Source organism: Capsicum annuum, chromosome 2, assembly GCF_002878395.1.
Source record: "Capsicum annuum cultivar UCD-10X-F1 chromosome 2, UCD10Xv1.1, whole genome shotgun sequence".
NCBI lineage: Eukaryota > Viridiplantae > Streptophyta > Magnoliopsida > Solanales > Solanaceae > Capsicum > Capsicum annuum.
Genome location: NC_061112.1, coordinates 26,497,549 through 26,569,637, shown reverse-complemented (window position 1 = coordinate 26,569,637; position 72,089 = coordinate 26,497,549). Strand labels below are relative to the sequence as shown.

Sequence of the window (72,089 nt, the reverse complement as noted above, 5' to 3'; positions counted from 1 at the left end):
CTAGACCTAGAGTCAACCATATGATCAGGGGCATACTTAGACTACTGGCTGAACTTGAGGCAATACTTCTTCACTGTCATAGAGCCCTGCCTTAGGTTCATGAACTCTTTTATCTTAGCTTCTCTCATGTTAAGTGGGAAGAATTTGTCTAAGAATGCATCCAAAAAAATCTACCAAGTCATGGGAGCTGCGTTCTCTCATCTACTTTTCTTACACATCACCACCCAATCATGAGAAACATCCTTCAGCCTATAGGTAGCCAATTCTACACTCTCCTCTTTAGAAACATAGATAATTCAGGTGATCTTCTTCCTCTCATCAAGATAAAGTAGTAGGTCCTCACCTGCCTTCGACCCAAAGAATTCTGAAAGATTCATTCTCAAAAAAATTCTAATTCTGGATGTGGCTTAGTCTCCATCTTGCTTTGGTGAGGATGTAGCCTGATGGTTACCTAAAAATTTGCTTTTACAGCTTGGGCTAGCGCCTGAAAGGTAGCTCGGAACTCTGCATGTGACATATTATCACTCAAAGGATCTGCGGGCTGAGGTGGCTGGTTATCATTTCTACGGGCATTAGCTCTTCGAGGAGGCATATTCTGTCATAAAAGAGCATGAGTTAATAGTAGATAGAGATAGTTGTAAGAACGATGGATTATGAAAAAAAGAGAAGATTTTCCTAAAATGCTCCATAGCCTCTTGCTCATAGATGTGGCATGCTTCACACCGGTGAACAAGACTCTATGTAATGTGGCTTGTCTGACTCCCTAGAACTCTCTAAACCTTAGGCTCTAGTACCAAGTTTGTAACACCCTAAAATCTGATTCTCAGAATACCACACGGTGCTCTGAACTATAAGTAGTCCTGAGCTAACCCTGATAGCTTTCTATTAGCTCTGAATCTGAAATAGGGAAATATGAATATACAATATTGACAATGTGGAAAACTATCTAAAAAGTCTGAGTATATCTGAAAATACTGATCATATAAATCTAATAAAACAAATACTGAAAGGTCTAAATACGATATCTAAAATCTATGACTGAATCTAGTAGTCCGATAAGCCTCTACTAACTGAATCTAGAGAGTCACTGGGATAAGCCCCAGCTGACTCAGCCTATCTGAAAAGAGTAATGAAAATATTTACTAGCAATTGGAAATCTGAATAGTTAAGTCCCTGAACCAAGAGGATTCACCAACTACAGGGATGTAGATAAAATGCTCAAAAATCACTCTCACTGCTGAGACTGAGCACCTGAACCTATATTATTGGACAATGTAGCACACAGACTTATATGTGGATCAGTACTTTGATGATCTACTAAGTATGTGGGGGTGCATGAAATAAGTAAACAATATCATCACAATTTATAGAAAACATAATGCAAGCTAAATATAAATAACCCACTTAAGCTTGATTAATCTGAAATCTGAAAGTCAAATCATGAATAATAACACATGCAATCTAAATCTTATGAGCCATTACACTTAGTTCTGAAATCTATATTCTATTCTTATTCTCAAATCATATAGGCTGAATAAATTCTGAAACTTATTCTGCATGTCTTAAGGCTTCAAATCAATTAATTTGTTTTAAGAGTAGGGGACATCAATTTGGGAGGTACTTCTAACCGACATACACCATATAAGCATCTATGGAGTCCCACAACTGGCCCCGTTAGGTAGAGTTGTTCTACCCTTGCCATAGAAATAGAATAATCTAATCTGAGTGATCACAATCTGAGTCATCCACGTAGAAGTGGGAATAATTTAAAAATCTGTTCCTACGATGGCACGTAGTTCTAGGTATGAAAACATAGTAACTTACCCATCTCGGTGAAAAATACTACTCCTATCATATGCTCAAAATCTTAAGAAACCCACTTCAAAAAAATAGCACAAAGGTTTACAAGAAAACCAAATATACTTTTCTTTCTTTAAATCTCAAGTTATCTGAATAAAGTGGATTTTTATCTTAGCTTAAGACAAAAAGGTCAAATCTTTGTCAAAATCTATGAGTAATCTTATCTAAGGGTGATCATAGCACAAATAATCGTGAAATAACAATCTTAAATTGGGGCTTAACGACCCATGCGTCAATCTTTTCATTAAAACATCTAAAATTCATGCTTGATAATTTAAACACTTTTAATTCATCATAAAATCTGGAAATTTCAACAATACACATGGAAATATAAATATAATCATGTAATTCAACTTCTAAATCATGGGAAACCTCATAATCTTGCAAATAATGACCATGGGTATAAACCCTAACTTGAATTTCATGGAAAATCATATAAGTTGCAGTAAATTTGTAATTAAAATAAAGTTTTGGGCCCATGGATGAAAGAATAATCCTTGTTCAAAGCCCACATACCTTAATTGATGAACTAGAAGCTAAGACTTGAATCCTGGATCTCTATTGATGCTTTGGAGATGAATTGTTAATGCTCTTGTATTGGGAATCCTTAATCTTGAATTATCTTGGAGAATTAATGAAGGAATTTTGGGTTTTTTTGTATAAGCCTTAGGGTTTTGATTGAGAGAGAATGATGAATGAAGCATAAGGTGTTTTGAAATTTGATAAATCTTATATTTTTGGATGGATTTGGGACTAGGTACTTTACCAAATACCCCTTTTAAACTCATAAATAGAACTGAAAAAATGACCAAAATCCTAACTTTTTGCCTTGGCGCGACGCGCCACTATCACGCCAAACCACTAGAAAATGCCAACTAGGAAATATGCATGGTGGCGCGATGTGGTGGTATCGTGTTGCCACCTTGGTTGGGACCTGGAAACTTGATGTGATGCACCAATATCGCGGACATTCACTAGAATAGGACAATTAGGGATTTGGCCCTCTCCGCGATATGCCAATATTGCGGAGAGCCACTGGAAATTGACAAATTTGAATTTTCTTATCTTCACGACGTGCTAAAGGCCCGGGTGGCACACTGCCAACTTAAAAGTGCGATAACTCCTTCACCAAGTGTCGGAATTGGGCAAATTTGGTATTGATGGAAAGCTTAATCAATTTCCCACACCATGAAAAGTCTAAATCCAAAGAATTCCATACAAAATAATTATTATCTATTTTGGAATCTATTCTTTAACATTCTAGGGATGGATTTTAGCTAGTAAAAGTATAGGGTACTTCAATATCTCCCCCTAGGAAACATTCATCCTCGAATGTTACTAGTAAAGCTGAAATTTCTAAGGAATCTGAGAATATAAGATAGCATGCACAACTAAAATAAAGTGGGGCTAAGTCCCCGTCTTGCTGAAGTGGGGTTGCAGCCTGACGGGTACCCTGAACATTAGCTATCACAACATGGGCTAGCTCCTAAAAGGCAGCCCAAAACTCTGCATGTGACATATTCTCATTCAAAGAATCTGCGGGCTGAGATAGTTGTTCTAATTCAAAGAATCTGCGGGCTGAGATAGTTGGTTATCATTTCTGCATGCTCGACAAGGAGGAATTTTCTGTCAGGCGAAAGCACAAGTTAGAAGCAGATAGAGACACTAAATGCACAATAGATCATGAAATAAGAGATTATTTTCTAAAACGCTCCATAGCCTCTTGCTCATAGATGTGGCATGCTTTACACCGATGATCAAAACTCTACATAATGTGGCTTGTCTGACTCCCTAGGACTCTCTAAACCTTAGGCTCTGATACCAAGTTTTTAATGCCCCAAAATCTGTTTTTTGGGATGCTACACGGTGCTCCGAACTACAAATAGTCCTGAGCTAACCCTGGATGCTTTTCTACTATATCTGAATCTCAAAATAGGGGAAATAAGAATATATAAACATAATAAATGCAGAAATCTTATCTGAAACATACTAATCTCACAAGTCTCGGTAGAACAATAATGAAAAATCTGAATACTAAATCAAAAGTCTAAAACTGAATCTAGTAGTCCGACAAGCCTCTACTGACTGAATCTAGAGTCACTAGGACAGGCCCCAGCTAATTCAAACTGTCTAAAATGAATAATAAAGCGTCTACTAATAACTGAAAATATGAATAACTACGTCCCGAACTATGAGGACTTACCAACTGCAGGGATATAGATGAGATGCTCGAAAATCACTCACGTTGTTGAGACTAATCATCTGAACCTACATTATGAGACAATGTAGCACATAGATGTATATGTGGATTAGTACTTTGGTGATGTACTGAGTATATAGGGGTGAATGCAATAAGTAAACAATGTCATCACAATTTATAAAATCATGCATGCTAAATGAAAATAACTCACAGAGGCTTGAGAAATCTAAAAACTGGAGATCATAATTCATGAACAATAAAGCATATTGAATAGATCTTGTGAGCTGTTACATTTAATTCTAAGTTCTGTTCTTTTCTAAAAACTACTACATTATCTTGTTAACTGTAAAGGGGAATAATTCATCTCAAGACTTTAGGAATCTTAAAACCATAGTCTCCAAAACACATACTTTTATCCTAAGTCTTTAAGCCAATAGACTATTTTAAGAGTAGGGGACATCTTTTGGGGAAGTTCTTCTAACCGACATACACCATGTGAGTATCTATAGAGTCCCATGTCTTGCCCCCATTGGGTAGGGCCGTTCTACCCTTGCCATTGGAATAGAACTTCTTATCTTATATGATCACAATCTTAGTCATCCACGTAGAAGTGGGGATAATCTTAATCCTATGGTGGCACATAGTTTTGGGGTGTGAAACCATAGTAACATACCCATCTCGGTGCTAAATACTACTCCCATTCTTATGCTCAAAATCTTAAGAAAATCCACTTCAAATTAGCACAAGGGTTTACAAAAAAACCAATTATGCTTTTCTTTCTTTAAATCTCAAGTCACATGAACAAAGTGGATTCTTTATCTTAGCTTAGGACCAAAAGGTCTGATCTTTAACAAAAATCTGAGAATTGTCTTATCTTAGGGTACTCATAGCATAAAAAATCATGAAATAACAATCGTTAACTAAGGGCTGGGAGAACGACCTAAGTACCCCTTTTAATCTTTGAAACGTAACTGGAAAAACAAACTTTTTGCGAACTGGGTGGCCACCGCGATGCGCTACTATCGTGGTGGCTCACTGGAAATGGACAAGTAGGAACTGGGCTTTCACCGCGATACGCCACAATCATGGAGCCCCTTTAGTTTGTAATTTTGACTACTGGCGCGACGTGCCAGTATCGCGAGGTCTCACTAGAAATTACCAAATGGGAAATTGGGCCTCTCCGCGATGCGCCAAAATTACGGAGTCTCACGAGAAATTGACAATTGTGATTTTATGCTACTCCGTGATGCACTAAGGGCCTATATCACGGTGTTTTATGACTGGAACTTAAAATAGCCATAACTCTTTCACCGATTGTCGGATTTAGGCGAATTTTGTATTGATGGAAAGATTATTCAATTTCCCACGTAATGGGAAGTCTAAATCTGAAGAATTCTACACGAAATAAATAGTATTTATTTTGGAAGCTATCCCATAACATTTTAGGGATAAATTCAAGCTAGGAAAAGTCCCAGTGTATTACAATATCTCCCCCTTGGAAACATTAGTCCTCGAATATTGCTGGTTAGACTAAGAGTACTGAGGAAAATCTGAAGCAATAGAATAGCATGCACAATCGAAGTAAATTGCAAAACTGAATCTAAATCATGTTGAGTTTCTGAGTAGTTCTGTGAGTGCATGAACTTACATAAGGACAACTATATAGCTGAATATATGATTAGAAAAGAACCGAATCAAGGAAGAGTATTACCTTAGGCTAAATCTGAGTTTGTGGATAAGAGGCGAGGGTACTAAGCTCGCATATCTGCTTCTGTTTCCCAAGTGGCACCCTCAAATGATTGATTCCGCCAAAGAACTTTGACCATGGGAACTTCTTTGTTCCTTAGTCTAAGGATATGATGATCTAAATCTCAACTAGAATCTCTTCATATGAAAGGTTGTTCTGAATATCTGAGCTTTCTAAAGGAACTATAACGGTGGAGTCACCGATGCACTTCTTAAGCATAGAGACGTGAAATATAGGATGAACGGCTGACAAGTCTGCTGGAAAATCAAGCTCATAAGCTACTTTCCCAATATGACTCACAATTCTGAAAGGTCCAACAGATTGGGGACTAAGCTCCCCCTTCTTGCCAAATCTCTTCACCCTTTTTATGGGTGAAACCTTCAGATACACTGGATCACCAACCTCAAACTCGAGGTCCCTTATTCTCACATATGCATAGGATTTCTGATGACCTAGGATGTTTTCAATCTTCTCCTAATCAACTTAACTTTCTCCATAGGTTCGTACACTGCATCAAGCCCTAGCCAAGCGACTTCACCCATCTCAATCTAACCTATGGGTAATCTACATCTCCTTCCATAAAGATCCTCAAATGGGGCCATCTGAATACTAGAATGATAACTGTTATTATACGCAAACTCGATAATGGAAAATGCTTATCCCAATTACCTTTCAAATCAAGAGCACATGCCCTCAACATATCCTCTAGAGTATGGATGGTCCTCTCTGCTTGACCATCTTTCTGAGGGTGGAAATTTGAAATAAGATGGACTTAGGTACCAAGACCCTTCTGAAAGCCTCTCCAAAACTGGGAAGTAAACTGAGTACCCCTATCTAAGATTATAAACAAGGAAACTCTATGCAATCTGACTAACTCTCGAATATACAACTTAGCATAATCCTCAGTTGTATGGGATGTATAAACTGGCAAGAAATGTGCTGACTTAGTCAATCTATCTACAATAACTCAAACCGAATCATAATGATGACGCGAATGGGGTAAACCAGTCACAAAGTCCATATGACCTTTTCCCACTTCCAATGGGGGATGAAAAACTGTTGCAACGTACTACCAGATCTTTGGTGCTCTACCTTAACTTGTTGATAAGTCACACACTTAGCTATGAACTCTGCTATATCTCTCTTCATACCACTCCACAAATAGATTTCCTACAAGTCATGGTACATCTTGATAGCATCTGGATGAATAGAATAACGTGCACTATGTGCTTCAGCCATAATTCTCTGTCTCAACTCATCAACACAAGGTACACACAATCTATTCTGGTATCTCAACACGTCATCTCCCCCTTAGGAGAAAACCTCTACCTTTTGGTCTTTAACTGACTCCTAGAATCTGACCAAACTAGAATTCAGGTCTTGCTTCTCCTTCACTTCTGAAACTAGGAAAGATTAGGAACTACCATGAACCCAAACATTCCCTTCAGCTGAGTCAACCAACCTAATACCCAATCTAGCCAAACAATGAACTTCTCGAGCCAACTCTTTCTTATCATTATCCACATGAGCAACACTTCCCATTGACAATCTACTAAGGGCGTCTGCCACTATATTGGCCTTACCCGGATGATACAACACACTCATGTCATAATCTTTCAATAATTCTAACTACCTTCTCTGCTGAAGGTTCATCTCCCTCTGAGTAAATATATATTGTAAGCTTTTATGGTCTGTTAACACATCAACATGCACACCATACAGATAGTGCCTTCAGATTTTCAATGCAAACACCACAGCAGCTAATTCAAGATCATGGGTTGGGTAGTTCTTTTCATGAGGCTTAAGTTGTCTAGAGGCATAGCTATGAGCTTACCTCTCTGCATCAACACACAACCCAAACCAACTCTAGAGGCATCACAATACACCACAAAATCATTTGTACCGTTGTATAACGTTAAGACTGGGGTTGTAGTAGGTCGAGTCTTCAACTTCTAAAAACTCTTCTTGCTGGAATCTGACCACTGAAACTTAACTTTTTTGGGGTTAATCTAGACATCAGGGATGCAATAGATGAGAAACCTTCAACAAAACGGCGGTAGTAACCAGCTAGACCCAAGAAACTCTTAATGTCTAATAGAGAGATAGGTCTAGGCCAATTTCTTAAGGCTTCTGTCTTTTGGGGATCTACTCTAATGCCATCAGCAAAAATAATACGACCAAGAAAGGCGACTGAACTTAGCCAAAATTTGCGCTTGCTGAATTCGTCAAACAATTGATGATCTCTAAGAGTTTCCAAGATGATTCTAAGATGATCTAAATGGTCATCCTCGCTATTGGAGTACACAAGGATATAATCTATCAATACTATGACAAACATATCTAGATATTGTTTGAACACTAGGTTCATGTGATCCATAAAAACTATTGGAGCATTGGTTAGCCCGAAAGACATGACTAGAAACTCAAAATGACCATAACGAGTTCTGAAAGCTTTCTTTGGAATATCACATTCCCTTACTTTAAGCTAATGATAGCCAGATCTAAGATCTATTTTTGAGAAATAACTTGCACCTTGGAGTTGATCAAATAAGTCATCAATTATAGAAAGAGGATATTTGTTCTTGACTGTGACCTTATTTAGCTGACGATAGTCAATGTACATTCACAAAGAACCATCTTTCTTTCATACGAATAGGATGAGAGTGCCCCATAGAGAAATATTAGGCCTTATGAAGTCTTTATCTAAAAGATTTATGAGTTACTCTTTCAACTCCTTAAGCTCTGTGGGAGCCATACGATATGGAGGGATAAAAATAGGCTGAGTATCTGGGAGAAGGTTATTACCAAATTCTATTTCCCTATCAGGAGGTACCCCTAGGAGATCTTTTGGACAAACTTCAGGAAATTCATTGACCACTCGAACAGACTGAAGGATTGGAGTCTCAGACTTTATGTCTTTAACCCGAACTAGATGATAAATGCAACCTTTGGATATCAACTTTCTGGTTTTGAGATAAGATATGAAATGACTCTTAGGAGATACTGAATTACCTGACCACTCAAAGATTGGCTCATCTGGAAACCGAAACTTCACCACATAGGTGTGACAATCTATAGAGGCATAACAGGAATGGAGCCATTCCATACCAAGGATAAGATCAAAATCAACCATATCTAACTCTATCAAGTTTGCTAACATGACTTTATGAAGGATAGTGATAGGATACTTTTTATAGATTTATTTAGCAATAACTAACTCACCTACTGGAGTAGAAACCAAGAAAGGCTCAAGGATCTTTTCAGAACTTACCTCAAAATTCACATTAACTAATGGGGTCACATAAGAGAAAATTACCTAGGGTCTAACAGCACATAAACATCAAAATGAAATACACGAAGCATACCAGGAACAACATCTGGTGAATCCTCCTGCTCCTAATGGGATGGTAAATCATAAGATCGATTCTAGCTCTGACCGCCACTAGTACTAGATGATGCGTCCTGAGAAGGGGCTGGGCGACCTAGAGGAGCTGGTGCACTATTAACCTAAATTTGGGGACGAACATCCCTACATCCTTGTCTAGCATACAGGCACTCTTTGATTTCGTAACCCGGCTGGCCACAACCATAACAACCTTTTTGGCCCCATAAATACTCGCCTAGATGGGTCTTACTACACTTAGTACACTGAGGATAACTAGGCCTACCACTCACACTATTCTGAGATCTGGACATAGAAGAGTTACCCCACTCTTCCTGCCTGTTTCTGTGCACAGGAGCACTAGTTGAAGAAGGGGCAGACATAGATGACCAATTTAAAAACTGTAAAAAATTTCCTCCTCCAGACCTATTCTGACCATATTCAAACTACCCTGTTCTAGCTTTTTTATTTACTCTCTCTCTTTCCTTCATCTTTTCTGCCTCAATCTGTTGAGAATGCATCATCAATCTAGGAAGATCCATGTCTCCAATGAAAACAGCAGTCCTACACTCCTTAAATACCAACCGAGACACACCAATCACAAACTTACTCATGCTTAACCTAGGGTCATCAATCTGATCAGGAGCATACTTAGAAAACTGGCTGAACTTAAGGCAACACTCTTTCACTATCATTGAGCCTTGCCTCAGGTTCATGAATTCTTCTATCTTAGCTTTCCTCATCTCACGTGGGAAGAACTTGTCAAAGAACACATCCTAAAATGTCTGCTAAGTTATAAGAGTTGTATTCTGCCCTCTACTTTTCTTTCACATCACGACCCAATCATGTGCAATATCCTTCAGCCTCTAGGATAACCGTTTTACACTATTTTCTTTAGAAACAAGCATAATTCAGTTGATTTTCTTCACCTCATCTATATACAACTATGGGTCCTCACCTACCTTCGACCCAAAGAACTTTGACGGGTTTATTCTCATAAAATCTCAAATTCTGGCTGTGGCAAAGTCCCCGTCTTACTGAAGTGGAGCTGCAACCTGATGGTTACCCTGAACATTAGCCGTCACAGCTTGGACTAGCACCTGAAAAGTAACCCGAAACTTTGCATGTGACACATTCTCATTCAAAGGATCTGCAGGCTCAAGTGGTTGGTTATCGTTTCTGTGTGCTCGATGAAGTGGCATTTTTTGTCACATGAAAGCATGAGTTAGAAGCAGATAGAGACACTAAATTCATGATAGATCATGAAAGGAGAGATGATTTCCCAAAATGCTTCATAGCCTCTTGCTCATAGATATGGCATGCTTTACACTGATGATCAATACTCTACGTAAAGCAGCTTGTTTGACTCCCTAGGACTCTTTAAATCTTAGGCTCTATACCAAGTTTGTAATACCCCAAAATCTGATTCCTGAGATACCACACGGTGCTTTAAACTACAAGTTGTCCTGAGCTAACCCTGGCTGCTTTTCTACTACATCTGAATCTCAACATAGGAGAAATATGAATATGAAAACATAATAACTAAGGAAATCTTATCTGAAACATACTAATCTCACAAGTCTCGGTAGAACAATACTGAAAAATCTGAATACTAAATCAAAAGTCTAAAACTGAATCTAGTAGTCCGACAAGCCTCTATTGACTGAATCTAGAGTCACTGGGACAGGCCCCAACTGACTCAAACTGTCTAAAATGAATAATAAAGCGTCTACTAATAACTGAAAATATGAATAACTAAGTCCCCGAACTATGAGGACTTACTAACTGCAGGGATGTAGATGAGATGCTTGAAAATTACTTACGTTGTTGAGACTGAGCACCTGAACCTACATTATGAGACAATGTAGCACATAGACGTATATGTGGGTTAGTACTTTAATGATGTACTGAGTATATGGGGGTGAATGCAATAAGTAAACAATGTTATCATAATTTATAAAATCATACATGCTAAATGTAAATGACTCACAGAGGCTTGAGAAATCTGAAAACTGAAGATCATAATTCATGAACAATAAAGCATATAGTATAGAACTTGTGAGCCATTACATTCAATTCTAAAATATGTTCTTTTCTGAAAACTACTACATTATCTTGTCAACTGTAAGGGGAATAATTCATCTCAAAACTTTAAGAATCTTAAAACCATAGTTTCCAAAACGCATGCTTTTATCTTAAGGCTTTAAGCTAATAGACTATTTTAAGAGTAGGGGATATCTTTTTGGGAGGTTCTTCTAACCGACATACACCATGTGAGCATCCATGGAGTCCCACGTCTTGCCTACGTTGGGTTGGGTTGTTCTACCCTTGCCATCGGAATAGAACTTCTTATCTTATGTGATCACAATCTTAGTCATACACATAGAAGTGGGGATAATCTTAATCCTATGGTGGCACGTAGTTATGAGGTATGAAATCGTAGTAATATACCCATCTTGGTGTTAAATGCTACTCTCATTCTCATGCTCAAAATATTAAGAAAATCCACTTCAAATTAGCACAAGGGTTTACAAGAAAACTAATTATGCTTTTCTTTTTTTAAGTCTCAAGTCACATGAACAAAGTGGATTCTTTATCTTAGCTAAGGACCAAAAGGTCAAATCTTTAACAAAAATCTGAGAATTGTCTTATCTTAGGGTACTCATAGCATAAACAATCTTGTAACAACAATCTTTAACTAGGGCTTAAAGACCTATGCATCAATCTCATGTTAAAACACCAAAATGCTCATGCTTGATAATGTAAATATTGATAAATCAACTCAAAATCAGGAAATTTCAGCAATATGCATGAAAATATAAACATAACCATGGAATTAAACTTCTAAATCATTGGGAATCTCATAAGCTTGTAAATAACAATAATGGGTATAAACCCTAACTTAAATTTAATGGAAAATCATATAAATTTCAGTAAAATTTGAATTTAAAATAAGTTTTGGGCACAAGGATGAAAGGATTATCCTTGTTCATACCCCACATACCTTAATTGGTGATATTTGATGAAAAACTTGAATCTTGGATTCCTATTGATGCTTTGGGGATGAATTCTTAGAGCTCTTGTATTGGGAATCCTCAATCTTGAATTTCTTTGGAGAGTTAATGGAGGAATTTGGATAACTTGGGGAGCAAGTTTGTTGAACTAGGGTTTTGCTTGAGAGAGATTTGATGAAAAATGGATATAAAGTGCTTTGAAGGGGTTTAATTCATTGTTTAAAATGGATTAGGGGCTGGGAGAATGACCAAAGTACCTCCTTTAATCTTTGAAACGGAACTGGAAAAATGAAATTTTTGAGAACTGGGTGGCCACCGTGATGCGCCACTATCGAGGTGGCTCACTAAAAATTGACAAGCAGGAACTGGGCTTTCACCGTGACGCGCCACAATAGCGGAACCCCTTTAGTTTGTCATTTTGACCACTGCCGCAACGCGCCATTATCGCGAGGTCTGGAAATTGCCAAACGGTAAATTAGGCCTCTCCGCGATGTGCTAAAATCACGAAGTCTCACTAGAAATTGACAATTGTGATTTTATTCTTCTCCGCGATGCGCTAAAGACCCAAATCGTGGTGTTTTATGACTGAAACTTAAAATAGCCATAACTCCTTCACCGAGTGTCGGATTTAGGCGAATTTGGTATCGATGGAAAGCTTATTCAATTTACTACATAATGGGAAGTCTAAATCTGAAGAATTCCACATGAAATAAATAGTATTCACTTTGAAAGCTATCCCTTAACATTCTAGGGACGAATTCAAGCTAGGAAAAGTCTTGGGGTATTATAGTGACAAAACTTAAAATGGAATGGGTATTTAGAAAAATGAGAAATATGAGGTTATAATCACATCTACAATGATTATACGAGAAAAATGCATTAAGAATCATCGAAATTAGAGCTTCCTAGCTCCCAAAATATCAAAAATACAAAATGAATTTGGTTTGGTCTTAAGCTCATCGATGTCCGCTAAAGCAGCCTAGTCAAAGGGTCACGGCCTGGTCAAATGGTCAAAATACCGCTAAAGCGGTCAAATGGTCATTTTAGCCGCGATCGAATGGTTAACGGTCGATAAAGCGGTCAACCAACCTCTTTAGCAACCACACCAACACCAACAATTTCAAAACCTGTTTTTGACCCTCGAAACTCATTTAGAATCCTATGAACATGAACCAATAGTGCAAATTGATCATAAAACATGTTTCGGATCAAATGGAATCATTAATTTACAAAAAAAAGGTCTATTATATAATTATCTCTCGGGACCCCTTATAGGTTATTTTAACTAGTTTTGAAACGGAGGATCGAAATGCAAAATAAAGGTTCGAAACCCAAACTAATTATGCTACGAATCCAAAATTGATATTTCGTATATAATGAAATTGTCCAAATTGCCTTCCAACACTCGAACATCAAATGTTGGCCGAAGTCAACTATATGACTTTTAAAGCCTCTAAAAGCCTCAAACTCTCCCCAAATCATTCTTGATCGCACTGGAAACCGTGTCAACCATCCCCACACCCTAAAATGAAAAAAATTGAGAGTGAAAAATGATCAAAACACAGAAAAATTTAAAATTCAATATTAGGGTCATTACATCAGTAGTCATCTGTTACAATTTGGATAGTTGGTTCCTCTATATAATTCTTTTGTTTCGTTTTACTTGACCTCTTACTAAAAATAGTTGTTTCAATTACTTATCCAATATATGAAATCAAGAAAAGTATGCATTGTTTTCTCGTTCTACCCTCAGTATTAAATAATTACATAAAGTGATAGTAATAAAATTTTAATGTATCAAAACATCATTAATAAGTTTATCTTAGTAAAATATACCTCTAATTATTGATTTCTTAATGGACGTGTCCGGTCAACAGAGGTCAAGTAAATTGAAATAGAGGAAATATTATATTAATGTGGATCAATTATCATTTTTTACCTTTAGTTCTCTTTCTCTTGTGTCTTTCTTGCACTAGTTTTGCTCTAATATATGGCATTTTTATGGGTTGTGTTTGCCAACTGATTCTTATTTATCTCTTTCTGTTTCAGATTTTAATTTGAAGATGTGCAGGTTTCACTTCTCAATCACATCAACAGGTATGTAATAGATATGATGCTTACACTTCTTTTTAAAAAGCTATTTTCACAAAACTATAATGTGATTTGTAGAAAAACGTGATATATGTATACAATTTTTTAGAAGTATAAATAAAAACAGACTTTAGATGCAATATGCAATTATCAGTCCTTTGAAAATTCGATTGGATACTTTTTTGGATGTTCACATCCAATATTTTTTAACAAGATCTTTTACATATTTGAATGGTTTATATTAAGTTTTGTGTAAACAGGTAGACATCGATTCTGTTGAGTTTCGTAATACGATTATATATTTTTTAAAATCACATAATATTGTTCTGTCAAAATCATAAACGGAAGTATCCATAATCTTAAATCAAACAAAGGATACCTGTGCGTGCACTTTGTGATTTGATATATCGACGGGTAGAAATTATTAACTCTGTCACAAATAACCATTACTTTTCCTCGGGTGTACACCATGAAATTGATAACGATATACTAGCCAATAACTATCTGGTCCTGAAATATCAACAAACATGTAACGTGTCTCACTAAATTTTTTGTATGTTAGAACTACTTGAGAAAAAGGTTATACCAATCCACTTAATTGTGTATGGCTACACACTGTTGTACCTTCCTTTCAAAAGTTGTTTCTCAATACTTTTGTGTTTTAATATAATCAATATTAATTCGCATGGGTTACTGATGCAACGCATGTGTCCAGTCCAGATACTAGTAGGCTGATAAGTTCATTAGGCCAGGACACGAATATTCGGAAAGGTCATCAATTCATCAGTATATATCTTGAGCTGATGCAAAAGGCTTCAATTTGTCTTGTAGGTTGTGTTAGAGAAGCTTAATTTTACCACCAAAGGATGTAGTGCAGCAAATGAGACTATTCCTCCCTTGATCGAAGATCTCGGGTTCGAGCACTTGGTATGAAAAAATCCTTGGTAAGGAGCGCTTCCGCCGAATGAGCCTTATGCGGCACGAATCCAAATTAGTTGAGCTTCAATGCGGGTTCCAAACACCGTATGAGAAACAAAAAAAAAAAAAAAAAAAGCTCAACTTTGAGTTATGATCAAAATTGTTTACTTTTGTAAAGATATGACACGTCGTTCTAACCCAACCCATACAAGTAGATATATAGTCCACTTCCTAACCAATACGGGACTCTAACATCCAGTTCACGCCAAGCCCAAACTAAAGAGTGGATCGGGAGCCCAATCAGGGATGGATATGACTCTGATATCATGTAAAGATATGACATTTGGGCGAAACTTGTTGTCTGCTTATAGATTTGGACAATCCTCCTCTCATGAGTTAGTTTTTTGGGGTTGAATTAGGTTCACGTGTCATATCTTTACATGATATCAGAACCACACACAACAAATCCCCGCCCGTGCTCCAATTTAGGCCGAGGCGTGAAGGAAGGGTGTAAGAGTGAGTTAAGAGTATGGTTGGGGAATGAACTAGCTGTCTGCTTATATGGATTTGAGAATTCTCCCCTCATGAGCAACTTTTAGGGTTGAGCTAGGCTCCCCGTGAGCTAACATTTGGGGTTGAGTCCAACTCAAGTTTCATATCTTTACTACTACTTTAGAGGAACTCGCCTAATGTTGTATTGGCCAGTTGGAACCCTGCTTTTCAGAGTTGTTGCGCTGAACTCTTTGGTCACCCGAACATACCGTTAGGGAAATATATCCTTAGATCTAATGACCACCTTAGAAGTTTTGATCTTACAATCATCTCCTCAAACAAAAGTCGACAGTTTATAATGAAAATGCATGCTGATATTTTTTTCTGCTCATTTCAAATTAGTGAGGGTTGACGCAATGACGAAAAGAATAAAGTAAAGCTAGAACAGGTGCTTTTACTTTCTCCATTGGGCGTCCGTGAGTGTTGCTTCTGTGAACATAAGTAGTTTTAGGTTCCCCAAAAGGCTTAACAGAAGTAGTTTTACAAAATAACTGGTAGTTGGTATGATAGCTAGAAAAGCACCAGGTTCTCCGGTTGACAAATAGAAATAGAACGCTGCATGCAAATTAGTCATACAGAAGTGAAGAACTAATCTAATCTACTTACAATAATTAAGTTCCTTGGTCAACATACACTTTTCATCCCTTCACGTGTTCATTTTAAATTTCCAGGACTTTGAGTAGCTTCAAAAACATAAAACATATGAGATTCTTTATGTTACCATAATCAAATAATAAGGTAAAATCCGTTTCATTCGAATGTCAAGAAAATTAGAATATACAAATTACACTGGATCTGTGCATGGCAAAGAAATTAGTCTGTGTGACAAAAAAATGGAAGGACAATACAATGTTCAAGATCAGCAAATTTAACTATCATTGCATAGGCAGACATTGATTTCTTAAGTACTATAATTCAAAATTTCTTTTTAGAAAAAATACTGTAAAATTATTTTAAAAATCATATTCAAAGGAACACAATTTGATTTCTCAAATAGTAATACTGTATTCTTTTTGGGATGGAACGAATATAAATTATAAAATATATGAATATTACTTGCTATTCTGCTTTAAATTCAATGTACATCAAAATACTTCCTGTACTCCACTGCCTTCCAAAGTAGTCAAAGCAAGTAAAAAAAAGATTGGAGGTACCAGGTATAACAAGTACATCAAGAATACCTCTTCCGCCTTTTCTAAATCTTCTCTTCTCGCAGCCCATCTCTCTCCATCATGCTGGCTGCAGAAAGTCTCTGCTTCCAAGATTACTGTTTCAAGGAACTAAAAAAGTGTATCTTGTGATTGTGTTCCGCTCCTCATCATCGCACAGAACTCCTCATAATTGATTCTACCATCCTGTTTAAGTGAACGAGTATAGAGAAAATCCAGTATCATAACAGAGTTATAAATGTTAAACATTGCATCAGAATGTACTTACATGGTCTGTGTCCACCTCTGCTATAATTTCCTGGATGGTGGCTTCATCACCCATACCATACTCCTTCATAGCACTTTCCAGTTCATCTTTTGTTATGAAGCTGAATCACATCAACAAAAATAAAGAGGTGTACTCAAGGGGAGTGATCTGTGAAAAAATAATGCCTGAGACAGATCCTTCATCCTACCAAATCCGTAAAATAAGGATTTCTTAAGCAGGATTAACTTGTTATTAATGAAACATATTATCTAAGTTGATCCTATTTAGTACTAGAAAGAGCCCTCCTACCATAACAAAACAGATGGAATACTATCTCATGGATTTCCTATGATGACTGGGCCCCCACTTATCATCTCTCTGTGGGATTTATTTACTCTTCAACTCAAAGCTTTATAGGTAGGCATTTTACGAAAAAAATTGGCTTAGAGGTTGATTGATCGGGTTTTACTCACAAGCGTAGAAACTTCATGTTACAGGGTCCATTTTTCACAATCAACACTGCACGGCAGACACTCGCAAACAGCCACCCAGTTTTACACTTTCCTCTCTTTCGTTTGGGACTTGAGATCATTTTCAGAACTTTGTAAACAAAGCGCACACAGAGTTACGGGTAAACCATCAATTATTAACCTCTCTGAATATACAAAGGATCTCGAGTTGGAAGGCTTACAACATAATCTGCCTTAGCCAACAACAACACATACATAATGGTTACAAGGAGCAGGAGCGTGCCTGGCATGTGCCAAGGCTGCAGAAAACAAGCAAAACACTAGGCCATAATTTGAAGCCACATCCCATGAACAGATAACTTTTATCCTCTTAAAACACAACTGCCGCACGTGTCTGCACACAACATAATTGCCGCACATGCCTTGTTCTAGTCGCTAAAGATGGAACATGAAGGACGCCGCTGCCTCTTGGCATCAGGAAGCAGGGGTTTGGAAGCAACGCTCAAAGATGTTTTAATGTTGGCATTGTGTGTCTAAGTGTCTAGGGTGGCGCTTAGGAAAGATGACTGTTAAAAGTGCCTTGGCGATGGCAAGGGAGCCTTGAGTTTCGGCATAAGCAAAGGCAAGGACAGGCAAATGGAACTAGCTACGACATGCGCGAAAACTGTGGGACAACATGGGTGTGGTATGTGCATTGTCATGTGGCAGACATGTGCGAGGCAAGGTCTGATGTAAGGGCATGAAATTATCATCAACATGTGCTGAAGATGTGCCAAGCTGAGCTAAGCTGACAAACAAGTTGTGCAAGGCATGTGCAGCAGTTGTGCTGTGCGCAAGGCACATCCAACGGTTGTGCTAAAAGGCTGGAGGTTATCTGTTTGTGGGATGTGGATTCAGATGATGTCCTAATGTTTTCCTTGTTTTGAGCAGCCTCAGCATATGCCAGGCACACCCCTCGCCCTTGTAACTACCACTGGCAGCCCCCTCTATATGTATGTATTGTTGTTTGGTAAGGCAGATTATGTTGTAAACCGTCCAACTCGAGATCCTTTCTATATCCTAAGAGAGTAATAAAAGGTTGGATTGTTTTACCCATACTTCTGTGTGTGCTTTGTTTACTACAACAACAACAACAACAACAAACCCAGTGTATTCCCACTTAGTGGGGTCTGGGGGGGGTAAGATGTACGCAGTCCATACCTCTACCTCTGATGAAGTAGAAAGGCTGTTTCCGAAAGACCCCCGGCTCAAGTCACGAGATATCACCCAAACACATAGTACAGCACAGAAGCAGATGACATAACATAGATACGGCACCCATAAGGAATATAAAACAGAGTAAAGCAGGAGTGCAGGAATATAAAGCAGAGGAAAGCACACAGATTCGTAATAAACATGGAACACGGAACACGAAACACTGAATACGGAATCATAACAGGAATACACCCCCACCAATTAATTCCCTACACTAGCGACCCGAACTGGCCCTAATCCTCTGCCGTAATTCGCATCTTCCAGACCTTCCTATCTAGGGTCATGTCCTCGGTGAGCTGTAACTGTTCCATGTCCCGCCTAATCACCTCACCCCAGTACTTCTTCGGTCTACCCCTTCCCCGTCTAAAACCATCCAACGCTAGCCTCTCACACCTACGGACCGGGGCATCCATGCCCCTCCTCTTCACGTGTCCGAACCATCTCAATCGTGCTTCCCGCATCTTACACTCCACTGAAGTCACACCAACCTTCTCCCGGATAGTCTCATTCCGAACTCTATCCCCTCGGGTCAGTCCACACATCCAGCGCAACATCCGCATTTCTGCCACCTTCATTTTTTGGATGTGGGAGTTCTTAACTGGCCAACACTCCGCTCCATACAGCAAGGCCGGACGGACTACCACCCTATAGAATTTGCCTTTAAGCTTGGGCGGCACCTTCTTATCACACAGCACCCCTGATGCGAGTTTCCACTTCATCCATCCCGCCCCAATACGGTGCGAGACATCCTCGTCAATCTCACCGTTACTCTGGATCACGGACCCGAGATACTTGAACTTATCCCTCTTCCCTACCTCCTATGCTTCTAACGTCACTCCTACCTCATTCTCCCGCCTCACGTCATTAAACTTACATTCCACATACTCTGTCTTGGTTCTGCTCACTCTTAACCCTTTAGACTCCAGAGTTTGCCTCCACAACTCTAATTTGTCATTCACACCCCCTCGAGTCTCATCTATCAGGACTACATCGTCTGCAAAAAGCATACACCACGGTACCTCCCCTTGGATACGCCGCGTCAACACATCCATTACTAACGCAAACAAAAAGGGACTAAGAGTAGATCCCTGATGCAATCTTGTCAGGACAGTGAAATGCTCTGAGTCTCCTCCCGCCGTCCTCACCTGGGTTTTCGCTCCCTCATACATATCCTTAATTACTCTGATATATGCCTGCGGTACTCCACTCACCTCCAAGCATCTCCAAAGCACTTCTCTGGGGACTTTGTCGTACGCCTTTTCCAGGTCGATGAACACCATGTGCAGATCCTTCTTCCTCTCCCTATACTGCTCCACCAACCTCCGTACCAGGTGGATTGCCTCCGTCGTCGAGCGGCCGGGCATAAATCTGAACTGGTTTTCCGAAATAGACAATATCCGTCTCAGCCTCACCTCGACCACTCTCTCCCATATCTTCATAGAGTGACTCAGTAACTTAATCCCCCTATAGTTATTGCAACACTGAATGTCCCCCTTATTCTTATAGAGGGGGATCATGGTACTCCACCTCCACGCCTCGGGCATCTTTGTCGTCCTGAAAATTTCATTGAACAATGCAGTCAACCACCTTACACCAGCCTCTCCAACGAACTTCCAAAACTCCACCGGTATCTCATCCGGCCCCGTCGCCCTACCCCTTCGCATCCTGCGGACTGCCTGACGGAAGGGAGAAAAGTGTAAGGATCAGTTGTTGTGTGCGAGTGATGTCATGTAGTGTTGATTGCGAAAATTCGCTGTGTAACAACTGGTGTCAGAAAGAAAGTTTGTGACTTTGATCTATGCCAGAAGGAAAAGAAAATGAAGAACTACGTGAACGATTTTCAAAGTTGGAGACACTCGTTGGAGTGACTGGCGATGCATGGATATGGTGGACGTAGTAAAATCATTTGAGGAGAGATCTAGAACAATTTCATGAGACTGTTTCTAGAAAAACAAGGGATGTCCAACAATCCCGTGAGGCTTTTGATGTTCAGATTGAGAATTTGAAGAAAGAGAACGGAAATCTTAACCTTGAACTTGTCGTTCTTCGTGTCAAAGTTGTGCTGAATGTCTCTCAATGTTGAAGAGTCTTGCCATTAAATAGAAAGTATTCAAAGATTACATCCCCCAGATCCGCCTTTCCTATCCCTTTAGATCAGCTATTCCATCCCTTTGAATCTGCTATTCTATATCTCTATAATTACAAATATACTACAACATATTACTACATTAATATATACAATCTGTAGATAAAGGACTTATTACTCTTCCGCACGTGTCCAGTAATCTTCAAATAGCTGATGTGTTTACAAAATTCATGCCACGACATTGTCATCACTTTCTAGTAGGCAAATTGATGCTTCTTGATCCACCAGCATCAATTTGAGGGGGACAGTCTACTTCGATATGTTTGGTCCTCTCATGATAAACCGGATTAGTAGCAATCTGAATAGCACTTGTATTATCGACATGGAGAAAAGTCGGAGTAGATTGAGGAAAATCAATCTCAGCAAGTAATCCATGAAGCCATACAACCTCGGAGCAAGTAGTAGACATAGATCGATATTCAGCCTCTGTTGAAAATTTTGAGACACGGTCTTGTTTCTTACTCTTCCAAGATATCAAGGAATCTCCAAGAAACATGCACCAACCAGTAACTGAACGACGGGTATCAGGACATCCCGCCCAGACAGAATCACTAAAAGCATTAAGACGAATAGGAGAACCACCAGGAAAGAATAATCCACGATTAGATGTTCCTAGGAGATATCGAATGATGCGACGTACAGCCACCAAATGGAGATGATGGGAAGCTTGCATATACTGACTAACTTGTTGAACTGCAAAAGAGATGTCAGGCCAAGTAATAGCAAGGTAATTTAAGCTCCCAACTAATTGCTGAAACATAGTTGGATCAGGAAGAAAATTGCCTTTCTCACAATGATACTTTACATTGAATTCTAATGGAGTATCCACGAAGGAGGAATCTTGAAGACCAGCCAAAGAAATCAGATCCTGAGCATATTTCTGTTTGTTTAGAAACACACTTGAAGAATCCCTATGAACTTTCAACCCCAAGAAGTATGTAAGAGTACCAAGTCTTTCATATGAAAAGAATCCTTAAGCTGCTATTGCAAGCTAGTGATTAATGAAGAATCAGTTCCTGTAATAATAATGTCATCTACATATACCAAAAGAAGAATACAACCTGCAAATGTTTTTCGAAGAAATAAAGAGTCATATTTGCTCTGCTCAAAAGAGATTTGTAGCAAAGTAAGACGAAATTTGTCAAACCAAGCTCTGGGGGCTTGTTTAATCCATACAAAGACCTCTTCAACTTATGTACATCTGATGTAGGCAATAAGGAAAAACCTGGTAGAGGTTTCATATAAATATCCTCTTTGAGATCACCATGAAGAAAAGCATTTTTCACATCCATTTGATGAAGAGCCCAGTTTTGTGAAGCAACAATGGCAATAATAGTTTGCACCGTAGTCATTTTTGCTACCAGTGCAAAAGTCTCCTCATAGCCCACACCATACTCTTTTCTGTTACCAAGAACAACCAACCAAGCTTTGTACCGATCAAGAGTTCCATCAGGATAAAGTTTAATTGAATAAACCCATTTATATCCAATTGGATGGACATTTGAAGGACATAAAACAATATCCCATGTGTCATTTTCTTTAAGAGCCAAAAGTTCTTCCTCCATTATTTTCTACCAACATCCATGCTTAAAAGCTTGTGAGTAACAAGTTGGAACAAAAATGGTGGATAAAGTAGGTGAAAAGCCATACCAATTAGGAGTACGAGATACTCTGGTAGATCGTCGAGTAGGCTCAAGAGAAGCAGGCCTTGAAGAATTCTCAGATTCTAGTTGTGGAGCAGTTTCAGATGGTGGATCAATATCAGGAGTGGGTAAAGTTGGCCACCAACATTCATACACAAATCCAGGTTTGAACCTCTTAGAAGAAGAAGACAAATCATCAAAAGTAGGAAAAAGAGGAGAAACAAGAGATGACTCAACATGAGCAGGAAAGAAATATTGATTCTCAAAGAAAACAACATTTCTAGAAACATGAGATTTATTAAAACATGGATCATAACAGAGAAAACCTTTCTGTGAAGTACTATAACCCATAAAAACACATTGCGCTGAGAAGGAGGAAGATGCACAAAACAAATACAACCAAATGTATAAAAATTATCATAGCTTGAATTTTTGTGACAAAGACGAAAATATGGAGATTCAAGATTTAACACTACAGATGATAGTCTACTAATTAAGTAAACAGTAGTAGATAAAGCTTCCACCCAATATTTAGATGGAACAGAGGACTCCATCAAAAAAGTACGAGTGATATCTAAAAGATGACGATTTTTATGTTCAGCAACCCTATTTTGTTGTGGTGTATATGGACAAGAGCGTTGTTAGACGATTTCTTTTTCAAGCAAAAAAATTTTGAATTCATAAGACATATATTCTCCACCAGAATCATATCTTAATAATTTGATGCAAGCAGAAAATTGAGTCTCAATATAGGCCAAAAATGTCTTGAATATGAAAAATATCTCCTATTTGGAACGAAGAAAATATATCCACGTAAATTGACTATAATTATCTATAAATGTCACAAAGTACTTGAAATAAGTATGAGAAATAATTGGTGAAATACCCCAAACATCACTATAAATGACATCAAAACACTTTGTAGCACAACTACCAAAATTAGGAAACGGAAGAATTTTACTTTTGCGCAATTTACAAGTAGAACAATCAAAGGTAGCAGTGGAAAATTGATTTTTATTCCCCCAATAAAACCCGAATTTGATTAATGAGACAACACAATAAAATTTGGATGTCCTAAGCGCTCATGCCATACTTCAGTCTTACTAGGTGTAGAAGTACAAGCAAATGATAGAACACGAGGAATGGAAAAGTGTGTAGGAAACAGTCGTCCAACTTTAGGCCCCCTCGCAATTATCGTCCCAGACACATGATCTTGCACAAGACAACCATTACGAGAAAATTTCACATCACAATTGTTATCTATCAATTATCCAACTGAAATAAGACTAGTGGAGAGCTTTGGTGACACAAAAACACTGTTGAAAGTTTTAGTAATATCTCCAACCTTGGTAATGGATAAATTACTACCATTGGCAACTTGAATTTATGATGGACCATGATATTTACGAACATTTTTTAGCATACTAGCTGAGTTGGTCATATAAGTGGAAGCGTCAGAATCAACAAGCCAAAAATTAGATGCAAGATCATTACCTTGTAGACCCAAAGCTGAAAAGGCTGACATAATCATTTGTCTTACCATTTCAGGAGTAAGAACTTATCCCGAAGATGAATTCTCAGTAGTGAAACCATTTATCCCAACTTGAAAAGCATTGACCTTATGGTTTTAAGGGCGTGTAGGACACTCTTTGATAATGTGTCCTTGTTGTTTGCAATGATTACAAAACTTCCTATCACAATTTCTAGAAATATGACCATATTCCTTGCAACTGTAGCATAGAGTCCTAGTCATACCCCTACCATTTCCTTTACTTTGGGCAGCAAATGTAACAACAACATCATCAACTTGCTTGAAAGCATTTTGTGAGACAAAACGTTGCTCTTCATGGAGTAATTCCCTAAAATAAACATCCAAGGAGAGAGACGGTCACGATTCATCAAGTGAGAGAGAACACTCTCAAACTCGGAACGTAACTTCATCAAAAATTGGTCTCGCTTGCTTTGCTCATGAACTGCCAGAATTACAAAAAGAGATTTGATAGGTATTCTGGCATAAACAATATCTGTAAATTCAGCCCATAAATTTTGAAATCCAGAAAAATAATCGTGAACGGGTTGATCTCCTTGAGAATAATTAGCAATTTTATACTCTAACTGAAAAGGTCTTTCACTATTGTCTTGGTAGTAAACCTTTTGTAAATAATTCCACATGGCCTTAACAGTCTTATAAGGACTGAGATTAAGAACAATAAGTGGATCAATTGACCCCAAAAGCCATGTCATCACCCAAGCATCCTTAATCTTCCATTCACCTAACTTTGTAGGATCAGTAGGAGAAGGGTCGCTTCCATCTACATGTCCCCGTAGTTCTTTTCCGGTGACAAACAATAGAAATTGAAATTTCTGGGAAGAATATTTTTTTCCAGTAAAGCAAACATTAAAGGATTCAAATTGATGCAAAGCCATGTTCTTGAATAGCTATAAAAATTAGAAACACTATGACTTAAAAAAAAAAAACAGAATGACCAAGATCAAAAGTCCAAGATGTTGACAAACCGTCAACACAACCAAAATTTTCAAAAGAAAAAATTTAAATGAACCAAAATGGATTTATGAAACTAGACAACCAAGAGAAGGCTCTAATACCATGTCAAAGTTGCGCTAAATGTCTCTCAATGTTGAGAGTCTTGCCATTAAATAGAAAGTATTCAAAAATGATATCCCCAAAACCCACCTTTCCTATCCCTAAAGATCGGATATTCTATCCCTTTAAATCTGCTATTGTATCCCTTATGATCTGTTATTCTCTCTCTTTAATTACTATATCATATCTCTATAATTACAAAAATACTACAATATATAATTACGTTAATTTATACAATATTCACTATTAATTCATGATCTTTGAGTTGTCTATCATGCTAACACTTTGAAGGTACGGCTACTACTGGTCAAGGAGATGATGAATGTTCTAAGGTTAAGATCCCAAAACCTAAAGCTTTTGGTGGTGTGTAGTGCTAAAGAATTGGAAAACTTCTTGTGGGATATGGAACAATATTTTTCTGCTCGGATGCCTGAAAATGACAAAAATGAATCACTACAATGTATGTTACCAGTGATGTAAAATTGTGGTGGAGAACTTGGAATTCAGATGATGAAGGTGCTGGTAGACCCAAAATTGATACTTGGGAAAAGATGCATAAGGAGATGAGAGACTAATTATTGGTTAGCAATGCATTGTGGTTTGCTAGGGATAGTTTGAAAACACCTAAGGAAGAAAGGTTTAGATTGCAAGTATATCAAGGAATTATCTTCTTTGATGTTAGACATTCAGAACATGTCGAATAAGGAACTTTATTTCTAGGATGCAGGCATGGCGCTGGACGAACTAAGGAGGCACACTGTGAAAGACCTCCAGGGTGTGATTGTTGCGATGGGCTCCTTGGTTGATTATCGTACTACCTTACATCTGAAGTGTCCCGTCCTATTTCTTTGTAACAAAAGAGGGGCCCAAATGGAGCTTTGATGGATGCATAATTCCAGCATCCAGCAAATAGTTCAATCGTTTCCGCAGTTCAACCAACTGTTTTGGAGCCATACAGTGAGAAGGTTGTGCAGGGGGCATTGAACCGTACAACTCTATCTTGTGATCAGTTTCCCTCAACTGTAGCAAGGTCATAGGCAATTTAGGCGGCAACACATCAGCAAATTCACTTAACACTTGAGCAACACAGCCCGGCATTTCCAACTTTGACGTCATGTTTAATCTCAACCAAGGCATCATGGAAAGGCTTATCTCCCCTTTTCACCTTTTTCAATAACCACGGCAGAAACATAGCACTGTTCTCTTTCTTTTTCTCTTTCCCAAATGAATTAGTAACATTAGTAAAAAATAGGCATCATTCCATGCATAATCATTAAACCATCCAACTGAGGCAATGGAACAATGTGATTTTTCCACATGAATCAAAATCCCAAGGATCACCTCCAAGTCCTCTAATGGGATCACCATCAAATTGGCCTCCCCATTCCAATTTCCAACAGAAATAAGACTATTATAAGCCATACCCACAATGGCTTGGGCATGGGAATTCACAGTCCTCATCTATGGCAAACATTTACTTACAATCAACCCATACTTATACACAAGTTTGGCAGAAAGAAAGGTGTGTGTAAAAACCATGGTCGCTATACTCTTGTCCCCAACCTTCATTTCAATATGCATAAATAAATAATGAGGATTAAAGGCATCACCTGTAGCATTCAAAATGCCATTGCACCCAGCAATTCTAAAGGATTCACTAGGACAGCAACTTCACTCCCTTCACCATCTCGGTACTTATCTGAAGAACCCATAGCATCAACATGTTATCTATTTGGACAATTCTTAGCAATATGTGGTCCACCAACCCTTACTTGTTGCATTTTCCCTATTTTATCGTAGATCCAGCATCAACTATCGTCTTATTGATGTGCCGGCTAACGACAACACATTTTGCGCTTTTAGCTAAGGATAATTGTGAGTTTTAAGCAACTGCTGGTATTTTTAATGTGTTTTGTACTTATTTTCAGGAAATAAGACCAACAATAGGAAAGAGGAAGTAATGTGTTAAAAATGAGGGTGACAACTCTTCTAACAAACCGTCAAGAATCCTGACGAGCCGCCACACCACCCATCGAGCCTATCCAGAATCAAGGTGAAACTAAAGTCAGGTGACGGCTTAGCTGACAGCTCGTCACTACCTCGGCAAACTATCACCCTATTCGTCACGGCCTAACCAGAAAGAGCTAAATGCTGAAGTCAGGTGATAGCTCAGCCGACGGGCTGCCAAGTCCTCGGTGAACCGTCACCCAACCCACCAAGCTGAAACAGAATGTTAGATCAAGTAGAGTCAAGTGACCGTTCAGGCGATGAACCAACACCTTGTTGGCGACCCATCAGACAACCCGCCAAGGGTGAAGCGGCAGCCTAGATTCGAATTTTAAATTTCCATTTTATTAGAACCTATAAATACCTAGTCTAGGGTTTAAAAAAGGCATCTTCCATACTTGGAATATTTTTGTAACGCTTATTTCTTTGGAGAATTGTTATTCCAAGATGCAACAACAACAACAAACCCTCTGTATTCCCACCTAGTGGGGTCTGGGGGGGGGTAAGATGTACGCAGTCCATACCTCTACCTCTGAAGAAGTAGAAAGGCTGTTTCCGATAGACCCCCGGCTCAAGACACGAGATACCACACAAACACATAGTAAAGCACAGCACAAGATTACATAACATAAATACGGCACCCATAAGTAATATAAAACAGAGGAAAGCACACAGATTCATAATAAAACATGGAACACGGACTCCTAACAAGAATAAACACCCACCAAGTAATTCCCTACACTAGCGACTCAAACTGACCCTAGTCCTCTACCCTAATTCGCGTCCTCCAGACCTTCCTATCTAGGGTCATGCTGTAACTGCTCCGTGTCCCGCCTAATCATCTCACCCCAGTACTTCTTCGGCCTACCCCTACCCCGCCTAAAACCATCCAACGCTAGCCTCTCACACCTACGGACAGGGGCATCCATGCCCCTCCTCTTCACGTGTCCGAACCATCTCAATCGGGCTTCCCGCATCTTGCACTCCACTGGAGTCACACCAACCTTCTCCCGAATGGTCTCATTCCGAACTCTATCCCCTCTAGTCAGCCCACACATTCAGCGCAACATCCGCATTTCTGTCACCCTCATCTTTTGGATGTGGGAGTTCTTAACTGGCCAACACTCCGCTCCATACAACATGGCCGGACGGACTACCGCCTTGAAGAATTTGCCTTTAAGCTTGGGCGGCACCTTCTTATCACAAAGCACCCCCGACGCGAGCTTCCACTTCATCCATCCCGCCCCAATACGGTGCGAGACATCCTCGTCAATCTCACCGTTACTCTGGATCACGGACCCGAGATACTTGAAACTCTCCCTCTTACCTACCTCCTGTGATTCCAGCTTCACTACTACCTCATTCTCCCGCCTCACGTCATTAAACTTGCATTCCACATACTCTGTCTTGCTTCTGCTCACCCTGAACCCTTTAGACTCAAGGGTTTGCCTCCACACCTCTAATTTGTCACTCACACCCCCTCGAGTCTCATCTATCAGAACTACATCGTCTGCAAAAAGCATACACCACGGCACCTCCCCTTGAATACGCCGCGTCAACACATCCATCACCAATGCAAACAAAAAGGGACTAAGAGTGATCCCTGATGCAACCCTGTCCGAACAATGAAATGCTCTGAGTCTCCTCCCGCCGTCCTCACCTTAGTTTTCGCTCCATCATACATATCCTTGATTGCTCTGATATATGCCAGCGGTACTCCACTCACCTCCAAGCATCTCCAAAGCACCTCCCTGGGGACTTTGTCGTAGGCCTTCTCCAGGTCGATAAACACCATGTGCAGGTCCTTCCTCTCCCTATACTGTTCCACCAACCTCCGTACCAGGTGAATTGCCTCCGTCGTCGAGCGGCCCGGCATAAATCCAAACTGGTTTTCTGAAATAGACACTATCCGTCTCAGCCTCAACTCGACCACTCTCTCCCAGATCTTCATAGAGTGACTCAATAACTTAATCCCCATATAGTTATTGCAACTCTGGATGTCCCCCTTATTCTTATAGAGAGGTATCATGGTACTCCACCTCCAAGCCTCGGGCATCTTTGCCGTCTTGAAGATTTCATTAAACAATCCAGTCAACCACCTAACACCAGCCTCTCCAACGAACTTCCAAAACTCCACCGATATCTCATTCGGCCCCGTCGCCCTACCCCTTCGCATTCTGCGAACAGCCTGTCTAACCTCTTCTACCTTAAAACGTCTACAATAGCTAAAATCCCGACACTCCTCTGCGTGCTCCAGTTCCCCTAACACAATAGCTCTATCCCCTTCGTCATTCAAGAGCCTATGAAAGTACGACTGCCATCTATTCTTAATGTGGCCGTCCTCCACCAACACTCTACCGTCCTCCCCCTTAATGCACCTCACCTGATCGAGGTCACGACCCTTCCTCTCCCTAGCCTTAGCGAGTCTAAACAACTTTTTCTCCCCTCCCTTCCCCTGTAACCCTGCATACAAGCTCTCAAAGGCCGCCGTCTTAGCTGCCGTGACTGCTGACTTAGCCTCCTTCCTCGCTAGCTTGTACTCTTTCCTGTTTACCCGCTTCTCCTCTTCGTCCTTACTCTCCACCAACTTGGCATAAGTCGGACACAATTTCTTGGCTCTTGCTTAAGACTGGAAATTTGAATTTCTCTTTTGTAAGGTTTTCTCTTTACATTATGAAATCCACTACTTCCATCTCTTTTATTACCATGAGTGGCTAAAAACCACAGAACTAGGGTTGTGGAATCCTTGGTGGAAAATCACTTTTACAATTAATGTATTGATGAATTTGGATTAATTTTGTAGTTATATTGCTAATTCCTTCAAATTAACGGAATTCTAATGGTTGCAAACATTAGAACAAGCCCCAAGTCTAACTTGCTAGACCAAAGAGGTTAACAACAGGATAAGCAATTGTTAACAAGAATTCAGATTTCTAACCTCGGTTTGAAGATTAATGCTTTGACGAGATTAATCTCTTGAGTTTTAAATCAAGTCATAATTCCATCACTTTAAGTTCGAAACAATTAAAGTGAAAATAATCTAATTAGGTTGGAAAACATTAGATGAATATTTGGAATAGATTGCTTTATAGTTGCAATGTCTTGATATGAATTCATATTTTACTTAACCCGAAAATGATGGGAAGCCAAGGTGAACACAATCCTAGTTTGTCTTCCCCATGGATTTAAACACTACAAATTTAACCATCATAATTTGACACAAGTGAAATTATTCAATAAATTTCAATACAAACCCCCAATTCATGGAAATTTTCGACTAATCATTATTTAAAATACAAATAACTTAGTTTATACCCTATTCCCTATGGGATTAGACCCCAACCTTTGTTGGGATCTACATTTGACAACGACCGCTTACACTTCTTTAAGGGAGTTGTAGATTTGGCGTATCAAATTTTGGCATTGTTGGCGGGGAATACGGTTGTTAATTAACTGTATGTGTTTTATTTGACTTTTAGTCTCATTTTCAAATTTTACTTTTATTTGTTGTTTTTGTATTTGTAGGTTATTAGTTGTGCATGTCAAGTACTCGTTGTTCGAGTGAGTCATTATTGCCTTATGATCCTGAACTCAACAGATTTTTGAGAAGAAATATGGATGCACAACAAGAAGCGAAAAGACTGGTTGCACTGGCCACTGCTCAATTGAATCAACAAACCACAGATGCACTAAGCATGTGCAAAACAATGATAATGAGGACCTGGGTGATGATGAGTTGGTTGATCCTGTGAATGGGCAACATGTTGACAATATTGCTCCGCTCAATCAAAATCAGCGACCAAGAGGCTGAGGGGACAATAGCCTTTGGTGAATTTTGCCTTCGATGATGATGATGATGATGATTTAGATCGGGTTAGTGCTACTGGAGCAATTGTACTACCGCCTTTAGCTCCTGCGATGAAGTTTAATATCACTGGCATGATGATCCAATTGCTTAATCTGAAGGGCTTATTTGGTGGGTTGCCTGGTGATGATCCAAACATGCACTTGGTAAACTTCATTAACATATGCAAATCCTTTGATTACCTGGGAGTTAGTCAGAATGTAATTTGGTTGAGATCGTTTCCGTAGTCTCTGGGGAAGCGACTTTGTGGTTAACTGAGTTGGCGCCCGATTTTATAACAAACTAGAGGCAAGGGCAAGGAGCTTTCCCAGAAAGGTTCTTTCCGCCTTCCAGGATGTTAGAGTTGAGGGACGAGATAAGCAACTTTAGACAGCTGCCAAATAAGGCATTACATGAAACTTGGCTTTAGATTCAAAAAGAAGCTGACTCAATGTCAGAATCACAAAATGACTGATGAGCACTTGATGGAAACATTTTATAGGGCACTGAACTCGAACACGAACCAGCAGTTGATAATGTAGCGAGAGGTTCTTTCATGGAACATACTTTCACGGATGCAACCGTGATATTAGACAGATTGACCAAAACTAGTAGAGCTTGGAATCTATGGTGCTGAGGTAGCAAGCAATACTTATGCAATTGGTATGTCGGCCGAGCAACACCAAAGGGAAGAAGAGCGTGACCAAGATATGGCACACATGAAGACTCAGATGGATTGCTAACAAAGCATTTGTTATCTGGTAGTGTTGAGAGGGTGAAGGCAGTCGGTTCACACAGTAGAGCAGCCGAATCTGATTCCAAGAAAGAAGCGAACTACTTGAATAACCAGGGGGTTTCCGGGCCACTGGACAAGGAAACCAAGGTCAAAACTATCAAAGAGATAACTATTATGACAAAAATGGTTATAGAGATTGAGAGCAAGGGAAAAGGAAGAACGAGGGCGATAGAAGTGGGTTGTATATACCACCAGGTAGTCGCGATAATGTTGAAATGATTCAGAGAAGCTTTCCATGGAAGCTATGATGGCTAATTTGCTTAAAGGGGTGGAATCTACTTATGTGGGTGTCAAGGAAATGAAAAGTGACTTATTTACTATGAGTCAACTAGTTGATTCTCATTCCACTACTATCACGCAACTTGAGAACCAAATGAGTCAATTAGCTGCAGCCTTCAACTAGCGAAAGAGTGGGACTTTGCTCAATGACACAGTGTAGAACCCGAGAAATGATGGAAGTTGTTTAGCAATCACAACAAGAAGTGATAAAGTATTACTGAAACCACAGCCTATGATTCGAACACGGGTAGAAGACTTAGCTAATGATTATGAAAAGGTGGATGATGTCGTTGAGATTGATGAGATTCCAGCCGAAGCTGAAAAGTCGAAAGGTGTCGATGGTAGAAAGATAGGTGCTGAAAAATCTGTTAATTTGAAGAATGATGATACCGCAACAAGACCTCCAATCCAAATGCCTAGACCTCCCCCACCATACCAAACAAAGTGAAGAAGAAAATGGACGATGGTAAGTTCAATACGTTTAAGCAGTTATCGGTGAATATCCCATTGGTGGAAGCTCTTGAACAAATGTCGGGATAGGCTAAGATCATGAAGGACTTGATCACAACGAAGGGGACAGTGAGTTATGAACCGGTGGACAATATTCATCACTGCAATGCGATTGCTTTGCGCTCATTGATCCAAAAGAAATCGGACGCATAAACATTCACTATTCCATGCACAATTGATGCATTCAGTTTTGCTAAGGCACTTTGTGATCTGGAAGCTAGCATCAACTTGATATCACTAGTTATCTACCAGCAGTTGGTCTTAGGATCCCCCAAACCAACATTTATGCAGCTATTGATGGTCGATCGTTCGGTCAAACAACCAATTGGGATTTTATATGATGTGTTGGTGAAAGTGGCTAACTTCATATTTTCGGGCGAACTTTTTGATTCTTGATTGTGAAGTGGACTTTGAAGTACCCACAATCTTGGGTAGACACTTTTTGGCCACCGAAAGAGTTTTGGTGGATATCGAAAGCAGTGAACTCAAGTTTAGGCTTAATGAAGAAGTGAAATTCATTGTGTGTCAATCAGTGAAACAACCGGGAGACATGAGTGTTGTTTCGTTCATTGACATTGCTGATGAAGATGAGTTGGTTATAACTATTACAGAGAAATTTGTTACAGAAACTCTGGCAGCAGTGTTGATGAATTTTGATGGCGAAGGCATAGAAAAATATGACAAAACGGTTTGTGCATTGACTGGAATATGTTCATGTTCATATGCTCCAAAGAAGTTAGACCTGGACTTGAAAAACAAGCCAACTCCTCCAGCAAAACCATCTATTGAGGAGCTACCAGAGCTAGAGTTTAAGGAGTTGTCAGGCAACTTGATATATGTAATTTTTAGGTGATAACACCACTTTACCGATTATCATTGCTGCAGATTTAGTAGAATGACAGGTGGAAGAACTTGTTTCAGTATTACGGAGGTACAAAAGGGCCATCAAATGGATGAGAGGAAGACATCATTGGCATTCCACCAGGCATATGTACTCATAAAATTCAGTTAGATGAGGACTGCATTCCCACTAGTGAACATCAGCACAGACTTAACCACCAATGCAAGAGGTGGTGAAGAAGGAAATAAATAAGTAGCTCAATGCACAATCTCTGATAGCAAGTTCAGCCTACTGTGTCCTTAAGAAGGAAGGCATGACTGTGGTGGCTAATAAGAAGAATAAATTAATTCCACTTAAGCCCATCACGGGATGGAGAGTATGCATGGGTTACTGAAACTTGAACTCTTGGACTCTTCTGGATCATTTTCCAATGCCCTTTATGGATCAAATATTTGATCGGTTGGCAGGAAATGGTTAGTACTATTTCTTAGATGGTTATTCGGGTTATAATCAAATATCTATTGCACCTAAAGACCAAGAAAAGACTACATTTACATGCCCCTATGGGACATTCTCCTTAAAGCGGATGCCTTTGGGTTGTGTAATGCGCCGGCTACTTTCCAAAGGTGTATGATGTCAATTTTTTTCTTCTAATCAATTAATCTCATTAAGCGTGGAAATGAAGCCGATTTTCATGGTTTCCCCGAGGTAAGAAACTTCTCTTGGGACGGTCTGTCGCAATCTTCTTCGTGGACGAGAACAATAGACTGATTAACTGTGGTCAAGTAAAAGCCCTCTATTGTCAGTTGGAGGAGATTGATTGAACTTTATACTGTACCCACATCTTGGAAGTATTTATGGATGACTTTTCTGTGATAGGAGATTCTTTGGCAAATCTTAGCAATGTCTTGCAAAGATGTGAAGAGTTCAAGCTTGTGTTCAACTTGGAGAAATGTCACTTTATGGTGAAAAGGGGAATTGTGTTGGGGCACAAGATCTTAGCTAAAGGAATTGGGGGCCAAAATTAAGGTGAATGGAAAAGCTACCTCCACCATTCTCGGTGAAAGGCGTCTTTCACCAATGTTCGTGGACATGCAGGATGTTATCGGAGGTTCATAAAGGACTTCTCCGAAATTGCGAACACACTTTGGAAGTTATTTGATAAGGAATCCAGATTTTTATTTGATGAAAATTGTTGGAAGGCATTTGAGTTCCTCAAGGAATAATTGGTAGTTGGGCCCATTATTGTAGCTCCGGACTGGTCTAAACCATTCTAAGTGATGTGGATGCAAGTGGAGTTCCACCTGGGGTTGTTCTTGGATAGAAGACTCTTTCACCCTCTTTACTATGCGAGCAAGGCGTTGAATGGGGCTCAAACGAATTATATAGTTACTGCGCAAGAGCTTCTTATTGTTGTCTACGCCTTTGAGAAATTTAGGGCGTATTTACTTGGTATTAAAGTGGTTGTTCATACTGATCACTCAATATTGAGATACTTGATGGCAAAGAAAGATGGGGTGTTGTTGCTACAGAAATTTGACTTTGCAGTCAAAGACAGAAAGGGATGTAAAAATCAGGTGGCAGATCATTTATCTCGACTGGAGAACGAGGGAAAGAGGTTGGATGAAATAGAGATTGACGACTCATATCTTGATAAGCAGGTTCTTGCAGCTACTCTTGATCTTGTATCATGGTATGCAGACTTTGCTAATTATTTGGACAGTGACGTGATACTGGAAGACTTAAGTTTTCACCAATGAAAGAAGTTTTTACATGATGTAAATAATTACTTCTGGATGAGCCTTTTTTATTTAGATAGTGTGCTGACAATATCATTTGGAGATGTGTACCAGAGATGGAAATGTTGAGTATCTTGCGAGCCTGTCATTCGTCTCTAATCGGAGGACATCATGTGGGTGATTGCACATCGAGGAAGATTTTGCAAAGTGGGTACTATTAGCCTACTATTCACAAGGATGCATAGGATTTTGCCAAAGCTTGTGACCAGTGCCAGAGACAAGAGCCAATATCTAAATATAAAGAGATGCCTATATCCAAAATGTTGGAGGCTGAATTGTTTGACGTGTGGGGCATTGATTTCATGGGCCCCTTTGTAAGTTCCTATAGTCACAAGTACATCTTGGTTATTGTGGACTATGTGTCCAAATAGGTGGAAGCCGTGGCCTTAACAGATAATGAAGGCAAGAATGTGGTGACATTCTTGAAAAAGAAGATCTTCTCTCATTTTGGTGCTCCTCACACCATCATAAGTGATGGGGGTTCTCACTTCTGTAACAAGGTGTTTTGGGCTGCCTTTAGCTAAATGCAGAGTGAAACAACACAAGGTGGCTACCCATATCATCCCCAAACTAGTGGGCAGGTGGAGGTATGAAATCGAGAAATAAAGATGATATTAGCCAAAATGCTAACTGGAGTGATTGGTCAGGGAAGCTTGATAATGCTCTTTGGGCATATTGCACTGCCTTCAAACTCCAAAAGGTATGTCACCTTACAAACTAGCCTTTGGTAAACTTGTCACTTACCAGTAAAGCTTGAGCATAAAGCCTTATGGGTACTCAAGAAGCTTAATTTGAGTTGGAAGGAGGCTGCCAATTTGAGGTTGGACCAACTGAATGAGATTGATGAGTTTCGGTTGCGTGCTTATGAGAGAGCTGCTCTCTATAAGGAGAAAATGAAGTTGCACCATGAAAGGAGGATTGAAAAGAGAGAATTCCAAGTGGGTGACTTGGAGATATTGTTCAACTCAAGGTTCAAACTTTTTTTGAGTAAACTGAAATCTAAGTGGTCCGGAACCTTCAAGGTGACTCAAGTTTTTCCATCCGGATTGGTGGAATTGGAAAACAAGAAAGGGAAGTTGTTCAAGGTAAATGATAAACGAGTCGAGCAATATGCTGGTCTGCAAGAAGAGGTAAAGCTGGTAACATTGGTGTATCTTGACGAAGTCTAAGTAGTCAAGATACCCGAGTCGTTCCACGTCGTTACATCAGGCGCTAGTAGAAGGCAACCCACAATGTGTTGTAAAAGCATGTTAGTGTAGGTTTGTAAATGTTGAACATGGGTGATCTGTGTGCTAAGTGTGTAGGGAATTAGAAAACATGTGAAGCTTGGAATTATTTGATGTTGATGGTTCAAACGACGAACCATTGATCGTCTATTGGACCATCCAATGAAGTCGTCACAATAAGCACAAAAGCATATCATTCTAGTTAAGGCCCGACGAGTTAAGCAACGTACTGTCAAAACTCTGACGGACCATCGGCTTAACCGTCACATAGAAAACAAATTATACTACTCTAGTTAAGGCCGGCCGTTGAGCTGACATGTCGTCGCAAGCTTGACGGGCCGTCAACCGAACCATCAACTCACACTCAATTGTCAGAAAAGTCACGCAACTAACCGTCGCTGCTCCGATGAACCGTCAACAGGACCACCACAGGTAAGTTTTCATTTTAATTCGAACCGACCCAGTGCCAACCAAACCCTATTTTAACAATTGGTTAGCCCATACTCGATCCAATCTAATGGCCATTTTAAATTGCATCAATTCAAACACACAACCACGTTCTAAATCACATTATAAACGTATTGCCCTCCTCTTAAATTCCACACTCATAAAATTGCATGACTCCTATAACCCCTCACTTCCCACATTCATAGCCATTAACTCCACAACTCACTCTCCCACACTATTTAATCACACCTGTTAATCACCAAATATTCATCACCATATATCATTATTTCTCTTGATAATGGCAAGCATTGCACTTTACATTAGCACGGTTCTACTCTTCATCTGCATTCCACTACTCAAGTATGTGCATCTTTTAGTTTAATTTTGGTTTATTCCTTTGGTTTGTGAAGTAAAATCAACACGGCTACCAATTGATGTAAATAAGTAAACTAGTAGTTGTGTTGTGTTGTTGCTCTTATTATCTTGGTGTGGTGTGTCAACCCCGTGGGTGAAGTTTGAGTAACCCAAAAAGGTTAAAGATATAATGATAGTGAGTTCAACGTGTAAGGGATCACATAAAAAAAGCAAGTAACCATGAAACAGAACGGGTTGCCCACCAAGTTTTCGGTGAGATGCCAAAGAAAGGCTTGAAGTATCTATTAAGCCTGACGGCTCAAGTGACGGTTTGTTGCATAGGTGACGGTCCGACAATTTAACTGTCACCAAGAAGGTCTACACGATTGAAACTGGTTAAGGTCGAACGGATCAACTGATGACCCATCAGGCTCCCAACGAACTACCAGACCAACCGTCGAATGGCTAAATATTTTATAATTGACGCTGCTTAAGCCTGACGATTGGAGTGATAAACCGTCACCCGACCCGTCAAGGCTAAGCAGTTTCAAATGTCAAATTTTGTCTGGATGTCTTATGTTGTGTTATGTCTAATTATTTTCCTTTTAAGGTACTATGCCTCCTAAATTTGCACCAACTAGAGGGGGAGCAATACAAGGATCAGCAAGAGATGCCTCACTCTCAAGATTGACAGATAAACCCAAAAAGGAGAGTGAGAAAGCCAAGGCTCCTGCCTGTAACACCAGACAGAGTGAGAAGAGACACACTCATGCCTCCCAGTTTGAAAAGGAGAATTGGTTGTCAACTGAGGCGCCGAGTAGTGATGGGCAAAGCAATGACAGTTCCAGCTCTCCCAGGGGAGATGAGGCTACCACCAATCCGAAAGTAAAACCCGGGGAAGAAACAATTCGCAATAAAGCATCAGGGGTGAGAGAATCAATTCGCTGGCAGATTGAAGGGGCGGAAAAGCATTACTATGATGGTCTTGAGCCAACATAGTCAAGAAGCATGAAAAGGTCGTATGCAAAAGAGTATCGAATAGTCACCACAGAACTACCAGAGTATCCTGTGATTGAGCGGGGGTTTAATGAATATGAGCTAGGTTGTTTAAGAATATGAGCAGAGGTTTATAAACGTATTGCCTTCCTCTTCCATCTCTTTTACTATCATGAGTGGCTAAAAACCCTAGAACTAGGGTTAGGGAATCCTTGGTGGAAAATCACTTTTGGAGTTAATGTATTGATGAATTTAGATTAATTTTGTAGTTATATAGCCAATCCTTTAGATTAATTCTAATGGTTGCAAACATTAGAACAAGACCTAAGTTAAACTTGCTTGAGCAATAAGGTTAACAATAGGATATGGAATTGGTAACAAGAATTCGGAGTTTCTAACCTCCTTCTGAAGATTAATGCTTTGACGAGTTAATGTCTTGAGGTTTAAATTGAGTCACAATTCCATCACTTAAAGTTTGAAGAATTAAAGTGAAAATCTAATTAGGTTAGAAAAAAATTAAAATGAATATTTGAAATCGATTGCTTTATAATGGCATTGCGTTGATGTAAGTTCATATTTTACTTAACCAGAAGTGACTGGAAGCCAAGCTGAATACAATCCTAGTTTGTCTTCTCTCCATTGATTTAAACACTACAAATTTAACCATCATAATTTGATACAAGTGAAATTATTCAATAAACTTCCAACACAAACCCCCCAATTTATGAAAATTGTCGACTAATCGTTATTTAAAATACATATAACTTAGTTTACACTCTATTCCCCGTGGGATTCGATCCTAACCTTTGTTGGGTTCTACATTTGACAACAACTACTTACGCTTCCTCAAGGGAGTTGTAGTTTGGGCATATCACTTACCCTTTTCCACAACTTCTTTCTATGTCTCCCTCTTCCGTTCCACTTTCACTTGCCGATGAAAATAAATCATGAAATTTTTGGGGGGAAGAACTTTTTGATAAGTTCACAAAGCAATAGAAAGCACAGAAATGTGCAAGAGAGGGCTCAATATGTCTAAAGTACTTGGATTTTAACTGTTGAATCAGTAGAATGATTATTTGCACCTTTAACAGTTTGAGATCAGTACCCTGTTAGTACGATGCTGAAATGCATGCATAAAACTAGCAACTGAAATGTGGAACATATTACTCGATGGGTCCATAGGTTTGCGGAACTTGGCTGGCTTGATATGTTTTTTTTTTAAACTGGCTGGCCTGATATGTTTGGCCAACCCGTTGATTGGCTTCTTGATGGGGACTACCATATCTTAAATGCCATAATCATATTTTATTGAATGTTGGGTGACAGGTAAGACTGAAATATTAACAACCCAGATATCAGAAAAACACCAGCTTTTATAGAAGCATGCCCCTACCTGTAAATACTTTCTACCCACCAACTCATGGCCAATCTCATCAATGGTCCTACAGAGAGAGTTAGACTAGTGGTATATTCATGCTTTAAACTTAATAAATTCAATCTATTAAGGTTTTTAGCACTGAAATTATCGTACTCATGGAATTATGGATCTAAAATTAACTATCTATTGATATTTTAGCAGTTTTTCACACAGAGACATATATACACTATGTTGCTCAGACTAGGGTGCGGGTGTCCGATACGGGTACGGATCTAGAGGTCGGATCCTTCACTGTCTCAATTTAAAGATTCGGAGATATGGATCTAGGGATGGATACGGGTGCGGGTATTCGGCGAAAAATAATTTAAATATCTAAAAATAGAGTTATAAACTATAAATTTTGAGATATTATGTGGAAAACTTGAGGAGAAAATATTTTTCAAGAAGAAAATCCTGAAAGGAGATAAAAAGAAAAACAATAACATAGAAATTTCTATATACAAGGTATTCCATTTTCTTCAATTTTACCTTAGCTTTTATTTTGATTATATAATTTCTTAAATTTGTCCGGACTTTCCCAGTCGATTTTGGTCAAAGTACCCAAAATCGGTTGACCATATCGGGTACGGATCAAACACCCACATCCATGTCGTGTCGACACGGATGCGGCGCCGAAAGTGAAGAATCTGAGTAACTTAGTATATACATATATATGTTTCCCACAAAATATACAGGACTCAGTTGAACCCATGAAGCACAGGCCATCAACCTCTCAGTTAGACATCCTAAAGGTCCAACAGTAAAAAGGACAGCTGGAAACAGAAGCCTCCACTCCCAAACAAGTATCAACACACTGTGGATGGCACACATCTAACCATGAATCATATGTAGGGAAATGTCTCCGTCAATTCATCATAATAAAAGCACTTGATAAAAACAAGGTTAAAATGTAATTTTCATTTGCCTCCTACAAAAGTTATCCTAACTGATCCATATTGGTATCTGGAAAAATCTCCAAGCTTTAGTATAAGCTACACTTAGCTTGAAGCTTGAAAAACTGAAATTATGATCGCTATTGTGGACTCACCCGCTATGGTCTGCATCAAAATACTGAAAAGCTTTGAACAGATGGTCATCCCTTTCAAGTCGATGTCTATGCATTGTTGCAGTAACAAACTCAATGTAGTCAATCGTTCCATTTCCATCCACATCAGCCTAAAATATAGAACCATAAACGGAATACAGAGGAGTAAGAAATGTGAAAAGAAGCCAATAAACAGATAAATATAGTCAAATGATTCATACTTACAGCTTCCATAAGTTGCTTAACTTCAGCCTCTGAAAGCTTTGATCCAAGGCGAGCCAATCCTGATTTTAATTCTTCGTAAGTTATTGTCCCACTATTGTCTGTATCCATGTTTGCAAACATAGATTTCAGACCTTTAATTTCTTCTTCAGATAAATTTTCTGCAATGACCTGGGATTCCAATTAACAAAGTGTTAGTGGATTGATTTGAAAACCTTCAGGGAAATGGTAACAGATGATAGCTTTCATTTCCTTGTAAGGTACCAAATACATGTTAGCCAACTGCAAAAATTATAATATCTCCACCTTTGATATGAAATCATTTCTTTGATATGCAAACATTTTGTGAAAGAAACGAATACATCAACAAAGACCTTTTTCAACCTCAAAAAACATCTTGAGAAGGAGAGAATCAGTTTATGATACAGTTTCTTCTTTAGTAAGTAAAATTTAACCAATTGTGTAACAACTTTCTTGAAGAGATGAAACATCAAGTTGATTGTAGTTATACTTTCTACATCAAGTCTCCAGAAAATGCTTCGTCTCACTTTTACTGCTGAAGAAACAATGATGAAAGTCAAAGAAACATTCTAAGTTTAACCACTTTTCATGTAGAAATAATAGTTGCAATATTAAATTCTACCTTCAGTGCTAGTTTCTTGAGCTTGTTCATTGCCCTGAACTGCTTCATTCTGGAGAGCACTGCACTGTCTATTGGTTTGTCTGATGCTTCTCCACTTTGAAGCCATGGATGTTCTGTAGAATCAAGCAAAAGAACATCAAGGAAGGCACATAATTTAATTCCAACATACTAACCAAGCTCCAAGCAAGTGAAGCCCTCAATTCCCAAATCATATATTAACAAGATTAAGAAACCTGAGAAGCAAGTCAAAATGGAAAAGACTAAGCAGACAAAAACAGCAAGAAATACTCACCAACACATCATAACACTGGACAAAGTTTAAAAACCTAGTGTACATTTATCCACATTTTGGAACTTTGATTTATCAAAAAAGAACTTGAAGGAACAAGTATTTGGGCTACTTGTGATGTAACATAAGATTAAAGTTCTTAGGGGTCGTTTGGTATGAGGTGCTAAAGCAAATAATACCGGGATAAAATAATAATTCCGGAATAAAAATTTTTAATGCATGTTTGGTTGGCAATATTCGGGATAACTTATCCCGGGACTAATAAATAGCACCGGGATAAGTTATCCACACAATTGGTGGGATAACAATCCCACCATAATTTATCTTTGGGATAAATTTATAAAAGGACAAAATTACCCCTACCTATATTCATGCACGGGCTACTTTATGTTCGTACGTATGTGCATAATTAATTAATCAATCTAACTCGACCACTTTAGGCGATCCGTAAATTATATGACATAACCATATACGTAAACCAAATAGTAAGATAGTAATTTTATATTTATACAAATGATAAACATTATAATTTGGTCATCTAGATGGGTAACAAAACTATACAACATAGGTAGACATGTTTAATAAATATAAGAATATTTTATGCATATTAATATTTTTCACATTTTATGTTAAACATTTGATAAATAATACACTAAAAACTTTTCATAAATGCATAAAATGTAGATGAATATTAAATTTTGTTTTTTTAAGATGAAATTTGTAATGAATTAATCCTCAATATTTTTATAAATATTAAAATTATTAGAGTTTTAATTAACCTATCTTCAATTGAGTAATATTTATCGACAACCTAAGATTACCCCCAAACCCACAAACCATATTAACCTCTTATAACTAATTTTTCAGCCAAAGACAAATTTAATTAACTACCAATTTATTATTTTTATTATTTAGTTGTTGGACTTTTAACTAGCTTTACTCAGGCATTACATCTACTAGTTATATCTTAGTTGTATTTCAGTTGTTGCCTTGTCGTAGTGATCTGTTAAGCCATTTTTTGAATTGAAATAATGTTGATTGTTAAGCATTGTTAAGAATTGTTAAGCACTGTTAAGAATTAAAATCTAGCACAGGCCTTGTCGTAGTTTTAAGCCATTGTTAAGCATTTGAATTGAAATGTTGATCACTATATTATATGAGTGATCTATGTTCACAATCAACTTCATTGTTCAATTACATATTTTAAATTAAATAGTTTTTTAATCACTTGAAAATTGATATTGTATATATCAATTAAGATAAATTTTAATATTCTATATTATATGAGTGATATGTGTTTAAATGAAGTAATATAAACAACAAATCTTCTTTTACTTTAACAAATTTAAGTTGGAAGTTTTTATTTCAAACTAAATAAGATGTAGTAAGATTTTTTTTTTTAAACACACACGGCATAATCATGGGAAGGCACATGCAAAAAAATTAAAGCTAAATAAGATGAAAGTTTTATTTTTAAAATACACACGATATAATCATGAAAATGCACATACAAAAAAAATTAAGCTAAATAAGAGGAAAGTTTAATTTTCAAGAATAAATATTTAAAGCTTGAAAAGAAATATACAAAAAAAAAAAAAGTTAAATAAGATGGAAGGTATTTTGGTAATCAATTAATTTATTCTTAGCAATTATACCATGCATATTATTTTGAATACAACAAACCAAACAACAACAACAACAACAACAAAAAACCCAGTATATTCCCACATAGTGGAGTCTGGGAAGGGTAGAATGTACGCAGTCCATACAACAAACCAAACACTCAATAAAAAATAATCTCAGCATAACTAATCCCAGTATAACTTATCCCATCATAACTTATCCCAACATAACTAATCCCAGCATAACTACATTCCCAACCAAACGACCCCTTAAAGTAACTGAAAATCTGATGGTGGAATCCATTAAATATGGCCTTTACGTAGATGCAGCCAATAAGAGGATCAAAAAAAAGGCTTTCTTTGGATGTTACTTGATAAATAGAGTTAATATTTCGTCTCTAATTCTTCTTTCACTTTTTCTCATAAGAAATATATCGACAAACAACAAAACTATCACCTTCTACTAGTAGCAAAACAACCTCTTGCACTTTCCTGTCATCATTATATTGGTCACACAGACATAAAACACTTCACTCTTTGTAGAAGCTTCCTCACAATGTCATAGATGCATTAAAGTGATTTGGAAACAAATGTGATCGATGCAACAACACTGCCAGTTATAGTAAGAGGAATATTGAACAATGCACGATAACAAGGCTAGCACACAAGTTGTGTCTTGGTGTGTAAGTGTGAGACTGGGGAGTATTAATTCTAAAACTTATATTATGTCAAAATGACACCATATTATATTCTTTTTGTTTGTCTTTGGCCTAAAAGTGTCTATCCCTGTTCCCTTTGATGGACTGTCCAAATGAAGATATGTTTTTCCAGAAAATGAAAAAGATAACTATGAGATGACTAGGCATGTACTCCGCAAGTTGGTTGAACTTTCAGCAATTTCTACATACCATCCAGATGGGGTAGGATATAGGACAATCTTAGGCAAGAAAAGCTAAGGATCAGTTTAAGGGACGGTTTAATTTGCAATAGTAGGGGAAAATAAGTTAATAAACTCTTGCACACTTTCATCTGAAAGTTGATATTATATGATCAGTCCCATGTTTAGTTCTCCAGCTTGAATAGTCTGACTATGTGTTGGTAACCTTCCCTCTCCAAGTAAGGGGGTTAGCACCTAAGGGGTAGGGGGACGGTGGAAATGGACTAAAATAGTGAGGGTTTGCTGTCGAAAAGAAAACCCAAAGAGGCCGAATTAGGGATAGAATCATCCAATGCCTTGTACCACTTCCACCACTCATTAATTTGTTTTTTAATTTCTGTAGTTTTTAATTTTGGATTCCAACTCAGTTTATGTCTACCATCATTTAAATTGCCTTATTAATTGTAGTTCTGTGTCTTCTTTATCAATAGATTGTTATCCGATGTCTTGTGAAGAAAAAATAAAGTATTTCCAAACAAATACATGATATATCCAAAACATAATCCCCTCGATAGTGCTCTGGCAATATATAATATATAGTCACACTATGGACCAAAATACATATGATTTCTCTCCATGCCTATACAAAACCACATTGTGGTGATTAAGTACTATATAAAATGAGAAGATCACTGTGTAGCCTTTGATAACACAAAAAGAAAAAGAGAGAAAGAGATACCAAGAACTTCTCCTGACGTGATTCTGTTTTTCGCATCCTGTGTTAGCATTTTTCGAACAAGATCCTTGGCACAATTTGAAATGGATGGCCATGGATCACTTTGAAAGTCAATTTCTCCTTTTAGTATAGCATGGAATATTCCCTTTTCAGTTTCTGAAAAGATTTGGCAAGACAAGTTAAAAGAGAAATGCAGAAAATAACACCCAGTACAGCATCTTATTATGTTTTCATCTCTGTCCTTACCATCCCAAAATGGAGGTACACCACTAAGTAGAATATACAAAATAACACCTGCACTCCATACATCAGCTTCCTTTCCATAACTGCGCCTCAATACTTCAGGAGCTACATAGTATGCACTACCAACTATATCGCGGTACACCTTACCTGAAATCAATAAATAAAACATGAATTTGAAATGTGTAAGTCAACCAGGATAGTTTAAGTCAGGGTGCAGGAAACAAGGATAGTTTAAGTCAACAATGGTTTGATAACAGCTTTAGATACAATATAAATGGTGGGATCATCAAAACACTTGCAAGAGGTACATAAGGAACTGATATAGGTAACATATCTGTTATCAGAGAAGGTTCAGTGATTTATGGAATCAAACAGAGTATTGAGCATCCAAATAAACTTGAATTGCAAGAGAAGAGGAATCTCCTGTGAAGTACACCGATTAATAATCCTATAAAGAGAAATAGGTGAGAGGGGGTTGGCAGTGTGATATGAAGTAATACACATTTAGTAACTTATTAGGTTACACTATGATGTTTATTTTACGTCTTTGTAACTTTAACATCGAATTCTTTCATTTACTTAAGAATTAAGATTTCGGTCAATGCCACAAATTCAGGTTATGACGTAAAGATCAAACTCATCCAAGGAGGTTGGTTGACATCATGAAATGTTGTAGTAAATTTTATTCTATCTAATAGGTCATATAGAATTATTTAAATGTAGTAATCCTCATAAGTTTGTAAAAGCTGATGATTCATGCAATCTCATGTCTACTGTAGCAAGAGCTTCCCTCCTTAGATCATGAACTTCTGAATCTAATTTATCCTCACTCTTCCTTGACTGGTTGTTTTTCTTGATGATAATATAATTGGCCAGACTGATTTTTCTATTTCCTGCATATATGTTGTCTGGGGGGTTTATCCCTTTTTCTGTTATAGATAAACAATGCCTCAACAGAGGAAAAAGAAAGGGCCTTTTGATTTTGACATTCAATTATACATAGTGTGGGACAAATTTTATTTAAAGAGAAAAGGCTACTATTGTATCATTAATTTCCATAAATAATTCTTCCATCAGCTTCTTCACAGCTTAAAAGCGAACCCTCTATTTCCATTTTCCCTCAAAATACATAAACTCTACAAAGATACCTTAATTCTAGAAGAAGAAACTTGTCGTATTTCACAGAATAGGTGTCCTGCTCATACCATTGAATCAACTGATTAGGGTATTACAAAAGATTCAGTGAACATATACTTTCCAGTATACTGTCATATTGGACAAGTGTTATCGGCTAACCACAGATTGGACTAGTGTTAATAACATAAATGTTGTTTAACCTGGCAGGTGAAACATGAGCTTTTTTTTTTTTTTGATAAATGTGGTATTATTTGCCACCTCCGACCAGCGATAGGTACGAGATAACTCTATCAACCAAGGCTAGAACAGATGAGAAGAAATCACTCAGTGTTTGTCTCTGTTGGTAATTGAACCATGAGTTATGAAATGCATTCAGTTTAACGCACCCGAGGGTGTGGCCTAATGGTCAATGAAGTGGGTTGAGAACTATGAGACCTCAAGGTCAAATCTCAATAGAGACAAAAACACTAGGTGATCTCTTTCTATCCATTCTAGCGTTGGTGGACACAGTTACCTAGTACCTGGTAGCAGTTGTCCCGTGGAATTAGTCGAGGAGTGCGCAAGCTAGTGCGAACATCAGGGTTATAAAAGAAATGTATTCATATTATCTGGCACTCTTGGTCAAATGTCTCGTGAAATCCTACCTAAAAGGCTCAAGTAGGTGAATAATACAACATATATTTTAAAAGTACTAGTGGAACAGTTACAGCTCACCGAGGACATGACCCTAGATAGGAAGGTCTGGAGGGCGCGAATTTCGGCAGAGGATTAGGGCCAGTTTGGGTCGCTAGTGTAGGGAATTACTTGGTGGGGGTTTTATTCCTGTTATGATTCCGTCTTCCGTGTTCCATGTTTTATTACGAATCTGTGTGCTTTCCTCTGCTTTCCTCTGTTTTATATTACTTATGGGTGTCGTATTTATGTTATGTAATCTGCTTCTGTGCTTTACTATGTATTTGTGTGGTATCTCGTGTCTTGAGCTGGGGGTCTATCGGAAACAGCCTTTCTACTTCATCAGAGGTAGAGGTATGGACTGTGTACATCTTACCCCCCAGACCCCACTAGGTGGGAATACACTGAGTTTGTTGTTGTTGTTGTTGTTGTAGTGATACATAATTCACAACTATTTCTCTTTGGTACTACACAGAACTAGGAAAGTAAGATGGAGATATTCCATTCTATTTCAGGCATAATAAACAACGTACATTTCCCTAAAAGATTTGGCCGCTCTTCGTAGTTTATTTTAGATGGTACACCTATCAAAATTTGCCATTTGAAAACTTTCACTTAGATGCTATTGTTAGTGTCCTGGAACAAAAATGACATTGCCGTTATACATTTACAAAAAAAAAAAAAAAAAACTAGTAGCAATGAATATGAGAAGTAAGTGAAAAGACACCTAATCCAAGTGAGTGACTCAGAAAAACAATGAATGTATCACTAAATCTTAACTATAATAACTAAAGAGTTTAAGTTCTTTGCACTTGCATTGTGGAAACATAAATCTTTTTTGGACAATCCGATCACTTATAAGACAATTATGGGAAAATCTTCATGACAAACATTAATTGATAATCTGGTAAACATAGTAACTAACCTACTATCATAGGTTAAAACCAGACTAATTGTGAAAAAGATCTTTATTCTATCAGTGTATATAGCTTGAATCTTCAATTAAAACGGTGAGGGGCAAGAATATCACCTTCTTCAATGAAGACAGAAAGCCCGAAATCAGTAGCCTTAAGCATTACATGTTCATCCTTACTAGTCAATAAGAAATTCTCTGGCTTGAGATCTCTATGCATAACACCCATGAAATGACAAATATAGACTACATTTACTATCTGTCTGATAATATCAGCAGCATCCTTTTCAGAGTAATATCCCTTGGCAATAATTCTATCAAACAATTCCCCTCCAGCACAAAGTTCCATCAGAAGGTGCACTGAGTAATTGTCTTCATAAGCACCTTTGAATTCCACTATATTTGATTGCCCACTCAAATGCTGCATAATTTGAATCTCCCTCTTAATATCCTCCCTATCTTTCCTACACACAAGCTTCCTCTTCAAGACAGACTTGCAAGCATAATGTTGCCTAGTAGAATTCTCAGTACAAAGGTAAATAACTCCATATTGACCCCTACCCAATTCTCTCCCAAGTGTGTAGTGTGCTTTAATATCTTCAAATGGCTTACCCAAAATGGCATCTTGTCCTATTCTCTGTATTACTTGAATACGTGGTTGAGTAATTTTCACTGTAACTTGGTGAGCCTGCTTTTGTTTTTGTTGTTGTTGCGGTTGTGGCAGTGGCTTATAGGAGGGCCTCTCTTGGGGTGGTCTTGGATAGGCTTCATGATAGTAAACTGGGTGTTTGTAATGGTGATATGCAGAACTGCTCCCTTTTCTCGGTCTTGGTCTGTACCCTTTACCATCTCGTTGTGCATATTTGTTCCTGCTAAAACAACCACCCATTTCTGCAACTCTAAATCAAGATTGAATTCTTTTTACATTGACAAGTTTGTGTTTTTTATGACAATATTGAATGAAAGGAATATTAATTTGAATTTGTTTTTCGATTTTTGACTATGTCAATTTTTTCTATCACATCAATCAAGATTTTGGATTGTAACAAAGAAACCAAAAAATGAGATAATGCTTGGCAAAGTTGAAAACGGAGAATGTCCTCAGAATCAGAAAATGCCAAGGGGATTAAACTCTGTTTATTGTTTTGTTTGCATATTTGGGTGTGCGTGTTTTTCTGCTTCATCTTTCTTTTCTCAATACCCCTTGTTTTCGTCAAACAACATTTCCCAAATAGGCGGAAAAAACGCACTATCTCTTGATGATCATACCATTTTTTTAGTGTTTAATAGAGATAATACATAAATATATGATTCTAATTTGATATTAAATTATAATTTGATTTTAAGCTTTGATAGTGTATAAATAGGACATTTAACTATTCAAAATTTGAACAAATATGACTTCTGATTTTGCAATTTTCACTCGCACCTACGTGGAAAAGTAATCCAATCATACGGTGCCACATCGTTAAAAGAGCTGACTTGAAGGGAGGTCATATTTGTGTAGTTTTGAATAGTTAAAAGTCATATTTGTGTATTATCAAAGTTTTACTTTTTGTGTTAAAACGGCGTCGTTTTTTATTATTATTATTATTATTATTATTATTATTATTATTATTATTATTATTATTATAAATTTTTTATTTATTTCTATAGCAGCAACACCTAACTTTTTTTTAATTAAAAAATTAAACTTGCGCAGTAGGCCGAAGGAAGCGCCCAAGAAGAGCAAATAACACCACTGGGCTATCTAAGTGTCTTGTTTCATGTGGTTAACATTAATATACGTACATAAATATAGGTTTTCTACCTTATATATATAACGTAATTTTTTTACCGAGGGGGTTCGGGTGAACCCCTGGCAACCACATAGGTCCACCCCTACGTTAATTTAATAACGTTTTGATAACATTAATTTAATAAAATTGTAATAACATTAATTTGATAACGTTAATTTAATATACTACTACTACTATCCTTAATAACGATAATTTAATAACGTTTTATTAAAACTATATTTTTTTTCTTATTAGTATAGTTTCATCTTTAATTTAATATTTAAATAAATTATATTTAGATATATTATATAACTTAAATTCGCCCTCTATTTTATAATATATATATATGTATACATACCCGCGCTGTTTTTCGTATGAGGCTGACCCATCTAATTAATAAATCTTCAATATTGCTCTTTTTCCACAATGACAAAAGAAATTAAATGTCATTTTCATCTTTGAGCCAAAAATAATTAAAAAATAATAGTGAAAAAGTCATTTAAAGGTCATATTTGTGCAGTTTGGAATAGTTAAAGGTCATATTTACGCACTGTCAAAGTTTAAGGTCATATTTATATATTATGCCCATAGATTTTAAGCTGGACGCGTTCAGTTTTGCGTGTTGAACACGCGTTTTGCCACATAGGATCGAAGGTCATATTTGTGCAGTTTTGAATAGTTAAAGGTTATATTTGTGCACTGTCAAAGTTTAAGGTCAAAGTTATAATTTGATGTTAAGTTTAGGGTCATATTTATGTATTATCTCTGTTTAATAAGTAGATGTTTAATAGGCTGAAAAACATTTATCGTACCCAACTTTGCTTTAAAAATCAAACTCTCTCAATTTTAGATAATAGTCATATTTCTTTTTATATCCTAATTAAAATTTTAAAATACCTATAATACCCTTCCGTCGTCAACTTTTTCCTTATACTTTTTAAAAATTATCATACTTTCATTTTTATTTAAATTCATGTAACAATTTTTTCATAAAAACATGAACATTTCCTGAACCAAAAAAAAAAAGAAATACTAATTAAGAATATAAGCTAATGATGGTCTATAATAAAATATATTAGCACAATAAGGAAATTAGTTTTATTAATAATAACCAAAATCTAATATTTATTTTACAAGTGAAAATAATAAGTAATATTAATTTTTATAAATATATTTCAATGCAGAAAATACAAAATAATGAATAAAAATAAGGTCAAATTTTTAAAGATTATATTTAATTAGATAAATTATAATTTATGTTATACTTTATTAAATGACAATCACAACTCATTTATTTATATAGACCATAGATAATATCGTTTCTTATTACTTGACCCTCTGTAACGATCCAAGAGTACCCCTGGACGTCACATGGTGCCTAGGACTATGAATAGCCCTAAGATAACCCTTGACATCTATATAATCTGAAACTCTTATGAAAAGTAAACTAACACATACATATAAACACGGGACGAAACAACTTAAAATCTTATTCTCGACTTGAAGTCTTGAAGTCGCAAATAAACTCTTTAAACTGAAAGGTACGTAGTCTGACAAGCCTTTACTACTAACTAGAGAGCCACTAAGACAGACCCTACCTGACCCGGATGAAATTTGAAATCAAGTAACTAAAGTAACTTTCATCAATGGTTAAGAATCTGATGATCTGGATCCTCGGACTATGAGGACTCACCAAATATCGGGATGCGGGAAGCGATGCCTGTGATCAATCATGCTGCCGGAAATGAGCACTAGAACTTACATTATAAGATAATGTAGCACATAGACATTTATGTATGGGTCAGTACTTTGGAATATACTGAGTATATGAGGGTGAATGCATAAGTAAAACAGAAACTGATTTTATACATATATGCTTTCAAATCATGTATGCTAAATGTAGCGGACTCACCTTGGACTTGAGTAAATCTAAAAAAAAACTATATGATCATATAACATGAGTAATAAGGCATAATAAATAAACTTAGTGAGTCATTACACTTAGTTTATAAAATCTTTGCTTTTACTCTTGCTTATTGGAGATTTTTTTAAATGATATAAACCATGTGCGCTATCATGGAGTCTAACGTCTTACCCACGTTGGGGAGAGCTACCCTACCCTTGCCATTGGAATAGAACCCTAACTTAAGTGATCACGGAACTTAACCCATATTGAAACTTAAACCTACAGTGGCTCATAGTTTCTAGGAACTCAGGATACGCTCATCCATATTCCCTTCTTGGTGCTAAATACTACTCCCATATATATATATATATACATATTTATGTACATACATATATATATATATATATATATATATATATATATATATATGTACATGCATATATATGTGTGTGTGTATATATATATGTGTGTATGTACATACTTAAGAAATCCACCTTAAATAGCATAAGGATTTATAGACTTGAAACCAATTATGGTTCTCTTTACTTGAATCATAATCAGAAAGAATGTTCGTGGATTTCATGTCTTATCTTGTAACAAAAGATCAAGTTGAACATTAATCTTGCAGAAATACATATAACTGAAGCTTGAAGCATAGGTTTCTTGTAAACTTAGTACTTATGCTTAAGCCTTGAAATTCATACTTTCTTCCACAAAACTTATAACAAAATATCATGTTCAACAATCATAGTGAAATTTTTCATCAAAATTCAAGTCAAACTAAAGAAATTTAAATCATAATAGAAATCTTGTAATTCAAAACATGAATATATGAAGACTCTTGTGCACTTAAATCCTTCAATCACATGATAATGTTATACTTCAAAAGATGAGAGCTTGGGTATGAATCCTAATTATAACATGTAAATTCAACTTCAAAGATCAAATTTTTTGACACAAGGATGAAAGAGTACCCTTGTTCAAAACCCCACATACCTGGATTTACTTGACTTGTAAAGAGAATTTAAACTTAGAGACTTGAGAGATGTCATAGTGAAAGAAACCCTAGCCTTCTTGTTCTTGAGAATGTAAGGAGAAAAGTGTTGTTAATTGACTAAAAATAGAGGAAATTAATGCCTCTCTTAAGTTATAAGTCGTGGGTTGGAAGTTTTAAAAAGGGAAAAGACCAAAAGGCCCCTCAACTGAACTTATAAAAACTCGATCGTCAGTCGTCACAAGTCATCTCACGACTCATAACTTTTGATTACGAGTGGACCTAGAAACTTGTAACCTTGGCAGAAACAAAGAGAGTATACACTGGTCTGGATATGAGTCATATCTAACGGCTCATAACATGTTACCACAGCTTGTAGCAATCCACTCGTAACTTGGACAGAAACTTAGAAAACTAACACTGTTGACCTTACGACCCTCACTATATGACTCATAACATCTAGTAACGAATCTTAGGGTTGAGTCCTCAAGTAACCATAAACTTCAATCACCTCACACTGTATTGGTTACGACTACATCATACGACTCGTGTCGAGTCTTGACGACTTAACGGATGAGTGGTAAGTTCTATAGTGACTTTGAGAGCATGAGGTATAACAATATCTCCCCCAGGAAATATTCGTCCTCAAATGATGCTCAAATCGAATAGGGATTTTGGAATAGAATTAACTCATCTACACTAATCTTACTATCAAGATTCTAACTTATCACTGGGATTTCAAGACCCATGAACATAAGTTACGATATAAGAATACTTAAATGGACTTAGCGAGAAATAATTTGCTGGAATAATGATTTACCTTCGGCAGGAAATGAATTAGAAGAAAAGAGATGAGGTTACTTGGTTATCATATCTGCTTCAGATTCCTAAGTAACCCCTTCGACCAATTGATTTCTCTAACGAACCTTTATTGATGCGATCTTGGGCATATTTATGTGTTCAAACACTGTTATTTACTTATATTTGGACTTGTTTTGAGAATAAAAATTATGCTAATTATATTGAATTGTGAGTTAAATTATGTTTTGTGGCTAACTGATGTGATTAGAGATACAAGGTAAATTTTTCATAGATTCAAAGAAAAAAAGGATATACATCATAAAGATGTGAGAGACCATATGGATCAAAGTCAAAAACATATGGAGATGCACGAGAGTAAGGAGAAAAGAAAAGAGTTGAGGATTGACGAAAAGAAAGAAAAGAACTAGAGAAAAATTCCAGTGACACGATGCTATCTCAATGCGTCGTGTCGACTGGCAATATGTGTGACTTACCCAAAATTTGAAGAATAATTTCCAGTGCATCGATGCGATGTCAATGCGTCGCGTCGATGCATAAGTTCTGTGCCTTAGAAAATTCTTCTTCTACAACTTTCAGTGCATCGATGCGATGTCAACGCGTCGCGTTGATGTTAAAGTTTTGACACTTAGCCAAATTTTGAGGAGAAAATTCCAGTGACATGATGCGATGTCAATGCATCATGTCGTGTGTTGAAGAACTTGACTTAGTATGATTTTTAAAGGTAAATTCTAGTGCATCAATGCGATGTTGACGCGATGCGTTGGCTTTGTTGACATGATTATCAATGTGTCACGTGAAGGATTTACATCTGGTAAAAATTTTTCAAGTATAAAAGGAACACGTGAGCACAATTCCAAACACTTTTGGCAAGCATAGTAGTGGCAGAAAAGCATAGAATTCTTTCTTTTAGGGTTCTTATAATTTATTTTGAACTTCTTTACCTCAATACTAATTTTGGGTATGATTAATTACTTGTTTTTTATGTTTAATTCTAACATGAGTGGCTAAATGCCCTTGTTCTAGGGTTGAGGTCAAGAACATGATTACTCTTTGATATTCTTTATAGTAGTTTCTTTTTGGATTATCACCTGGGTTGTTCTTAATTTTTTGAGCTTACTATTTTAATGCTTGGACGCCATTAGAATAAATTTATATTTCTATGTGAATCCGAGAAGAGAATCGTAGATTAGAACGAGAAAATTAAGGAGCAAAGTTCTTATCCTTTTATAAAATAAGGGGTTTGAATTAGCATCTAAGATAGGGATATAGCTAAAAGCCTTGTTTGGTTCAATTGCAAGAAGATTACTTAATGAATATAGAAGAATTATCAATTGCAAGAAGATTACTTAATGAATATAGAAGAATTATTGTATCTCTGTGGGAGTTATAGCTGCAATATTCAATAGATAAAAGATTTTAGGTCGAGAGATCAAGATCGACAACCCGATAACCAAACAAATTACTATTAGAATGGAGATTTTTATGATTGTTTGAAAATCCTCAACCTTGGACTTCTTATCATTATTGTTTACAACTGTTGCCTGCCTTGCTTTAGTCATAAACTTTTATTTCTAATTAATTAATTTATATTTTGATTCTCAAGTTTCAAATCATCTTGATACTTTACAGCACTTAATACTCATTGTCTAAAACTAAAAGTTTGTTAAATTTCTAGTTGCTTAGTCCTCGTGGAAACGATATCTGATTGTTTAAATAACTATATTACTTGAACGATCATGTGCACTTGCATGTGCGTCTGAGTCGCAATAAGTTTTTGGCGTATTTGTCGGGGACTATATAATTAGTAAATTTCTAAATTTTTGGTTTTTGATATTAAGTTTAAGTGTTAATGACTTGATCTTAGCGGGTAAATTTTTGCAGGTTTAGTTGAATCCAGGACTGGCGAGAGATAAAGAATTAGTAGAGGCTTTTGCAAAACTAGAACAGATCTTTTAACAAAGGCAAAGAATGGTTGAACAAAGAAATGAACTGGATGATCCAAATGTCGAAAATATTCCGCCTCTTGTTATTCCAGTTATTCCTGCTTAACTCGCTGCTAGACCTATTCATGAGGTGGCAATCCCACTCATGAACCATGTGACGAGCAGTATTCTAAATGCCGAACCAAGAGGTCGATTTGAATAGAAGCAGAATATGGTACAATTGCTGAATTCAGCGGGGAAATTTCATAGCCTTTCACACGAAGGTCCGTAGCAGCATATACGGACCTTCTTGGAAATCAGTGATACATACATCCCTGAAGGGGTGAATCATAATTATGTCAGGTTAACATTCTTTCCCTTCTCTTTAATTGAGGAAGAAAAAAGGTGGTTACATGCTGAACCCCTACTCTTCATTACTACATGGGAAGACCTAGCTCAGAAATTCCTAATTCGATTCTTTCCATCTGGGAAGACTACACGCTTGAGGAATGAGATCTTGAGTTTTAGACAGAAAGAAGGATAGAATCTCTACCAAGCTTAGGATAGATTTAAGGGTATACTAAGAAATTGCCCTCACCATTATCTGTCCAACGATGTTTTTGTGCATACTTTCATTAAGATATTGGAGCCAAACACAAAGATTCTCTTGGATTTAGTAGCTGGTGGACAGGCTCTTGAGAATACATATGAAGAATTGTACACACTGTTGAATCGGATTTCACAAGGGAACCCTGACTAGTATGCAGACTCAAGGAGTACTCCTAAAAAGGTTGTAGGGGTATTGGAGGTAGATCAGTTCACTGCATTACAGGAATAGATCGCAACCATGCAAAATCATATGATTACTCAATAACATAAAGTTGGGTGTTACATAACCAGCAGCCGCAGCGAATGTAGTCCAACAGGTGAATTCTTAGTGTGAGGTTTGCAAAAGTAGTGAGCACACATCAGATGCATGTTCTGTTAATCCAGATTCTATCAACTATGTGGGAATGTAAATCATTAGGGACAACAAAATTTCGGTAACACGTATAATCCCAACTGGAGGAACCATTCCAATTTCTCATGGGGTGGAAATCAGGCACAGAATGTGTAATACCCTGTATTTTTGTACTGAAATTCTAACCGTCGTTTCTATGTGTCTAAGCTCTAATCTAAGTGATTCTCATATGAATATAAGTTGAATGATCATTATCCTAGTCTATGGAGTAGTTTAGAGGTGAAAAATGTTCATAGCAATGACCTAGAACAAAATTGAGCTAAGATCAATTGATTCGTCCAAAGTTTGACATTTAATTCTACAAGGGTATACTTCGAACGTGTATATTGCTTAATATACATTGAATTTCTCATCCAAAGATCTATAAAATTTTAGATAATTGAATTTGATTTCCAACGATACAAATTTCACAAAAATCCGATACCCAAGTGAAAAGTTATGGCCATTTTAGTGGCTGAGGCAGTAGCACCATGCGATAAGCGTGCGACGTATGCTCTATAGCACGATAATAATTTTCAGGTTCTCTTTCCGCATTTTTAAGGGCAAAAGTGGCATTTTCCAACCCCTATCCAGCTATAACACGGGATTAAACTCCCATAACACCAAAATAAGTTTACTTTCTCTCAAAATCACCAAGAACGTTCATTAGGGTTTCAACCTAAAAATCCAAATATCTCAAGATTCAACTGTAGGTTTTCGATAATTTTTCAAGATTCGGATTTCCCATTCCGAGGGCTATGAGAAACACCCATTAATCTCAAGAATAGCAATCCGAAGTTAAGAGTTCATCTAAAGCTTAATTTTTAAGGTGTGTTGGGTTTGAACAAAAACACCCTTTCGTTCTTGTGCCCAAAACTTATTTTAGATTATAAATTATTGATTTTTTTATTATTTTCCATGAAATTTAAGTTGGGGTTTATACCCATGGTTGTTAATCACAAGCTTATAAGGTAACTAATGATTTAGAAGTGTAATTGTATGACTAATTTCACATATTTATGCAAGTAATGTGATTTTTCAGATTTTTCCAAGTGAATTTAAGCATTATATTGTGATTCCTGATTTCTATTTTTTGACATTGTTAAAGTATTTTCAAGAAGTATATTGAGTATGATGTTTTGCTATGATATTACATGAGTATGTTTATATTTTTATGCTTATTGCTGAAATTTTCAGATTTTGAGTTGATTCAACAATATTTACATTGTCAAGCATGAATCTTTTGGTGTTTTAATACGAGTATGATATATGTGTCATTAACCCCTATTTAAAGATTGTTCTTTTGAGAATGAGTTATTAAGGACTTTTAAATAATTGCAAGAAGTATGGTTTATTTTCATTATTATGAGATCTTTAAAGCTTTGATGATGTGTCTATCAAGATTTCAGGAAAGAGTTGGTTTTTGAACCCAAGTAAGAAAAAAATCCACCTTTGATTGATTTATGATAAAGGGGTAGCATATTGGCTCCCGATGCAAATTGTTGAATTATTTATTGTGGATTTTCTTTAAAGTTCTGAGCTATGTTCGGGAGTAGTATTTAGCACCGATCGAGAAGTATGGTACTTCCCTAGAACTACGTGCCCCTATAGGATATGAGCCTGAGGCTGATATAGTGATCACTGACGAACTGAAAAGTTAAGGTTCTATCCGATGGCAAGGATAAAATAGCTCTCCCCAACATAGGTAAGATGTTGGACTCCATGTAGCTCACATTGTTTATGTCGATTAAGAGAAACTGCCAAAGTAGTCCCCCACTCTATCTAAGATAAAGGTATATGTTTTTCGAAAGCTATGATTTCAATATTTCTAAGGTTCTCAAGTGTCAATATCTTTAAGTTTTCAAAGAAGTTCTTAGTTTTCATGAGGTTAAAGTGTATGTTCAGAAATATGTTATTTTAAGACATTATCTATACCACAAGTTTGAGAACAAAAAAAGAATGCAGATTTAGAATGAAGAAAATGAATCACGAGATTTATACTAAAGGTTTTATTAGTCATGATTTATGAGATTTATATTTCAGGTATTATTCAAGCTATGTGAGTCATTTATGTCAGCATCCATAATTTTATAAATTGTGATGATATTGAAATATTATTTTATATATGCATTGCACCCCCATATACTCAGTACATCCTCAAAGTAGTGATCCACATAGACGTCTATGTGCTACATTGTCTCATAATGTAGGTACAAGTTTTAGTATGCACATCAGACTCAGACAGTTTCAGATTTCAGCCAGCAGATAAGATGTCCTCCTACTTTGGGGATTTAAGTTAGATGTCATTGTATAATTTTTTTCTTTATTATTCTTATATATTGATTAGTGATAGTTGGAGTCGCGTCCTAGCTATCTATAGTCAGTATTATTATATGCTTCATAGACAGTCAGTAGAGTCATTATATTTATCTCTGTTTCTTTGTAAAAGTAGAGTTGTAATCATGTGAATTCACTTTTGTATTGATCAGATTCAAAAAAGATGTATCTTCCGCTTACTTTGTTTAGATTTATCTATCTTATTCTGTTGCTTATGAGTTATGCCAGTAGAAGGGTTAGCTTGGGGTCACTTGTGACCCTAAGCACCTTGTGACGTCTCGAGACCTAATTTTGGGGCATTACAAACTTGGTATCAGAGCACAGAGTTCAAGTGTCCTTGGATGTCTGTGAAGCCATGTCTAGTAGAGTCTTGCGGAATGGTACGGAGACGTCTGTACTTTTCTTTGAGAGGCTATAAGGCATTTAAGAATATTTCTGTTCTTTTAAGTCTCATATTGTGCTATAGAAAGGGTCTTTAAGAAACTCATACAGATTTTCATCTTGCTCAATTTGAGCCATTTTTGTCTTATTCCCAAGTTATCAGAAATAGTCAAGCTCAAATCCTTACTGCTAGAGCTTTCTCAAATAGTCTCCATAAATAGTTATGGGATTATAAGAAGGCTAGAAAGTATCCCATTAGTGCTTTTAAGTTCCAAAGTTTAAAGGGCTTTATTCATGCTTATGAAAAGTCGTGCACTATGCCCAAGTTAGATGTGTTTTCAGATTCCTCCTGAGAATCTATGATGATAATCTATACTTCCCTATCCATGTATTATTCTTGAGATAACATGATCGGTAAGTTCTAATTTCCTCCCCTGATAATGCTCTCAAACTTGCTAGTAAGAAGTTTTAAAAGTTTCATAAAGTGGCTTGAGAGGAGCCTTCTAGTGTGTTATAAGTCCCTCAAATTTAAAGCTATACCCTAATTCTTATGAGTCATTTAGTTAAGAAAGAGCAAGATGTGTATTCTTAGATCATTGAGTATTGTGAGTCAAGCTTCTATACCTTGTAATATGTAATCTTGTCGTCATGGTATTTTTGAAACTCAAAGTCTAGTGAAGCCGTGTGGGGCTCTTTTGATTCACTAGCATAGTTGCTTTGTTATTCATCTAATTTTCATGTTCAAAACACAAAATCAAAGTCTAGTGAAACCGTGTAGGACTCTTTCGATTCACTAGCATAGTTGCTTTGTTATTTATCTCATTTTCTTATTCAAAACACAAAACCAAAGTCTAGTAAAGCCATGTGAGGCCTATTTTGATTCACTAGCAACTTGTTGTTCTTGTGTTAGTTGAAAGTGTAGGTTTAGAAGTGTAGTGACAAGAAAGGTAGTAAGGGTGATTTATTGAATATGTATAGCTAAATTTTTGCTTATGATTGAATTAGTAATGAAGTGATATACCCTTGTTTGTAGTTTAGTGAAAGTTAGAGAAGGAGATTATTAGTTAAGGTGGATTGTTGTTTGTTTGAGGTAAGAAAAGAGTTAATGTGCTAGAAAATAATAGGTTTTGATGGAAGTACTTGGTGGATGACTGTTGTTAATTTAGGCTTTCCTGAGATTGCAAGAGAAAGTTTAGTTGAAACTTATAAAGCTATGAAGGAGTTTAGATATATAAGAAGGGTAAATAGTAATGAGGTGTAGAAGAAGGAGATGCTAGCGAATCATAATAAGATAGACCATAGGATTGTGATTGATCATTATTGTTATGAGGTTTTATTAGACTAGCATTTTTGAATGTTTGGTAGGTAAGATAGTTGCTAAGATTGTGGTTAATTATAGCTAAAAAGAGATACTAAGTTTGAATAGTAGATGATGAGCAAGGTGGGGATAACGATTGCTTGGTTAGTGATACTAGTTATATGGAGGTGAACCAATAGGCTTGAAATAGTGAATGCAAGAATTCAATTTAATTGATTTGAGATTAAGTATAATGTTGTAGGTATGAGGTAAAGGCGTGCCCAAGGTGATATGAGGTTGCATTATTTTCTAAGTTTATTAAGTATTGTGTGTGGTTAGTAGTACCCTTGAGTTTTAAGTGGAAGAAGCATAGTGTCTAGTACATGGTACTCTGGATAGCCAAGTTAAGGATTATATATGAAAGGGGGTTGTTCAAGAATGAAGTCAGTAAGTTTGAAATATAGCTTATGCGTGTGAGTGTAGCATTTAAGTGTGGACCGTTAGCACAAAGATATTTTGACTCACTCCTAGGAATGTGAGATAGATCCATAAGTTTAGAAGATGGCTTTAAATCTAAGGGGGAGATAGTATAAGACCCTTTAATATTCTAGCTCTTTTCAGTTCCTTGTTGCATGACAAAATAGTTCCCAAAACTTAGAAATTTTCAGCTAAGTGCCAAGACTTAGTCTTTTCCAAAGCCTTCAAACTTTGAGGATTTTGTTCATGACCTTCCTGACCTCTAAAAGTTGATTTTCAAGTTGATTCATGATTGGGGGAGTCAATAGTATATTTTGGGTGAGTTTCAAAATTTTACAAATCTATTTAGGGCATCTTTGGAATTTAGAATAGTGACATCGTGCGATTAGCGTACGGCGTATGCTCCAGTCTACCTATAGTAGCATGCGGCACACGCTCCATTTCTGTGCTTCATAGCATGCGACGTACACTCCGCAACATGCATCCTTATTTTTCCAGCTCTTGTTTTAGCATATTTAAGGGCCAATGCTTATATACTTCATGCATATTCAAGCTCATTCTCAAATTTTAGTAAGTAAGTAACCGCTTTACTCATGTTTCAGAGTATGACCAGTTTTTAGAACTCACGATACTAGTGAAGTTCGTATTATATCATGTATGTCCTCAGTTTGGATCTCTTTAGTGAATCCATGCCTTGTTAAGTGTTAAAGTTATGTATAGTAGTCTTTCATGCTCAGGTTCTTATGTATTAGCCCTTCAGTGACCTCTTCCTATGTTAAGATGGTGGCAATAATAGTGGATAAACAATGGTTTAGATGTGAGAGAGTTGATGACCCTTATTAAGAAAGACTATTTATGCTTTTCTACCTAAGGCTAAAGTGTGAAGTAAGATTGAGGCCAAGTCTTTGATACATGGCATGGTTAGTTAAAATTTATATGTATGTTCTTAAGAATAGTGCAAGCAAATTGTTATTGATAAAAGGTTTAGAGAATATGCCAAGTATGCCTTTATGCGGTTTTGCCTTGAAGTTCATACGTGATTTTAATGATAGGCGTGAATGTCATGTTGGGTGCAAGAGGATGAATGAAATATGCACTAGTAAATCCATATGAAGAGTTTTGAATTAGTCATTGAAGTGGTAAGGCATGTTATGCTTAGGGTGTGAGTTCTAAGAAGATATAGAGTATTGAATCATGTGGTTTAGACTAGTATTATGGTGTGGCATATTGTATCTTATGATTTTGAGTTAGCCTTGACCTTGGTGAGAGGAATTAGTTTAGTTTAGACCTTATGGATAGATTTATCAGTGCCCATGTGAGAATTATAAGTTAAATCAAACGATTGTGATATTTGAGGGGAATAGCATAGTCAAGGAAGCATTTGAGAAATGTTGCTAAACTTGAAAGTAAGAATTAGCATTTCTTAAGGCCTAGAAATTCTACCCTAGCTTATGATTTATGGGTTTATGTTCCAAGCTATAGAGGGGTAGCAATGTTGTAATTCCTTATTCAGATTTTTAATTCATATCATGCCCAAAGTTTATTACTCCCCAATTGCATTAGAAATTTCTTAGAAAGGCGTTGAAGAAATACTTTATTTGGGTGTAACCATTCTCTATGATTCATTCTGTAAGTATCATGGGTATCATTTCAATCTTTTCCTGATTTTTAAATCAAATCATTATCATTTGGGGACGAATAATCCAAGAGGGAGATGTTGTAATACCCCGAGTTTTCATTTCATAAACCTCTCATCTTTTTCTCATGAGATCAGATCCAGCACAAAGTAATGGTTACTCATAAGTTGACACTCTCATTTCTATTTTAGCCATTTAGCTATTTTCATGAGAATTCATGCACTTGCAGATCAGTTCAGTGGCTCATTATGTTTGAGATTCATTGATTCAGTTTAGATCAGTTGTACATGATACCTTAAAGACTGATATTCCTCTATGTTTCAACTTAATTATCCACATTTGAGGACAAATGTTCCCAAAGGAGAGATAATGTAATACCCCTTATTTTTGTGCTGGAATTTTAATCATCGTTTTTACGCGTCTAAGATCTAATCCAAGTGATTCTCACATGAATATAAGTTGCATGATCATTATCCTAGTCTATTGAGTAGTTTATAGGTGAAAAATGTTCATAGTAATGGCCTAGAACAAAGTTGAGCTAAGATCAATTGATTCATCCAAAGTTTGATATTCAATTCTAAAAGGGTCTACTTCAAACATGTATATCTCTTAATATACATCGAATTTTTCATCCCAAGATCTATCAAATTATAGATAATTGAATTTGATTTCCAACGATACAAATTTCGCAAAAATCCGATACCCGAGCGAAAAGTTATGGCCATTTTAGTGGCTGAGGCAGTAGCACCATGCGATAAGCGTGCGACGCACGCTCTATAGCACGATAATAATTTTCAGGTTCTCGTTCTGCATTTTTAAGGGCAAAAGTGGTATTTTCCAACCCTTATCCAGCTATAACACGGGATTAAACTCCCATAACACCAAAATAAGTTTACGTTCTCTCAAAATCACCAAGAACATTCATTAGGGTTTCAACCTAAAAATCCAAATATCTCAAGATTCAACCGTAGGTTTTTGATAATTTTTCATGATTCGGATTCCCCATTTCGAGGGCTATGAGAAACACCCATTAATCTCAAGAATAGCAATCCGAAGTTAAGAGTTCATCCAAAGGTTAAATTTCAAGGTATGTGGGGTTTGAACAAGAACACCCTGTCGTTCTTGTACCCAAAACTTATTTTAGATTATAAATTATTGAATTTTTGATTATTTTCCATAAAATTCAAATTGGGGTTTATACCTATGGTTGTTAATTGCTAGCTTATAAGGTTCCTAATGATTTAAAAGTGTAATTGTATGACTAATTTCACATATTTATTCAAGTAATGTGATTTTCCAGATTTTTCCAAGTGAGTTTAAGGATTATATTGTGATTCTTGATTTCTATATTTTGACATTGTTGAAGTATTTTCAACAAGTATATTGAGTATGATGTTTTTCTATGATATTACATGAGTATGTTTATATTTTCATGCTTATTGCTGAAATTTTCAGATTTTGAGTTGATTCATCAATATTTACTTTATCAAGCATGAATCTTGGTGTTTTAATACGAGTTTGATATATGGGTCATTAACCCCTATTTAAAGATTGTTATTTTGAGAATGAGTTATTGAGGACTTTTAAAGAATTGCAAGAAGTATGGTTATATTTTCATTATTATGAGATCTTTAAAGCTTTGATGATGAGTCTATCAAAATTTCAGGAAAGAGTTAGTTTTTGAACCCAAGTAAGAAAAGAAATCCACATTTGATTGATTTATGATAAAAGGGTAGCATATTAGCTCCCAATGCAAATTGGTGAATTATTTATTGTGGATTTTCTTTAAAGTTCTGAGCTAAGTTCGGGAGTAGTATTTAGCACCGAGCGGGAAGTGTGGTACTTTCCTAGAACTATGTGCCCCCGTAGCATGTGAGCCTGAGGCTGATATAGTGATCACTAATGAACTGAAAAGTTAAGGTTCTATCTGATGGCAAGGATAGAACAGCTCTTCCTAACATGGGTAAGACGTTGGACTCCATGTATCTTATATGGTTTATGTCGGTTATGAGAAACTGCCAAAGTAGTCCCCCACTCTATCTAAGATAAAGGTATATGTTTTTCAAAAGATATGATTCCAAGATTTCTAAGGTTCTCAAGTGTCAAAATCTTTAAGTTTTCAAAGAAGCTCTTAGTTTTCATGAGGTTAAAGTATATGTTCGGAAAGATGTTTTAAGACATTATCTATACCACAAGTTTGAGAACAAAGAAAGAATGCAGATTTAGAATGAAGTAAAATGACTCACGAGATTTATACTAAATGTTTCATTATTCATGATTTATGAGATTTATATTTCAGGTATTATTCAAGATATGTGTCTTTTATGTCAGCATGCATAATTTTATAAACTATGATGATATTGAGATATTATTTTATATATGCATTGCACCCCATATACTCAGTACATCCTCAAAGTAGTGATCCACATATACGTCTATGTGCTACATTGTCTCGTAATGTTGGTACAAGTTTTAGTATGCATATCATACTCAGACAGTTGCAGATTTCAGCCAGCAGATGATATGTCCTCCTACTTTGGGGATTTAAGTTAGATGTCATTATATATTTTCTTTCTTTATCGTTCTTATATATTGATTAGTGATAGTTTGGGTCACATCCTAGCTATCTATAGTCAGTATTAGTAGAGTATTCATAGACAATCAGTAGAGTCACTGTATTTATCTCTATTTCTTTGTAAAAGTAGTGTTGTAATCATATGAATTCACTTTTGTATTGATCAGATTCAGAAAAAATGTATCTTCTGCTTACTTTGTTCACATTTATCTATCTTATTCAGTTACTTATGAGTTATGCCAGTAGAAAGGTTATCTTAGGGTGTGTTGTGACCCTGAGCACTGTGTGACATCTCAGGACTTGATTTCGGGGCATTACAGAATGCAAATCAGTACAAGGGACAAATGCAACCAAATCAATAGCTGGCTCAGAACAATCAAGCTACTATTGCTCAAACTGGTAATATGGAGGAATTAATGAAGCAATTTATGGCTTAACAAGTGTAATTTGCAATTGAAATTAAGACTCAACAGGCACAATTTGCAGTTGAGTTGAAAAGTCAACAATTTCTTATGAGAAATCTAGAGTTTCAACTAGGCCTAATTGCAGGAGCACAAAATACAAGACCTCAAGGAGCATTACCTAGCGATGCAGAGATAAATCCCAAGCAAGTAAATGCAGTTATAACACAGAGTGGGATACAAACTAAGGAGACAATTCAGAAGTAGGTTAGTCCTACAATCAATGATGAGGGAGCTAAAAACAATGCAGAGAAAGAAGTCAAGGAAAAAACGGCTAGTGAAGAGATTCATGTAGAGAAAAAGACTCTTCCGTTACCCTTTTCTCAAAGGGCAAGGAAATATCAAGAGGAGGTGAGTTACAAGAAAATCTTAGATCTTCTAAAGCAGGTTTAAGTGAATCTTCCTCTTGTTGACATTCTACAGACTGTGCCAAAATATGCAAAATACTTGAAGGACATAGTTGCAAATAAGAACTGATTGATCAAATATGCTACAGTTGCACTTACTCAAGAGTGTACGTCTAAGATTAAAAACAAATTGCCCACAAAGCATAAGGATCCAGGTAGTTTCACCTTGAAGATTACCATTGGACAGACTATTTATGCACATGGATTATGTGACTTGGGGCTAGCATAAATCTTATGCCCACATCGTGGTACCAAAAGATGGGTCTTGGGAGTCCCAAACCCATTACTATTATTTTACAGTTGGCAGATCGATCACTTGCTAGGACTGATGGTATTATTGAAGATGTGTTGGTGCAAGTAAGATCTTTAATCTTTTCGATGGATTTTGTAATTCTTAACTTTGAGGTTGATCCTGTGGTTCCATTTATTTTGGGATGACCCTTCTTATCAATAGGACAGTTACTATTTTATGTAGCAGCCGGGAAAATAACAATCCGAGCGCATAATAAAGTAAAAGTCTTTGATGTGTACAAAGCACTGAAACTTCCAGCTATATATGAGGAGTTGTCATCTATATTGATTATTGACCTTACTTTGGATTGGAATTTGCTGTTGTTTGATAATCCATTAGAGCTAGATTTGATGGGTCATGTCTTTATGAAGATGTGAAAACATTGGAATTGGTCCAGGTTATGAATTTGGCAGTGATTACGACAAACAAAGTGCCTTTCGAGCCATTAAATAGGCTAATAAGTCCTTCACCCAAGGCCTCAGTTGAAGAAGCTCCTAACTTGGAGCTTAAGGTTCTCTCTTCTCATTTACAATATGTTTTTCTTGGTGATTAAGATACTTTGCCTATTATTTTATCTGCAGGATTAATAGATGTGCAGGTAAAAGAAGTTATAGCAGTCCTAAAGAGAAGATCAAAAGCGATTGGTTAGCAAATATCTGATATTACAGGAATTAATCCAGTATTTTGGATGTACAACATTTACATGGAAGAGGGTTACAGACCGAGAGTGCAGTAACAAAGAAGGTTGAATCCTGTGATGATGGAGGTGGTCAGAAAAGAAGTGCTTAAGTGGTTAGATAGTGGTATTGTTTACCCAATTTCTAATAGCAAATGGGTGAGTCCAGTGCACTATGTACCAAAAAAAGAAGGGATGACCGTGGTAACTAATGATGATAATGCGTTGATCCCCACACGCATGGTGACCGGTTGGAGGATCAGTATTTACTATCGAATATTGAATGAAGCTACTCGTAAAGATCACTATACAATTTTTTTCATTGACCAAATGCTGCATAGATTAGCGGGACAAGAGTATATTATCTTCTGGATGGGTACTCCGGCTACAATCAGATAATCATAGCACCATAAGACCTGGAGAAAACCATTTTCACATGTCTATATGGCACATACCTCTTTAGATGCATGCCTTTCGGCCTATGCGATGCACCTACTATATTTTAGATCTTACTTATTTGGCACTAAGTTCATTATTCATACTGACCATACTGCTATTAAGTATCTTGTAAACAAGAAGGATGTAAAACCTAGACTGATTAGGTGGATTCTGCCACTATAAGAATTTGATCTTGAGGTTCGAGATTAGAAGGGAGTTGAAAATCAAGTTGTTGACCACTTGTCACAGCTGGAAAGTCGAAACCATATTGTTGATGACTCTCTTAGTATTAAGGAAGAATTTTCTGATGAAAAGTTGTTGTCTTTAGATGCAGTTGAGTTCCCATGGTATGCTGATATTGAGAATTTGATAGCTTGTGAGGTGTACCCTCCTGATGCCACCACACAACAAAGGAAGAAATTGCTCCATGATTCATATGCCTATATTTGGGACAAATCGTATCTCTTTAAGTTGGGTCCAGACGAAGTCATTCGTAGGTGTATCCTAGAGGCTGAATTTTCAAAAGTGTTTGAAGATTGACACTCATCTCCTTATATTGGACACCATGGGGATGAGAGGACTGCTAGAAAAGTACTGCAATCAGGTTTTGTCAGGCCTACATTGTTTAGGGACGTAATTGCTTTTGTGAAAAATCGTGATCAATGTCAAAGGTTGGATACTATATCTAGGCATCATGAGATGCCCCTCAACAATATTTTAGAAGTTAAAGTCATTGATGTTTGGGGAATCGATTTCATGGGACCATTCCTACCTTCAAAAGGTAATCTGTACATTTTTGTAGCGGTTGACTACATCTCTAAATAGGTGGAAGCTATGGCTAGTCTGACTAATGATGCAAGGGTGGTGCTAAAATTTGTGAAGAAGAACATATTTTCCAGATTTAGTACACCTAGAGCGATAATTAGTGATGGAGGTATGCACTTTATCGACACTTGGTTTAAAAATCTTCTTGCTAAATATGGTGTTAGGCACAAGGTTGCTACTGCGTACCATCCCCAAACTAGTAGACAAGTTGAGGTTCCAACCGAGAGATTAAGTAGATACTTCAGAAGACTGTGAATGGGCAGAGAAAAAATTAGGCTGAGAAGTTAGATGATGCACTTTGGGCTTACATAACAGCATACAAGACGCCCATTGGGACGTCCCCATATCGCTTGGTTTATGGTAAAAGATGCCATTTGCTTGTGGAGCTGGAATATCAAACATATTGGCCTGTGAAAAAGTTGAATTTTGAGATGACCGTCGCGGGGGAGAAATGATTACTGCAGCTGAATGAGCTTGATGAGTTTAGGCTTCATGCCTACGAAAATGCCAAACTATACAAGGAGAAGACGAAGAGATAGCATGATAAACAAATTCAAGAGAGAGTATTTGAACCTGGTCAACTTGTTTTGTTGTTCAATTCAAGGCTTAAGTTGTTCCCATGTAAATTGTGATTGAAATGGTGTGGACCTTTTAAGGTGGTGCGAATGACACCTCATGGAGCTGTGGAGTTTTGGAATAAAGAGAAAACAGAGAAGTTCCTGGTGAATGGACAACATGCAAAACATTATTAGGCTGATCATCTAGATAAGCACAAGGAGTCCATCACATTTGCTGAGGGGTAGAATTGAACTAAGTCATTCCACGATGTAAAATAAGGCACTGTGTGGGAGGCAAACCACAAATATAATGAAATAGGTAGTTTAATTTTTAGTAGTTGAAGAACAAAATGAAAAAAACAAAAAAAAGAGTCGTGCCACGACAAAAAATAAGGCGCTTGGTGGGAGGCAACCCATTTTTACTTACATGATTTTGTTGTTTTTGATTGATGTACAGGAACGAGAACCTTGGTGGAGAAAGAGAAGATTGGAAGATGATGAACATGGGTCTTTGAGTAAGTAAATAGGTGATATATGGTAAAAAAAGGTATGAGGTAAGAAAAGATGAATTAAAATATGGGAAATTTAGCCTTAGAAAATATTTAGGTGAAATTTCCAATGAATCGATGCTATCTTGGCGCGCCGCATCGAAGTGCATACATTCCACACTTAGAAAAATTTTCTAAAGCTATTTCCAGGGAATCGACGCAATTCTGATGCATTGCGTCTGTTTGATCAACGTGGTAAGCCTCGCGGTGCATCGGATGGCATGCAAGCAACACTTGGACAAATTTTTTTTGCTACTTCCAGAGAAGCGACGCGAACAAGATGCACCGCATAAATTCTCCAACAGGATATATGATGCGTTGCGTTAACCATTCAATTTTGGGTGCCCTCTATATATATGACCTTAACTAATTCCATATTTGAAAATTGATTTTTATTCTTGTGGTGAATAATTCATCCTTCATTTTCTCTTCATCAAATCAAAGGTAAGTCTTGTACCCTTTATTTACTCAAAGTTGTTTTATATGGTAAATAATGATTAAGATGCTAAATAGTTAATGATGAAGGGCATGAAGTTTTTTTGATTTATGAATTTGAGATGATAAATGGTATGTTTAGGTGAATTAGTGACAATAATTGTGTAGGTTGATGGTTTTATTTGAACTCATTTTGTTAATCTTGAATGGTGAGTTATTGAATTTTTTTTTACTTCTCTTACTTCTTGTGGTGTATTTGCATGAATAACTTTAAGCTATGGAGAGGTTGGTTTGTTTATGTGCTAATTGAATTGATGAATTGCACTTTTAATTTGACTTAGTTTCCGAATAAATAAGTTTATTTGCTGAATCATGGGGAAATTTAAGAATTTTAGTATGATGATGTTCAATATATGATGGAAACTAAGTATGGGGTGAATACCTATGTCACAATACCTTAGTGGTAGCTATGAGGGACTGAAGTTAGTGTGGTGAAGAGAGGTCATGTAGTCATAAATGGAGGTGTTTATGTGAAAAAATTATTCATTCATTAGTCCTTGAGATGAGATTGTTAATTATGCCAACTTTGAAATATCTTTGTGTGTTTATGCTGAATAATCGATTCTTGAACTTGTAAAATAAAAAGGGGAAGTCTGAGTACCTAATTTATATACAAAATTGTGCTAGCAACTAAGTGTGGGGTAAATTTCACACTTAGTGGTGGCTAGATTTGAAGGTGCTTATTTTATATGTTTGTGGGTTGTGATGTTTAACAAGTACAATGTCGAGCAGCCACCAACAAAGAAGCAAAGGGGAAAATGCAGCTAGACCATCTGAGCCCAGGCAGAAGAGGAGCCGTGAAGATGATCGGGTGCCTGCAGCCCCACATGTTCCTAGGGATCAAAAGAGGTTTGGAACTAAGGTTGTGGTTGCGGCCGAACGAAAGTGGTACTCCCAGCACAAAGGGTCAAAATATTTAGTCGATCAATTTATCAATAGGGCAAGTTTGATGAAGGAATATCTCTTTATGGTGAGGAAGATAGAGGCCCAACACATGAGTTTTCTCTTTAAGCGGTCAGGTGTATGCAACTTGAGCCTGGTACAGGAATTTTATGCAAACTGGAACTCGAAAGATTCTGAGGTTGAGGTATGTGATCATGTGATAACTTTCACTGCAAACACTGTTAATGAGCTATTAGGTACACCCTATGTGGATCCAGATCCATTGAAGACAATGATCACTGAGCTACCTCATTAGTATATCCGTCATCTCCTGTGAGGTACTCGATCTACAATAAGGTGGATTCACTACAAAGAGAGAGGTATGCATGTTTCACTTCCATTTTCTTACTTGAATAGGGAGGCATGTTTATGGGCTAGAATCATTTATACTTGTGTTATTCATGGGACACATATGATGGAGGTAACCCATGATAGGGTATGTCTTATTTATGCTTTGATGCGTGATGATATGGATGTGAATGTGGGTGTCATTATTTTTATAGTGATGAGGAAGGCCTGATTCTTAGGGGGTCTGAGATATGGGTTTGGTGGGATGCTTACCAAATTTTTGAGACAAGAAGGTGTGCCAGATGAGGAGGAAGATTATTTACCGCCTGTTGGTGACAGGCCACTTGATATTTCTCGCACCGAAGGACCAACTCTTCATGGTGTGAATTTGACTATGCCCCAGCATAATGCTCACACTGATGATTTCACAGCCCATATGTATGGGCTAACTATACAGCAATTGAGGACTGAGGGGCGTCCAAAAACCCAATAGTAGATTCGTGTGGTGGAGCTTGACTACCCACTAGGAGCTCATTCTCGAACTTTGCTGAGTATTGGGCCTGACTTTGATGAGCTCGGTTATGATGACGTCCCCACAGATGAGGAGAGGCGCATGGCTTATTCTGATGATGAGTCAAAGAAAGAGGAGCAGTCTGATGATGGTGACTCAGGTGATGATTTTGGTGATGATAATGATGCTGATATTGATGATGTAATGGTCATGGTGACATTCGACTGAGCAGGGAGTATGACGCCACCCTGCCTTATGGTTATAGTTAGCACTGGGACAGTGCTCTGTTTAAGTGTGGTGTGGTTGGTCG

At 37.1% G+C, this 72,089-nt stretch overlaps 1 protein-coding gene and 1 non-coding gene across 3 annotated transcripts; both read right to left on the bottom strand.

Moving 5' to 3' along the window:
• Positions 1–16,729: 16,729 nt before the first annotated feature.
• On the bottom strand, positions 16,730–49,471 carry LOC107858467 (calcium-dependent protein kinase). 2 transcript variants are annotated; one of them, XM_016703132.2, is made up of 8 exons: positions 48,331–49,471; positions 45,495–45,638; positions 45,252–45,404; positions 41,725–41,837; positions 41,085–41,252; positions 40,863–40,990; positions 17,202–17,301; positions 16,730–17,119 (listed from the first exon to the last, which is right to left on the bottom strand). In XM_016703132.2, exons 1-8 carry the CDS (start codon positions 49,100–49,102, stop codon positions 17,045–17,047), a joined length of 1,653 nt encoding a protein of 550 aa, XP_016558618.1. In that variant the 5' UTR covers positions 49,103–49,471; the 3' UTR covers positions 16,730–17,044. The 2 variants fall into 2 exon arrangements, with proteins under 2 accessions (XP_016558618.1, XP_016558619.1); XM_016703133.2 differs by lacking the exons at positions 16,730–17,119; positions 17,202–17,301 and adding an exon at positions 22,078–22,867 and having other exon boundaries at positions 48,331–49,453.
• A 6,663-nt stretch (positions 49,472–56,134) lies between these two features.
• On the bottom strand, positions 56,135–56,241 carry LOC124896376. The gene has a single exon (XR_007052739.1). It is a non-coding gene; the product is annotated as a small nucleolar RNA R71 (small nucleolar RNA).
• Positions 56,242–72,089: the final 15,848 nt, after the last annotated feature.

What these genes read in the sequence shown, in the direction of transcription:
- LOC107858467 (XM_016703132.2), bottom strand. Translation starts at nt 49,102, where the DNA reads ATGGGTGGTTGTTTTAGCAGGAACAAATATGCACAACGAGATGGTAAA. An exon ending in TTCTGTCTTCATTGAAGAAG is followed by an intron (nt 45,639 to 48,330) that starts GTGATATTCTTG and finishes TATTGATTTCAG; the next exon opens with GTAAGGTGTACCGCGATATA. An exon ending in CACGTCAGGAGAAGTTCTTG is followed by an intron (nt 41,838 to 45,251) that starts GTATCTCTTTCT and finishes TTGATTCTACAG; the next exon opens with AACATCCATGGCTTCAAAGT.